Consider the following 70,963-nt stretch of genomic DNA (forward strand, 5'->3'; position numbering starts at 1 on the left):
TATATATTTATCTAAACCTATCACTCCTTTGGCTTCTGTTGTAAAAAGGTTGCTTATGAAATGGTTTGAATGTTATGGATTTTACTTCAACTCTGATATTTATTTTGATATTAATTTTAGAGGCCTTGCGTATCTTAAAGACACAGGAGAATTGTCATGTTTTAAGAATGGAGCATACAACTCTCATGCGTTTTTAGGATTCGCGGCGCTATCACGTTACATTTTTGGGTCGTGACAGCTTTCCAGTGCGAGAGGATAAACTAATTGCTTTCCAGTGCGAAAAGGTAAACTAATTCCCCGACACCCATCTGGGTAAGCTCTCCAGTGTAAGAGGATAAACTAATTTCTCTGCAGTGCGAGAGGGTAAACCAATCCCCTGACACCCATCTATGTAAGCTCTCCAGTGCGAGATGATAAACTAATTGCTCTCCAGTGTGAGAGGGTAAACCAATCCCCCCACACCCATATGGATTTGCTTTCTAGTGCAAGAGGATAAACTAATTGCTCTTCAGTGCGAGAGGGTAAACCAATTCCCCGACACCCATATGGGTAAGCTCTCCAGTGCGAGAGAATAAACTAATTGCTCTCCAATGCGAGAGGGTAAACTAATTCCCCGACACCCATCTGGGTAAGCTCTCAGTGCGAGAAGGCCACATAGCTCAAAAGATCGAATGCTTGAAGACCAACTAGGCAGCGAATAGTCAGGGAGCAGCAACCACTTTGCACTCAACAGTTAACTCATCTCACACTTCATCTTTAGCAGCTCCAATCTGACAGCTCTGTCCTTGACTGCCCTATCTATAGAAGCTGTGAAATCAAACTCAAGCAGTTTTCTCATTTTTTGCAAGCAGCCCAGATGAGGCAACCCAAGTCGTGGCCCATGCCTTGCCACTTCCTCGACCCATACCGAGCCAGTCCTTGGCTTCAGTCAAGCTGAGCAGCATAAGCAATGGCCCCTGCCACACCACCTCATTAGCCCATGCCAAGCCGACTCCTGGCCCCTGCCAGCCTACGTGCCGCACCACCCTGACAGCTGCCCCGTGGCAGCACCACCTAAGAAGAACACAATGAGAATTAAGTTTTTTTTTACATCGGTGCGGCGTAGAGAAGACAAAGAAATCAACAGAAGATAGTTCTTTGCACGGGCAAGCAAAGAAGAGTGCTAGGGGAGGGGAACAAATATCCCCAAGTTTTCTCTCTTTCTTTTAGGGACAAATAATTACCCTCTGAAGTTGATTTAATCCCCTACTTAAGGTAGGCTTAAATAGGCTTTGGAGGCGATTTATTTCCCTTTCCTAGAAGAATCTAATTCCAAGTCCAAGTGAGAATCTACATGAAAGTTGGAGATCTCTACATCTGCTACCCTTTCCTGTGAGCAGCCCAACAGATGTGGGAGGAATTGTGGAGCCAAAAATAATTGAGAAAAATATGGAGGCGACATATGGATTCTAGGGTAAACAAAGACAAAATTACCCTCGAGGCACACCAAAGCTTCTACGCGCAAGCAGCGGACAATCATGACTCAATCAAGGTCAAAAGTGCTCAAAATAGGTAATCATTCAAAACCTATTTCATCCATCCTCATCAAATCTTCTCCACAAGGTAACCCCCAAATCATTCCTTTCAAATTATATCAATTAGCTAATTAATTGATTTATTACTCAATTAATTTATTAATTAGCTAACAAATTATGAATCACACTAAAAAAACCACCCAAGTGGCCGGTCCCCATCCTCCCAAAGGAGCCGGCCATACCCCTATAAATACCACCTCATTTTCTCCAAAACTCAATTTCAACTTTCTTGCAAAATTCTCTAAATTCTCCAAACACTTTTCCTTCAAAATTCTAAATTTGGCATCAGAGGTTCTTTGGCCAAATCCCCCCCTCACCCCCCCCCCCCCAAAAAAAAAACAATTCATCATGGGCGCGTGAGACTCTTGGCCTTGACCTAAGGTGTTATTTATTTTGTAGGTGCAATTTTGTTCAAGGACAAGAAGGAAGAAATTTGCATCCACATTTGGTATAATTTTTTTGGTGACCACTGGAGTTTTTGTTGTGGAACCCGACAATCCTGTTTGATATGTTTTCACTGGGTTAAGGCCTTGCTGGGACTGCGGTTTTGCTTCAGCAGTAGTACAATGCAGAGAGTTGCTAGTTGCATTTGTTCCAGCAAGCTTGCCGTGTGTACTTGTCCCGGCTGTTTACTAGAATACTGTTAGTTATAGAGTGACATAGTACTAAATAAATTACGTAAAAATGTCAATAAAAATAAAAGAGATAAGAAGCCAATCAAAACATTCACAACGGTCTCAGTAATTAAGGTGCCAAAAATCACGCCTTAATGAAAGAAACGATGCATGATGCATCGCATCCACGGAAAAGCCAAGACTTCGAAAACGGGGGTGAAGACAATCCCAAAAATAGCAGAGTGATCAATAGATAATGCAGCAGCTAAAATATTAAAATTGCTTGACAGTTTATGCACATCCATAATTTGAAAGGAAAGAGAAAATCTTCGTTGGCAATGGCATTAAGAAAGTCGAGGAAGTGTTATGTTATTATGAGACTTTCAAAATACTTCTAGTATACAATGCAGAAACAATAAAACGTATCCATTTTTCCCTTGACTCTAGGACTCGCTATTGGGAACCAAAGAAGGTCGGATGGAACTCAAGAGTTCCTTGAAAATCTGCAGGATTTCATGGAAGCAACATAAGAATTGTATGTACTTTCCTGTAAACTGAAAACAGCATAGATGGGAGAGAGAATCACCGGTGCCAATTGTATTAGCTGTGATGTTAGGCATATTCAGGGCTATGGACAATGAATGACGAGCTGCCAACTGTGCTTCTGAAAGTTTACTACTTTAATATTTTTCCGCCTCTGTAATATAAACCCACAAAAATAGAAGGAACAAAACGCTTTAGTGCACATTATTTTTTATTTTTTTATTTTTTATTTTTTTTTTGAGGAAGAAACAAGTTTTTATTACAAAGAAACAATAAATATACAAGAGCGGAGAAGAAGTCCGTAAAATCACAAACAAAAACAGGATATATAGCAACATCGCCCAGAAGGTTAGAAATTATGAAAACTCGACATTAGTGCACATTCATGCTTCTAATCAAAACCAAAAGAAAAATAGTTGGAACACGTGCATAGCTTGAAATGAACTGCCCACAACCTAAACATAATTCACAAGATTTAACATAATATATTCATAGGTAAATTACATAAAACTACCCCAACTATTGGGCTAACCACAGTTTCATACTCTATCTTTAAAACATTTCAATATCATAGCTTATCTTACGAATTTGTTGCAATGTCATACCTCTGTCAGTTTGTTTGTCAATTCCCCTGTTAAATGCTGACGTGACTTGAGGCAAGGCCTACTCCTGACCCAACTGGATTAAAAAATCAAGGGTAAATTAAAAAAAAAAACTACCTCAACCATTAGGCCAATCACAATTTCATACCTCATTTTTGAACATTTCAATGTCATATACCTCAACTTATAAATTTATTGCAATGTCAAACCTTCGTTAACTTTTCTGTCAAATTGACCCTTAAATGCTAACGTGGCTTGAGACGGGGCTCACTTCCTATTAAAAAATTAATTCAATATTCAATATTAAAAATTAAAAAAAAAATCATTTAATAATTTGTGCTACTTTTTTCCCCTCTTTAATGAATTTGTCTCCTATAAAAAACATCACAGTTTACATTTGTATAATCTCTTGATTATTTTCTACCTTACTAATTTAGAGATCCAGCCAGCGTATCTTGTTGAAATGGTTTGTTTTCTTGGCCAGGTTCTAATTTCATCTGGTTTATCAAGTAACACAAGTCATCAAAATGGTTTAACAATTGATGGTTTGTTATCAATGAATTTACCCATTGGCCAGTCATCTAGATCTCATCAAAATGCACAAGCAACATGTTCAATGCAAGGGAAGAACATTACAATTCCAATTTCGGTTCTGAAAAATCACCTCCCTGCAGTGACAGCATCTACAGTGGAAACTGCTGAAGGAGATGATGCATTAGGAAATGGCATGCTCCTCGAAAGAGAAGAAGGAGAAATTAAGTTCTCATCCTTCATTTTGCTACTCCATTGATTAAAATCCATTTCCTTTTTAATTTTTGATCAAAGTCCTTGGATATTAATAACATCATTAATTATTTCAATAATAAAATATTTTTTATTTCTAAATATATTCATTTAATGTTAAAATGTTACAATTAGTATATTTATATTTATGACTAAATATCATATATTTTTAGTTTTAGTTTGTGCCCATTTTTAATTTGTAATTCTTTTTTAACTTGTACCAATTTTCTTTTAAGTTTTAATTTGTACCTATATATTAATTTCTTTTTGTGCCCATATTTTTTAAAGTTTATCTGTATTTGTACCCATATATATTTTTTTTATTTTGCTAAATGTACCCATGCTAATTATATGTACCCATTCATGTAAAACTTTTTAATCTTAAAATGTATTCATTCTTAAATATACCAATTTGTTATATGTAAAATGTACCCTTTTTTTTAATAAATAAAATCTATTCAATTTTTTTCTAATCCATTTTTAAACTTATATGAGTACATTCTTTTTTCTTTGATTTTAAAATGTATCCATGTCAATTTTAATGGAAGAAATTTACTAATGTTATTAAGCCTAATATCTTCTTCTTTTTTGTGATTTTAAAGAATGTACCCATGTTTTGATACAATAAATTTTTTGGTTAATTTTGATGAATGTACCCATGTTTATATATACACACACAAAATAGTATATTTATATTTTAATATTTTTAATCCCACAAACTATGGTTTTTTTATTTAAAATCTCATTTATATAAACAACTAAAATTTCTAATTTTTAATTTAAAAAATATAGTAACGTACAGAGAAATAAATTATCACATTAATTTCAGGGACATCGATCAAAAATAAAAAACCAACAAGGTTTCAATCAAAGAATATTCATAATTAAGGACCGCATCCAAAGTCTCCCGAGAAGAAAGAAGTGGTCTAAGGCTGAAGATTTGGAGCTGATTGCTTAGGTTTTTTTTCTTCTATCACCGCAACTGGTTCTCAAGACTTATGTTTTGGTTTTGGCTTTATTGTTATTTCTTTTCATGTTCTGGTTCATTATTCTTTCCCATCTATCTGTTTGTAATTTGATGCATCCAAAGGGGCATAAAGAATTCCTCCCAAAAAAAAAATACAAATGAACATGAGCATGATGTTTATGATTATGGTTGGTTGATGGTAGAAATTACAGAAACTTTTAGTAAACCTGCCGAAGTTTGGAGAAATGAACAACATAAACATGATGCTTATGATTATGGTTTACTAGGCACGAAATGACTTCCAAAAGTACTTGAAGACCCAGTTCGCAGTAGAAGAAGAATCATAATAAACTTAAAACTAACTATGAAACGACTTCTAAAAATAGACTGAAGCATAAATGACATTTAACAATGAAATAAATTAACATAAAGAGATGTAGATTTAATACCAACTGCTCTAAATGACTTAATTTAATATAAACGAAAAAACATATACGTTTATATTCTTTTCCCAACTTGTCTTGGAGTCAAAGTGGGTGGGAGTGTTATTTGGTTTATGGGTCATTAATCACTCTGTCTATGCCCTTCGTATTAGAGGGGAATTAATTAGTTGGCTTTCTAATTTACTCGAGGTTCCGTTTCCATTTTTTTGAAAAAAATAATTTCTCCAGAAGATGACCTAGAGTTTGAATTGTCCCTTGGCTCTGGTCCTTTTATCTATTTTTTACTTCGGAAAAGAGAATCCCTTGGTTGTTGTCATTTAAAGTGATGTAATTGGACTCGACTATTATTACTTGGATAAATTTTGTTTATATTTGTTGAATTCATAGTCTAGTTGTCGTATTGTAGTGGAATTGGAGACTGAAATAAGAACTGAATAAACATATCATCCTTTACTTGCACATAATAATCTGGTTACATTTTCTACACAAACGCATCATCCTTTATGTGATCATTAAAGGTATGACATTATACCACTTCTTTACCATACTCCGTACTTCATTTGTAGCTCGTGTCGACGTGCTAGTATAATGAAAACTCAGGTTGAAGCCATACATTATTTGACGATTTTTTAATAAATTGAGTTGTTAATTCATAAGTTACTATTAGTGAATAATTTATGTATATTATCGAAGTTAAACTGAATTGAGCAATGCCTAGACTCTGAAGATTCTTCTGTGGTGGAGTTGTGTAGCTGCCATATAGATGTAACTGCACATCTAGCAACTGTGTGTAAATAATACTGATGACTTTTCCACTGCATTCAAATTTGAGGCCATATTAGTAAACCAGTCTGTTGTCATCTAGTTCGGTTAGATGTCTGGGTTTTACCCAGGTTTCCCGGGTTCAAATCCTGGCAACGGATTTCCATTTTCGTATATGAATATAGGGTAAATTACGAAAAACTACCTCAATTATTGGGCCAATCACAGTTTCATACATTCTTTTAAACATTCCAATGTCATACATCACCTTATAAATTTGTTGCAATGTCAGACCTCCGTTAACTTTTCTATCAAATTGACTGTTAAATGCTGACGTGATTTGAGACGGAGCCTACTTCCTATTAAAAAAGAATTTAAATATTAAATATAATAATTTAATAATTTTTTTAAATGGGGGACCCACCCTTACAAACCCGACCTTCCTTCACCACCCATGTCCTCCAACTCTTTTCTTCTACCCCATCCCCCCAGAACTCCACCGTGACTCTCCCTAGCCCTCATCCTCCCCACTAGATCGTCTTCTCCACCTAACCACCTCTGCCAAATTCTAGTGAAGTCTTCCCACTTCTGTAACTACCCAAAACCCCAAAATGCCCTCAAATCCTAAACTAATTACTTCCTCCTCCGAACTCTTTTCTTCTTCTTCTATGGGCTCTGAGAAAGAGGGATGGGGTTTGTAGGGGTGGGTCCCCCATTTTTAAAAATTATTAAATGGTTTTATTTTTTTAGTTTCTAATAATTAATTATTTTTTTAATATGAAGTGGGTCCTGCCTCAAGTCACATCCGCATTTAACGGTCAATTTGACAGAAAAGTCAACTAAAAGATGATATGTTTATCTAGTTCTTCTTTCGGTATGACAACTAGACTATTCATCAAATATAAACAAAACATATCCACAAATACTCGAGTCCAATTACATCACTTTAAATGACAAAAACCAAAGGATTTTCAAAGTATTAAATAGATAAAAGGACCAGAGCCAAGGGATAATTCAAACTCTAGATCAGAGAAATTATATTTTTTTCAAAAAAAATAGAGAAAAGCAACCTCGAGTAAATTAAAATGCCAACTAATTCATTCCCCTCTGATACGAAGGGCATATACAGAGTGATTAATGGCCCATAAACCACATAACACTCCCACCCACTTTGACTACCAGACAAGTTGGGAAAAGAATATAAACGTATATATTTTTTCGTTTATATTAATTTAAGTCATTTAGAGCAGTTTATTTTTAGAAGTCGTTTCACAGTTAGTTTTAAGTTTATTTTAATTCTTCTTCTACTGTCTTCAAGTACCTTTGGAGGCCATTTCGTGCCTAGTAAACCACAACCATAAGCATCATGTTTATGTTGTTCATTTCTCTAAACTTCGGCAGGTTTACTAATAGTTTTTGTAATTTCTACCATCCATCAACCATAATCATAAGCATCATGCTCATGTTCATTTGTTTTCTTTTTTTTTTTTTTTCGGGAGGAATTCTTTATGCCCCTTTGGATGCATAAAATTACAAATAGAGATGGGAAAGAATAATGAACCAAAACATAAAAAGAAATAACAATAAACCCAAAACCAAAATATAAATCTCGAGAATCAGTTGCGGTGAGGTGACAGAAAGAAAGAAAAAAAAAAAATCTGAGCTAGCTGATTAGGTGTTCTGTCCCCTTTGAAATCTCCTCGTAAGATATTTGCCCAATTTCCTTCACCATATTTCTCCACAGCAGCAATTAGCTCCAAATCTTCAGCCTCAGAACACTTCTTTCTTCTCTTTCGAGAGCCATGCCATTTCCTAATGCATCATCCCCTTCAGCCGTTTCACTGTAGATGCTATCACTCAGGGAGGGGATTTTTCATAATCGAAATTGGAACTATAATATTCTTCCCTTGCATTGAACATGTTGCTTGTGAATTTTGATGAGATCTAGATGACTGGCCATTGGGTAAATTCATTAATAACAGACCCTCAACTGTTAAACCATTTTGATGACTTGCGTCACTTGATAAACCAGATGAAATTAGAACGTGGCCAAGAAAATAAACCATTTCAACAAGATAATTGGCTGGATCTTTAAATCAGTAAGGTAAATAATCAAGAGATTATAAAATGTAAACTATGACGTTTTTTATAAGAGACAAATTCATTAAAGAGGGGAAAAAGTAGCACAAAAAAGTGTGAAGAGATTAAGACAGCACCAACAACCTTCAAAACATCAGAGTTCTAGCAAAGAAGCAAACCCCACCAAAAAACGGATGCTAGAAAATTGCAGATGAAGAATTAACAACTTTGAAGCAATAAAACTCCCTAGCGATGCCAAAAAATGAACCTTCGTCTCCACCAAAATTCTACAAAAAATAGCAACCACCAGATTCGCCACACACATCTTCACACTTATGCCTCTCACAAAATAAAGTCAACAAATATAAGGGCACGCCAAGAACAGCTTGTAAACCATGATTAGATACCTAGAAGATTGAAAAGACCACATAATTTTTCGTGTTCTCCCTCCATGGCTCCTTGGCATGGACCAGAAGTTGGGATACACAGGATTTGTGTTGAAATCTATGCAGACTCTAAACTAATTACAACTGATATAAGGCCAGATTCACATAGAATAGAAATGGCAAGTGCAACATACTTGTGTGAAACTGGACATACCCAGGTCACAACATAATCAAATGTCATTGGAGTTCCTACGTACAACCCGCCATTCTGCTTGCCTATTGACAGACTACAATTCTTTGACCCAATGATGCAAAAGTAGTTGCTTGGTTGGACAAAATTTATCCATGTGTGTTTAGTTTCTTCTCTCATAGTTCCATCTGTGTTTAGTTTCTTTCATCCAAATAAAACTATAAAGTGTTTGCTGAGGTCAATCCTACAATAACGCATTGAGAGCTGACTTATTATATATTTTTTAGTTTCCTCTAATATCTTAAACTAAGTAGAGTAACAAGTGTATGGTAAAAAGGTTCGTGTCTTATCTGATATTATTGTTTAAAATTATTTCAATCATTTAATTGACAAACATTTAGACATAATCCAATCTTTCATCTCATCCTTTATAAGCATTTGATGAGAAAGAAAACGGTTGAAATAACATTTAAAATTTGTTTCCAGTGTTGCAGAATATATGTGTGATTGTTTAGGTAGACTGCATACAAAGTTCATGATTTTGCATTGAAAACTAGAAATTGAATCATAAAATGTCCATTTTCAACTTTTCAAGGGCATAACCATGAATGTTTATAGGGGTTGGCAAAGTGTTATTTTCAATTAAACTCACATTAAATACCAAGTTGGACGTAAATCTTATGAAAAAGTATCTTTTTTAATTTTATTTTAACAAATGATAATATTGACACTAAGAAATGGAGGAGTGGATTAAGAATTATAATGGGCTAGTTATAATAATGTGGTTCAACTTTACCTTTGATCAAAATCGAACCTAAGACCTCTCATTTAAAATTAATAAGAATACTAATAGACCGTAGTAGTAAGTGGCAGAAAAAGTATCATGGTTTTCTTTTTTAAATAAAATAAATTATAAATAAAAAAATAAAAACTTGATAAAGAAAGAAAAATACCAGTCCAACTAATTTTAGGATAGACTACAAGTTTTATTGCAAGTGGGCCACAAGTTTCTTATAAAATTTTAATAGGTTCGTTAGAGGTCCAAAGTTGTCTTTTTGGGTTTAGGGTATTAGAAGGTTCGTCAAGGTTTGGGGTTAAGAAATTGGGTTTAGGATTTTAGAAAGTCCTTCGGATGAGCTTAGGGTGTAGGTCTTGGCTTTTGGATGGAGCCCAAGAATCCACGAGTTAACCATACGCCCTAAAAGATTAACATAGTCAATAGTTTTTGTATTTTCTTAAAAAAAAATTTGTATGCATGTTGGTCACAATTTATTGGGAACGTTAATAATGTATATGGTCTTAGGATAATTGATGAATGCCCAAGAAAAAAGGGAGGACATGTTCACCAAAGCGCCTATGATGCTTATGTCAGAAAGAGTTTGAAAGAAACTGAATTCAGAGAAAATTTTGAGTGGGAAATTGCGATTACCAATTTCCTTGATTCACTAGACTAATTATTGGAGAGACTCGTCGTATGCAACTTGCCAATAGGTCATGTTTGACAAACCTTTGTTGTTTTGCTATGATGGTGCAAACCTTACTGAAGAGACAACTTGAGTAGCTCTATGATTGTATGTGTAATCTTTGGAAGATGGGATCTTCAGAGCGGAGACACCCAATGAAGACTCAGCCCAAAAAGGGCACAGTGGCAGGAGTACAGACATGGGCCAAAAGGACATCTTGATATATGCCTAGGCTAAAGACCTAAGACCTATAGAGCATGCAAATGTTAGCCCAAGTTTCATGTGTAGTATGCTCACGACGTTAAGGGCGTGGGCAAGATTTGTGGCTGTGGTGGGTTAGATCCACCTCCAATTACTCGTATTTCCATGATGGTTATGTGCTTTTAGGCAAACTAGTGGCTGAGCCGCCTTACTTGGCCAGATTTGTGGAAGCTTCTTCAGATGCTACAAATGTCTTTAGAAGTGTCGTAGTTATTGCAATGGAGTTGAGTTGATTGGTGATTCACTTCTTGGATTAGTTAGTTTTTTTTATTGTCGTATAGAGGGTCTGTTGTGTATTGGATCACGTTGCTTCGATAAGTGTTGTGGCCTCGTTGTTCCAGCAGTGGTTGATGTGGCATTACTGCTTTAGCGACGGTTCTATGTTTGTGCCTAGTTCCCGTAGTTCTCATGGTAGCCTTGTAGGGAGTTTTATCTCATTTGTACTTTCGCTAATTTCTTTCCAGATAAAAAAATTGGTCATTGAGAATATGTACCCATATAGCACCTCTTGTATTTGTTTGATTCTTGTTAATAAAATCTCTCTATTTTGCTTGTAAAAAAAAATATGTTTTCAAATATTTTTTTTTCCCGAACTATTTTTTGAGAATAAAACATTCAAATAGATCTGTAAGTGACATTAAGAAAATCTAAAAAAAGGAAATTTATATATTTAAATGATATCGTGTGTGGTCTATATTCTGTATATTTGATTTGCTCAAACATATGCACCTTGGTGCAGATTCAATTCTCATTGATTTCCTTCCACCTGAAGAGGAAAAAAAAACATTTAATATATAACCAACTAACCTTATCATTTATGGTAAAAAAGTTCACATAGTTAGACAAAGGATTAAGGACAACGAGAATAACTTGATGTAAGCTAGAATGTTTTCTTTATTCTTATGGAAATTAAACTCAACACCGTCAATATAATTAACCTAATTTGTAAAGGATGAGTTATAACACCACAATGTGTTAATACCAAGCATTCTTAGAAGATACAAACTATAAATGTTAAGAGTTAATAGTATACCATGTTATTTTTAGACTTCACATATACATTTTTTTTTTTCACACAACGTTATTGTACATTTAAAAAGTGTGAAATTTTGATTGAGTCACGCAATGAGTTATCTCAGAAGCAAAATACATAGGAATAGTTTACAACAACCTTGCAAGAACAAAGTTTAGAAGCAAAACTCCTCTCCTCGATTTTTCTTGCTGTTGTACCTCTGCTTCATCCTTAAGGTTTGCAGCTTCCTCAGCCATCCTACAAAGCCAAAATGTGAAGGATGACATTCATAATTCGATTGTTTTAGAAATTTTGTCCTGCGGGAACTCTTAAGCAGAATTATTCAAATAAATTCCAACAAGTATTAGAATAAAACACAACAATAACAAAAATCAGTCGTGCATACCATATCATGGAACACTTAGAACACCTTTAGAGGTTTGAAGAAAAAATTTAACAAGGAAATGCAAATTTTAATTCTCAAAAGCTTCATCTGAGTGATGGATTATCGAACTACAAAATCAAAACTTGCAAACCTTAGTGTCAATGGAAATACATGTGAGAAAAATAAAGTATGCATACATAACTATACAGTTTCTAGCAGCAGTTTTCATATTTAAAGAGATTATAGAATAAATGGACAAATCATTGAAATTCGAAGACGGAGGTTTCAACAAATCTTTGGGACTCACTCCTCCATTTGATGTTCATATTGAGCACATAGTTCATGTAATTCTGCTGTTTCTTCAAACTCATGCTCAATACCCTGCACCAGTTGTTTAAAATGTGTTCAAGACTCAGGAGTAGTGATGTGATTGTGTTAGAATGAAGCCCTAAGATACTTTCCATCTTTGAAGATGAAATGAAGGGAATGCCTATACATGTAAATTACTGGATACCAAAGTTTCCAACAAGTAGTTCATCTGTAGAATCTTAATATAAAACAAATACAATTTTAGCCTATTCATTCATGAGAGACTGCGAAGAGTAACATTCAAATTATGACACTACACTAGTGAGTAGCAACACTTGCAAACCTTTCGGCGCTGACGTTTGGTCAGATTCCCTTTTTCTTTTGGCAGTGGCTACTAGCGGCGGAACTAGTGGGCCCTCAACCTTCCACTATCTCTCCATCGCTTCGACAGCTTGGTAGTTGCGGAAACCAGAATATTGTGGCTGACTGAGTCTCAATGTGAACCTCTAACATATATTTTGCCTAGGCCATCTTCACTGATAATGTCATGAAGGCTGTCTGGGAAACCTGGTGTCCAAACGACTAGATCACCACCTCGAACACTCAGCTCTTCACTCTCAGACACCGCCATTTTCGCAAGCTCATCGACTGCCCTATTCGTTTCGCACCATGCATGTGTGACATGACATCTCTCAAACTTCCCCATAAGATCCCATACAAGCCTCAAACAGTTGGTTGCCTCGAGACCGTAAGCTTGTTCCTGGTTAACCGTCTTGACGACACTCAGCGAGTCGAACTCTACCAATATCGTTGGAATCCCAAGGCGTAATCCCACATCAAGACCTTTACATATTGCACATAGCTCTACTATAAAGACATTGTTATTGGGAGCATTTCATATGAAGCCGTAGATAGGAAGGCCTATGTGATCCCTGAATAGGCCACCGTAACCGGAGATTTCTCGCACCGATCTATCGGTGTTAAGTTTGGTCCATCTGAACGCTGGTTTATCCAGCAACAGTCTTAAGTGATTTTGTTGTGGTGGGACTTTGTTTCTTGGCACTTACATTTTCCTCTTTTGTATCATGACTTGGAGTGTTAACTAGGGCAGGAAACCAATCCCTCCGAATATTAATCTTTGAGTTATTTGTAGGGAAGAAAGAGTTGTGGTGGGAATATGAAACGAGGGCTGCTGCCATTACAAATGAGTATTTAGGGTGTTTAGCAAATAGTAACAATTCCAACTAATGAGCAACTAATACTATGACTATATATATAAGGGAGCTGTCCGAAACCTAGTAGGAAATGGAAGCTGACAAAACGGGAAGCCAAATGTTTGAAATATTTCCACGTGTTTGTGTAAAATGCTAATTAATTTTAGTTTTAACGATTTGTCGGTCACGGTGAGTTTCTATTTCTAACATTTTGTCTTAGCAAAGTATGCTTGGTAGCTTGTTTAATGGAAACCAATGGCTCAATTGTAAGTGTTTTAAAAATGACTGAAAGCACTTTCGTTGAAATGTTTTTGAAACTAATCCTCGGTAAAAATCTAAGTGGATTGTGGAATAGCACTTTAAGTACTTCTTGAAAAAAAAGCACATATCTGGTGTTTCTTAAATATATATATAAAAAAAAAAAAAAAAAAAAAAAAACCCTTAATGTGCTTTTAGAATCCAAAATCAATTTCAATAAAAGCACTTTCAGTCATTTTAAAAATACTTCCAAACGAACTCCACGTCTATTCCACATGTAATTTAGGTACAAAATTCCAAATACAAACTCCTTCACATACTTTCACCGGTGGAATTTTATTATGTTGGAACTCCTTCCTTATTAGGGGCTAATCCAAGATTCTAATATCTCAGCATAAAGCATCCAAATTTTGACAGAATTTCGTCTAAATCATATGTGGATCCACCCATACTTCTGATATTAATGTTTTAGTTTTACAGATTCATGAACGATTTTTATATACTAAAACACAGTTCCTTCACAATACTTTTTAGGTTTGTTGGCTCTAAATGCATCTTAAAAAAGAATTACAAGCAAATTTTTGGGAATATCTTATACAGTGTATTGATTGAATCGACCAATTCTCATATAATTCGAGACTTTAAACATATTCTTTAACTTAATAAACGTATTGGTGGAGTCTACATTTAATTTCACTTTCAAAACATTATAAATTAGATTGGCATATGAGATGGGGAAGTCGGTTGCTTTTTTAGTCTCACTGTCTCTCATAAGCCCATGCAACCGATCTTACTCGTCTCAACGTGACAACTTCTTAATGAGTTGCTTACATGCCTGACCATATGACGCTCAAGCTGAAATTTATCTACCTCCATATAACCAAACTTTAATGTTATGTTTAGTTACAAATTCACGCTACATAGTTCGTTTTTATTTTCCTTTTTTCTAATGGATTGAAGGAGGGAAATTAGAACTTTATTAAAATATAAAAAAGAAACCCATGATTAACTGGACTTAAGAGCATTCAAATGTTTGTGTGGCCCAGTTGTGAAAGCCCACATTTGTTTGAATGCTGCCTAAACCCTAACAAGCCAGAACGACGGTGTTCCTTCACTCTCTGATCTCCTCTCACTCTCTCCCAAATCCCCCGTCCCTCATTTCACATACGCTCACCCTCTGCCATGCCATCAATGGCGCACATTTCTCTCTCAAAACCCTACCGATGGCGACCTCGACCCCACAATCCTCAGTCCCTCACGCTCCTCCGCCTCTTCAGCTCAACCGAATCCCCCACCGGAGCCACAGCGGCAACCGATTCCGCCACCGAAGCCCCAGCGGCAACCGAAGCTGTAGCCGCCGCCGAAGCCGCAGCCCCAGCCCAGACCCACGTCCCAAAACCTAAGCAGTACCGTCATCGAAACCCAGAGAAGACAGAGGACATAATCTGCAGAATGATGGCGAATCGGGCCTGGACGACCCGGTTGCAGAACTCGATCCGGAACTTGGTACCCGAATTCGACCACAACCTTGTGTGGAATGTCTTGCACGGCGCTCGGAACTGGGAGCACGCCCTCCAATTCTTCAGGTGGGTCGAGCGGTCCGGATTATTCAAACACGACCGCGAGACCCATTTGAAGATTATTGAGATTCTGGGCCGGAATTTGAAGCTCAACCATGCCCGGTGCATCCTTCTGGACATGCCGAAAAAGGGCGTGCAGCTCGACGAGGACCTCTTCCTTGCACTCATTGATGGCTACGGCAAGGCGGGCTACGGTAAGGCTGGCATTATTCAGGAGTCTGTTAAGTTGTTTGATAGTATGAAGGAATTGGGTGTGCAGAGAAGTCTCAAGTCCTATGAGGCTCTCTTTAAGGCCATTATGCGCCGCGGCCGGTATATGATGGCCAAGAGGTATTTTAATGCAATGTTGAGTGAGGGAATAGAGCCCGATAGGCATACTTATAATGTTATGATTTGGGGTTTCTTCATGAGCAAGAGGTTAGAGACCGCCAAGCGGTTTTATGAGGATATGAAGAGTAGAGGAATTTCCCCCGATCTGGTTACTTATAACACTATGATTCATGGGTACAATCGGTTTAAGATGATGGATGAGGCAGAGCAGTTGTTTGTGGAGTTGAAGGGGAGAAATATAGAACCTAATGTGATATGCTATACTACCATGATTAAAGGGTATGTTGATGTTGGGAGAGTTGATGATGCTTTGAGGTTGTTTCAAGAGATGAAGTCTTTTGGTATTAAGCCGAATGCTGTCACGTTTTCAACTCTGTTGCCGGGGCTTTGTGAGGCTGAGAAAAAGGATGAAGCTGTGAACCTGTTGAAGGAGATGGTTCAGAGGTATATTGCTCCCAAGGATAATGCAATCTTTGAGAAATTGCTATCTTTGATGTGCAAATCTGGGGATTTGGATGCAGCTGCTGATGTCCTCAAGGCAATGATTCGGCTAAGCATTCCCACAGAGCCTGGTCATTATGGTATCCTGATTGAGAACTTTTGCAAGGCTGGAGTTTATGATCGAGCAATCAAGCTGCTTGATAAGCTTATTGAGAAAGAAATTATTTTGAGGCCCCAGAGTTCTATCGAGTTGGAGGCTAGTGCTTATAACCCAATGATTGAGCATCTGTGCAACCATGGGCAGACTGAGAAAGCTGAAGTCTTTTTCCGGCAGTTGATGAAAAAGGGTGTTCAGGATTCAGTTGCCTTCAATAATTTGGTGTGTGGGCATGCGAAAGAAGGAAAGTCTGATGCTGCTTTTGAGATTTTAAGGATCATGGGTAGGAGAGGGGTCCCTGGAGAAGCAGATTCTTACAGGTTACTCATTAACAGCTACTTGAGTAAAGGTGAACCGGCTGATGCCAAAACAGCTTTGGACAGTATGCTTGAAAGCGGGCATATTCCAGAGTCACCACTGTTCAGGTCAGTGATAGAGAGTCTATTTGAAGATGGGAGGGTTCAAACTGCAAGCCGAGTAATGAAGAGTATGGTAGAGAAGGGGGTGAAGGAGAACATGGATTTGGTTGCCAAGATTTTGGAAGCCCTCTTTATGAGAGGTCATGTTGAGGAAGCACTGGGACGAATCGATCTGCTTATGCAAAGTGGATGTACACCTCAGTTCGATAGCCTTTTATCTGTTCTTGCTGTGAAAGGGAAAACAATTGCCGCCCTCAAGCTGTTGGATTTTTGCCTCGAGAGGGATTGCAGTGTAGATTTCTCAAGCTATGATAAGGTGTTGGATGCTCTCTTGGAAGCAGGGAAGACTCTTAATGCATACTCAATATTGTGTAAAATAATGGAGAAAGGAGAGGCCTCCGATTGGAGTAGCACCAAAGATTTGATTAAGAGCCTAAATCAAGAGGGTAACACGAAACAAGCAGATATTCTCTCCAGAATGATAAAGGGAGGGGAGAAAAGTGGTCAGAGCAAAAAAGGAAAGAATGAAGCTGTTGTTGCTTCCTGATTTGGCATATCTCCATAAGCAAGCCTTGAAGGAACTAGAAGGAGATGCCCATTGAACTTGTTAAATTCCATATTGGCGCTTGTGATGGGTGCTGGGCATTCAGAAACAACAGGAGGGACAGTGCTTGGTCGGAGTTGTACTAAGCCGCATTAGTTTTTGGTTAGGTGAGATTTTCCTTTTTATTCGCCGGTTTCATTGTTACTTTGTTGGTTGCAACAATGTTGTTGTGCCTTGCAAGTTGAAAGTTTTGTTACCGAATTCAAATAAAGCAGGTCCTGTTCATAGTTATGCTGTTGTTACTAAACTCTCAAATTGCTGTGACATTGTATTGGGTAGTTATTACCCCTTTGCTTTTTCTGGAGGGCAAAGAACGAACAATTCTAAAGACCTTAAATAATTATGTTCCGCAATCCTTTATTGTTTACGTGTTTCATCTCGTCGCATATATTTTACATTTCAATCGATGTTTATGTATAAAACGAACTGAGATTATTAAGTGCGAGTGAAGGACGATATGTTTATCCAATCAAAGTTTGAAACGGTACGTGTTGAGTAATCGAAGGCCATACAAAACATAACAATACAGAATCCAAAGTTAAACCACAATGGGAATGGTGCCTAACAAGTAATAAGAGATTAAAAAGCAATCGCGTTTATCCAGTAATTTCTTCTTCTTCTTCATCTTGATGATCCTTGTCGTCGAACAAGATTCTTCTTTGTTTCCCGGAGGGTGTGTCGTTGGGGGTTTGATTGATGTCGGAAACTCATCGACTTTAATAAACGGCATCCCAAAAGGGTTTCTCTCTTTTTCATCACAACCAAAAAACCGATCGTTAGCGGCAAGGAGCTTATTACTCAGCTGACTAAGCGCATCCACTTCTGCGTCCGAGGTCTCTAGTTCGAAATCCCCATCCCACGGTATTTTTTGTGTAAAAGAACGACTATCAGCGGAGTGGTGATGATCACCTCCTGAAGAGTACTCTTTTTGAAAAGGGTCGTCCGTTGGATTGGACGTGGGAAGGTTACTTGTTTCCTCAACACTAATATTGGGGGGATTGTTAGGTAGTATAGGAAACACAAAATCTTCACCCGTATCTACGTCCAGCTTGCAGGGACTTTGAACAACGACCTTGTCACTGTCGAAAGCAAAAGATTCAGCAGCGAGATTGTCATCTTGATCGAACAATTTGTTTGAAACTTGAACAACATCATCGTCAATTCTTGCATGGTTTTTCGGAGGAATGGTTGGACGAGGGCTTGAAGATTGTCGGAAGCTCACTTTCTTTGTCTTCTTCAAAGAAAGTTGAGGTTCTATCTTAAAACTGAGAGGAAATATGGACGGTAGCCTGACATTCTTCATCATCTTCTTCATCATACCGCTGAAGAGATTTCTTTTCTTTTCGGAATTAGGAGTAGTGACGAACTCATTGGACATGGGAAGCTTGTATCTAGGAGATGACTCAATTTCTTCGACCATATTTACTTGACTTGTAAACAGTTGACAAGCCAACCTGTTGGAGCACTTGAAAAACAAAGTTTGATCAATATAGTGTTTTTGATTCTCTAAGTTCATATATATAGCTTGCAAAGAAGCTAATTTCGCCTAATCTTTTTTAGTTTTTATTGCCTATAATGCGTATGTTTTCCAATTAAATCAGGTTTAGATTAGTACAATCTTGTGGATAACATTCCTCTCTCTCTTCTAGGTTTCCTCTTTTGTTTTTGTCTTCTTGGCTCCCCTTCTCTTTCAGGGAAGTTTTGATCACAAAATTCCCGCCAGGAATGGGTTTCCGCTTTTGTATTTGCGCGACACGGAAACGAAACAATACCCAGAGTTTGACCGGATTTGACCGGAGTCAATTCCTTCAGTCAGGCGGAATAGAAATACCGCCAAATGGGTGGTATTTTTTAGACCTAGCATTCGTGTCGTGTTTCTCGTGTTCATATCGTTTTCATGTTATATCCGATAACTTAACGGGTCGTGTCGTGTAATACCCGTTAAAGTAAACAGATAATATGATCCAACCCGAAATCAACCTGTTAATATTATCAGGTGATATGACATAACCTGTTACCTATTAACAAAAATATATTTTAAATCAATCAAAATGAAAATGAAAAACATAATTTGACCCAAAAAAATGTAAAATATAATACTAAATTAGTATATACATACTAAATTTCGGAGTTGACCCCTTCATGAAAGTTGCAAAGTTTTTTGTTATGAGTGATTACATTTTTCACACTTCTACAATAGTTATTATTAATTTTATTAATTGTGCACTCAAATAAAAAACACTGTTCATGAGATTTGGAGGGTTTTAAAAATCTAAACGACCATGTAATCATTGTCTAAGCATTGTGGATGCAATTATGAACATTTATTATGCTTTCATATCTTTCAGACTTATACATTAATGATTATGAATTTTGTTTATTTTAAACTCCCTTAAAAATACTATTCATGAGAGTTTGTATGGTTTTAAAAATTCAAATGATCATATACCTATCCTCAAAGTATTGAGGATGCGACTATGGACGTTTGCATTTTTTTTTTTCATATTTTTCGCAAATGTAAATTAATTATTATAATTTTAAAATGTGTTTGGTATTTTTAAATTACTTGATATTTTTATTTTTAATGTGTTTTATAATTTTTAATCTCAATATTTGCCTATAATATACTATAAAAATAAATAAATAAATAAATAAATAAAACTTAAATTTTAAATTTTATATAGAATAATAATTAATAAACAATATATACATATTCATTATATCTATTGTATTTTAGAGTAAGTTTTTGTTTTAGTAGTTTAAAAAATTAAAATCATCAAAATAACTTTTTTTCTTATCGTGCCGAAACAGGTTACCTATGTGTCACTCTCGTGTAAACCTATTAAGGACCAGTTATTAATGGATTATTATCGTGTGACCCGATTAGTTATCATGTTGACCCGAAACTTGTTATTGTCGTGTTGTTTACGTGCCGTGTTAACGGGTCGGGTAAGAAATTGTCAGATATAGTATTTCTATTAATTACTAAACAATACAAAATGCATCAATTTTATCTAACGGGTACATTTTTGCTGTATGATATACACACAGGCTACTTATAAAATGTGTTGGCTTATAATTTGAACATGAATACGTGAAGCTGTTTGAGATTTTGAAAATCTGGATCTGTCGGTTATTGTACCATAATAAGTTTGTATTATTAATCTCTCTATTAGAATTTTATCATTTTTTTACTTGACAAGAGGGTAATGTATGAAAACTAGCAATTGTACACGTACTATGCGTGTGCTTATTTAAATTTGAAATAAAATTTTAGTATCATGGTATTGGCATGTGCTTGTGATTTTTAACTCAACAAGAGTGTCAATATCCCGGTATTGGGCAGTTGTGTTCGTGTTTGGATTTTCCCACATGCTAGCTTAACAGATCGTTTCATGTAAACCTGTTTAGGGAAAAAACCCGAAAACAAAAGAACGACGACTGACTGCAAAATTCAACAGGGTGCTCAACTTGAATACTGTAATGCAATGCAGGACACCATCACCATCCAAAACTGAACGAATTTACATCATTGACAAAAACCATCCATCCATCCATCCATCGTTAAGATCCAAAACATTCATTAGGTCTAACTAAATTTACATCACAATCTTTACAAGATACTCTAATCCTCTTCTTCCCCTAGATCTTAAACGTCACCCTCCTCTTTGCTTAAGACCTGTTTTCCCTTGCATCCATCTGTTGCAATGGTGAGAAGATCTGTGTGCTTCTCACTTGCGCTTCGGTTTCACAACTGTCAACTGCAGATGGATCACTGCCTCCTACATTAACAGATGAACACGGAATCTCATTATCTTTTGCACTTTTTCTCTCTTCAGCTTTTACACCTGTGACAGCTTTACTATCAGTTTCATCCCTTTCGATCTTCAGTGAATCAACGGGATTTTCAGCATTCGTTGACAAATTTTTTGACTGAGCTTTCTGGTCAGGTGATTTATCCTTTTGAACTCGGTCATTCGGTCCATCCCTAGAGATCACTGCTCCATCTTGGACCTGATCTGTCGGAGCAGAGCCCGGCTCAGCATCCAGGTTACAGCTAACACCATTGGTCTGTCTGGATAACATTGCGTCACTAGTTGGAGTGTGCTGACTTGCCTGAGGAAGAACTTTTGAAGGCCGAGGGCGTGTAGTGCCAGGTGTGGCAGCAGTGGATGAAGGGATGGAAGGTGGTATAGCAGCCGAGCTGCTACGCATTATATGTACATTAGGAGGAAGTTCTGAGTGGGTAGACATGCTGCCAGGTTTAACAGATTGGGTAGAAGAACCACTTGTAGGCATGATACGGACAGCATTCTTCGCCTGAGCAGCCTTGAGAAGTGATGCAGCATCTGAAGGAAAAGCAATGCGAGCCCCAGCAGCAAACGCAGCAGCTCTTACCATACTATCAGTAAGCTTCGGTATAGTTTTTTTGGCGATCACTGGAGCTTTTGTTGTGGAGCCCGACAATCCTGTTTGATATGTTTTCACTGGGTTAAGGCCTTGCTGGGACTGCGGTTTTGCTTCAGCAGTAGTACAATGCACAGAGTTGCTAGTTGCATTTGTTCCAGCAAGCTTGCTGTGTGTACTTGTCCCAGCTGTTTACTAGAATACTGTTAGTTACAGATTGACACAGTACTAAATAAATTACGTAAAAATGTCAATAAAAATCAAAGAGATAAGAACAATCAAAACATTCACAACGGTTTCAGTAATTAAGGTGCCAAAAATCACCCCTTAATGAAAGACGTGATTCATGATGCATCGCATCCACGGAAAAGCCAAGACTTCAAAAACAGGGGTGAAGACAATCCCAAAAATAGCAGAGTGATCAATAGATAATGCAGCAGCTAAAATATTAAAATTGCTTGACAGTTTATGCACATCCATAATTTAGAAGGCAAAAAGAAAATCTTTGTTGGCAATGGCATTAAGAAAGTCAAGAAAGTGTTATGTTATTATAAGACTTTCAAAATACTTCAAGTATACTATGCAGAAACAATAAAATGTATACATTATTCCCTTGACTCTAGGACTCGCTATTGGGAACCAAAGAAGTTCAGATGGAACTCAAGAGTTCCTTGAAAATCTGCAGGATTTCATGGAAGCAACATAAGAATTATATGTACTTTTCTGTAAACTAAAAACAGCATAGATGGGAGAGAGAATCACCGGTGCCAATTGTATTAGCTGTGATGTTAGGCATATTCAGGGCTATGGACAATGAATGACGAGCTGCCGCCTGTGCTTCTGAAAGTTTACCACTTGAGCCGCCTCCAACATTCTTCCTAATTTTTTTCCACCTCTGTAATATAAACCCACAAAAATAGTAGGAACAAAAGGCATTAGTGCACTTTTTTTTTTTTTTTTTTTTTTTTTGAGGAAGAAACAAATTTTTATTGCAAAGAAAAAATAAATATACAAGAGTGGACAAGAAGTCCACAAAATCACAAACGAAAACAGGATATATAGCAACATCGCCCTGAAACTTAGAAACAACGAAAACTCAACATAACATTAGTGCACGTTCATGCTTCTAATCACAACCAAAAGAAAAATAGTTGGAACACGTGCATAGCTTGAAATGAACTGCCCACAGCCTATTCATAATTCATAAGATTTAACATAATATATTCATATATGAAAAATGGAAATCCGTTGCCGGGATTTGAACCCGGGAAACCTGGGTAAAACCCAGACATCTAACCGAACTAGATGACAACAGAGTATTATTCACACACAGTTGCTAGATGTGCAATTACATCTATATGGCAGCTACACAACTCCACCATAGAAGAATCTTCAGAGTCTATGGTTTGATCAATTCAGCTTAACTTCAATAATATACATAAATCAATCACTAATAGTAACTTATGAATTAACAACTCAATTTATTCAAAAATCGTCAAATAATGTATGGCTTCAACCTGAGTTTTCATATACTAGCACATCAACACGAGCTACAAATGAAGTACGGAGTATAGCAAAGAAGTGGCATAATGTCATACCTTTAATGGTCACATAAAGGATGATGCGTTTGTGTAGAAAACGTAACCAGATTATTATGTGCAAGTAAAGGATGATATGTTTATCCAGTTCTTATTTCAGTCTCCAACTCCACTACAATCTGACAACTAGACTATAAATTCAACAAATATAAACAAAACTTATCCAAGTACAAATACTCGAGTCCAATTACACCACTTTAAATGACAAAAACCAAGGGATTCTCTTTTCCAAAGTTAAAAATAGATATAAGGACCAGAACCAAGGGATAATTCAAACTCTAGGTCATCTTCTGGAGAAATTATCTTTTTAAAAAAAAGAAAGCGAAAAGGAACCTCGAGTAAATTAGAATGCCAACTAATTAATTCCCCTCTAATACGAAGGGCATAGACAGAGTGATTAATGGCCCATAAACCAAATAACAATCCCATCCACTTTGACTACAAGACAAGTTGGGAAAATAATATAAACGTATATTTTTTTTTCGTTTATATTAATTTAAGTCATTTAGAGCAGTTGGCATTAAGCTCTACATCTCTTTGTGTTAATTTATTTCATTCTTAGATGTCATCTATGCTTCAGTCTATTTTTAGAAGTCGTTTCACAGTTAGTTTTAAGTTTATTATGATTCTTCTTCTACTGCAAACTGGGTCTTCAAGTACTTTTGGAAGTCATTTCGTGCCTAGTAAACCATAATCATAAGCACGATGTTTATGTTGTTCATTTCTCTAAACTTCGGCAGGTTTATTAAAAGTATCTGTAATTTCTACCATCAACAAACCATAATCATAAGCATCATGCTCAAGTTCATTTGTATTTTTTTTTTTTTTTTTTTGGAGGAATTCTTTATGCCCCTTTGGATGCATCAAATTACAAATAGAGATGGGAAAGAATAATGAACCAAAACATGAAAAGAAACAACAATAAAGCCAAAACCAAAATATAAGACTCGAGAACCAGTTGCGGTGATAGAAAAAAAAAACCTGATTTAGCTGACTAGGTGTTCTGTCCCCTTTGAAATCTCCTCGTAAGATATTTGCCCAATTTCCTTCACCATGTTTTTGCACAGCAGCAATCAGCTCCAAATCTTCAGCCTCAGACCACTTCTTACTTCTCTTTCGAGGAGCCATGACATTTCCTAATGCATCATCTCCTTCAGCAGTTACCACTGTAGATGCTGTCACTACAGGGAGGGGATTTTTCAGAACCGAAACTGGAACTGTAATGTTCTTCCCTCGCATTGAACATGTTGCTTGTGAATTTTGATGAGATCTAGATGCCTGGCCATTGGGTAAATTCATTGATAACGGACCCTCAACTGTTAAACCATTTTGATGACTTACGTCACTTGATAAACCAGATAAAATTAGAACCTGGCCAAGAAAATAAACCATTTCAACAAGATAAGCTGGCTAGATCTTTAAGTTAGTAAGGTAGAAAATAATCAAGAGATTATACAAATGTAAACTCTGATGTTTTTTATAGGAGACAAATTCATTAAAGAGAGGAAAAAAGTAGCACAAAAAAGTGTGAAGAGATTAAGAAAGCACCAACAACCTTCAAAACATAAGAGTACTAGCAAAGAAACAAAAAAGGGATACCAGAAAATTGCAGATGAACAATTCTTGACCCAATGATGCAAAAGCAGTTGCTTGGTTGGACAAAATTTATCCATATAGCCAGACAGTAAAGAAAGTTTTACAATCTCAAAAGAGTCTTCTCGGTCCAAAAATAGTTGCATAGTAAATGGTTATAATATCAGTGTTACAAATTTTAAACAAGTCGATTGTTTGACATGAGCTATAAGCCTACAACAAGCCTGTTTTGAAGTTTCTAATATATGTTGCAGTGCTGGGCATTATAAGTGATCCTTTGAGTTAATTTGTTTGGAACTTAGGAGTCTAAGGCATATCCTACTCCTACTAGGAAAAGGAAAAGGTAAACAAATGTGAGACCACCTTAACCCAGTAGCCATGTTGCGGACCTTTAGATGTTGATCACATGCTTTCTCACTTATATAGCTCAGGTGAAATATCTTTATGCATACTGGAATTAGAAACGATAAAAGGATGATTTCGAAAGAACCACAAGAGCAGTTTGAATGTTCATGCAATCAGAAAAGGTGGCTTCAGCAGGGAACTATAAGGCTCTATTTGGATGGACAATTTGAAAAAAAAGGGATTTGGATTTGAAACAAGGCTAAATTTGCTATGAAAACTATAAAGCGTTAGATTGAATGTATTTGAAATAGTTACATCAAGGAATCTTTTTGTTTCTTCTCCCTTTTATTCTAAACATACAGCATTAACCTCCATATTGATATCTAAATTCCCAGATTTATGGTTCATTTGGGACTGCTTTTGGAACAGCTAAAGGTGCTTTCAAATAGCCAAAAGCATTTACAGCAACCTTGGCAGAAAAACTAAAAGCGCTTCTGGATTATAAGCACTTTTTGGTGCTTTCTGCAGAAGCTCCAGGCACCTCTTCAGATAGCATTTCAATGTGCTTGGAGTGCTTTCTTTAACAAATAAAGTTTTAAGTGCTTTTTTTTGGAAGAAAGAGACTGTTCTATTGCAACAAGACAAGTTTTATTGTGCTCGCCTAGCAAAAGTGTTCCATGTAGACGCATTCCCAAAAAGACCCAAATTAAAGTCAACAAATCAACAGGCAAGACACTCCATTCAAGGACCTGTAAGGTCTGAAGCAATAAACCCTGAAGCCTGAAGCAAATCATGTATTAAGTATGTACTCATTTATATACCTTCACGCATGCAGCAGCTTCTGTTGAAGCTTGAGCACTAACAGCAGGAAAAGATTCCACTTCGTATTCTAAATCACTATCATCATCCTGCTAGAGAAATTTAACATGACTCAGAATATGGAAAAAGGAAAATGAAGTCGTTTCCTGCAAGTTATAGGTGGGAACTGATAATATACTTCATTATGACTCAACTAGCTTGCAAGAAAATGCCGCACATAGTAACCTCAGCAAGAAATTTGTAATTTAGTTCATAAAACTTGAATATATTTCCATGAAAGTTACACGTCTATGTACAATATAAAATTTGAAATTCATTACCGAAATATACATAATTACCATGCAGGAAACCGGTGACTTCAAAGAGTACTTTAGATTTCTTTTCTGTTTTTCCTTTTTTCTATTTTATTTGGTCGAATGAGCACTTTATAAATTCATTCAGAATTTAGTTCATACAACTTGAATATATTTCCATGAAAGTTACACGTCTACGCACGGTATGGAAATATAAACAATTACCATGCAGGAAACTGGTGACTTAAAAGAGCGCTTTAGATTTTTTTTATTTTTTATTTTTTTCTATTTTATTTGGTTGAATGAGCACCTAATAATTCGTCCAGTAGACTAACGGCAAGATTTCTACTATATACATAATTCAAATTCAAACAAACAGGCTGGAAAAATTAGTGATGTCACAATAAATGTTCCTACTAAATTATCATTCCATTCACTTGCAATCATGTCCACAAATAACAGCTCTCGAAAGCAGATTGTACATCTAAGTTAACAACAATTTAGTTATGGTAACTGAGGTGACGGGGTAAATTTTTTAAGTTTCTCTCCTTCTCACGCACACTCAGCCATTAGAATACCCATTATACTCACAATCCCACAAACCACATCATTCACCAAAAAATGAAAACCTAATATATTACATATTTATCGACATACAACATTTGTGTAAAAGAGTAGAACGAACACCATAAACTACGAATGAAGAGAAAAGGGTGGGAAACAGACCAAAGGTTGAGCCCCATTGTCTAATTTGTCAAGCAGAGCTTCACGATACGCTAAATGGCGCCAAAGCATCTGATATTCTCTGGCATTAGAAATTCCAGTTGAAGTCTTGGCCACCAACCGATTCCAATCCATCTTCCCATCAGGATAGTTCGCCACTTCCTGCAACAGGGCCAGCACAGTCGTCGGCGCATACCTGCCCATCAGCAATGCAAAAAACAAAAACCCCACATTAATGATTAAACCCAATTCACCTAACAACACAAAAATCCCAAAATCCAAAATCCAAATGAAAAAAAAAAAAAAAAAAAACCCCATTAAACCCAATACTCAAAAAATACCAATAGAAACAACCCATTACGCAGAAATTTCAAATTAAAAAAAAAAAAACCACATGCATAAATATATATAATAAATTATTTATATATATATATATATATATAAAATATATGCAACATATTGAAATCGATGAGAGAGGGGAAAGAGGTACCTTTGTAAGAGAGTGGCGGTATCTTCTTCGGTGATAAAGCCCTTCTTAGGGTCCTTGGCTTTCTCAAGCATTGCTTTGATCACAGTGAATTCAGTTTCGCATAATATGAAATATGGAAAGCCTAATTAGCCAGTGGAAACCTCTGAAGGACCAAACCTTATTGGGCCTTGGGCAAAACCCTAAACCCTGGAAAGGGGTTTAGACGCGGAGGAGAAAGAGAGAGAATGAGAGGCGGAAGGACGGCGGAAGAAGCGGCGGAGCGTTGAAGAGCGGAAGGACGGAGGGGAAGGAGTTTTTGACGATGCTTAAGGAGAAACGTAGTCAGAACTCAACTGCTCTGCTTTTGACCGAAAACTACTCCCCGCTATATACTCAACTGTCTTCTTTTTTGTATATAAAACTAACGCTAATTACATTTTACAACTCTATTTTTTTATCGTTTTCAAAATTGACCATAAAGTTTTTAACTTTTCACATTACACCTTTATGTTTTAAAGTCGTATTAATGTATACCTTTTGTTTCTTTCATCATCTAATCATCCATCAAAATTGATGAGATATTGTGATCATCTAATCATCCATCTGAGTTTTTTTGTTAATATCTTGTAAATGTAGCTTACATATTAGCTTATATAAAAATTTCGCGCTCAACATATTATTAATTTAATGTTGTATCAGATCTTCAATCAAACCAAAAAATGCATAATAAAAAAATTGAAACTTCGTACTACATTTTTAAAATCAACCCAAACTAAAGAGTGTGAAAGGCAGTTAGCTGATAAAATTATGTATATCAAGTCCCTTAAGGAAAGGGATCATCGTTTTTCATAAAAATGTGAACGATTCACTTCGCATTCTTTTACGACGGTTCAAGTCGTCTACTTTTTAAGTTTTTATCCATAGATTACCGTTACAAAAAAAAAAAAAAAAAAATTCAGTTTAATTCAAAATTCTTTACTCATTTAATTGTCATGATAAAATTCAATATTTTTCTAGAATGTCATGTTCGTCTATTTCTTTGCACACCCATATTTCTTATACTTTGCAAGGATTATGTATAAAAGAAAATAAATAAAAAAAGAAAATAAATAAAAAAAGAAAATAAATAAAAAGATGATTGTCCGAAATTCAAGGCTCTTTTTATAGTAGGTAACTAAAATGAAGAATTGGAGTACAGGAAAGGATAGTGGTTGGGTGAGAGCAAACATACAATAAAGTAGGAAATAATTTTCCAGATCCAAACATATATTTTTTTTAAAAGAACTAACCCGTGCCTTCGCCACGTCCATTCACCCTTTTAGGGTTGGGAAGACTCACATATGTATTTCAACATTTCTTAACCATCATGTCGCGATTTATCAGTATTATAAATCGAACTCATGACGTACCATATGAAATAAAAGACTGAAATTTATCCCCAAACCACACTTCCCCTGCTGTCAATGTCATGCATTCGCTTCCCCTTTTAGTATTCCAAAGCATATTGAGACCAGTTTGAAATTCCATCTTTTCTTAATTCAACACCACCTTTTTTATTAGAACTATGGTTAGATCCGACTTACATGGATACCCGGTTTCATATGTACCATTACGATTGATTCATTATAAGTCTTTGGTCGTATCTTTTGTGACGTGTTTGTGCTCGCTTCGACGAGGGGTTGTGGTCTCTTAGTGTTTGGCGATAATTTGATGCGACCTCGCTTTTTTCAGCGATACTTTTGCGTGGGCATCCAGTGTCATATAAGTTCTACAAGGTAAGTAATGACTTTGTACTGTATTTTGCCCATCCCTACTTCCGAGTGTCCTTCATGTTCCATTTGCAAACATTTCTCCTAGAAAATATAAAATTGAATTTGCATACATTTCCCCTTACAACAACAAAACTTTTTCCCACTACGTGAGGTTGGATGTATGAATCCTAAAGCGTCATTGTACTCGGTTATGTGTCACATCTTCCGTTAGATCCAAGTACTCTAAGTCTTTTCTTAGAGTCTCTTCCAAAGTCTTCCTCTACCCCTTCGACCCTGAACCTCTGTCCCATAATCGCATCTTCTAGTTGGAGCATTAGTAGGCCTTTGTTTCACATGTCCAAACCACCATAACCGATTTTCTTTCATTTTTCCTTCAACTTTGGCTACTCTTACTTTACCCCGGATATCTTCATTCCTAATCTTTTCATTTCTTGTATGCCCACACATCCAGCGAAGCATTCTCATCTCCGCACACCTATTTTATGTACTTGTTGATGCTTCATCGTCCAACATTCCCTGCGTTACTAGCCTTATTGCCATCCTATAAAAATTGAATTTGCTAAAAAGCCATGCCAAAGCCAAAATCAACCATAACTTCGGCTTCTCCAGCAAATACTAACATAAAAAGTACGACTTGGGCTTCTTGAGAAGCTTTTATAAATGTTCGTAAAAAAATTGAACTATACCAAGCCTAACAGTGTTTAGTTGTAACTAAACAAGGCGACATTAAAGTGATTGGTTGCATGAGAATGTTGAGTTCGGCCTTGGACATTACAGGGTACACCCTGTCCACCACGGCCACGGTAGGTAGCAAATAACAAAAGACTAGCAGCAAACTTCAGTTTTATTTTAATTACCATAATTCACTATAAATCTCCATGCAACATCAACCAAAACAAACTACATGATTCATGTATGTGTTTTGACATTTTTGCAACTAGCTAACATGTAGTTTCCCTAAAATTAAATGGCCCCTTCTATTAAAAAGAGAAATAAATAATAATAACAATACAGGCAGACCGAAGTCGATCTAATTAACTAAAAGCTTTTGGGAAACCAGGTTTCAGTTCCCAACACTTGTTCAAATCTGCTGCTATAAATTTTGAAAGGAAGAGATCAACCTTCCGAAGCCCGACCTTGGAGGTATGTATAATTCCAATGTTCTTAAAGATGGTACAAAACAAGGCAAAGGAGGGAAAGCGGTATCACCAGACATCTCTAAGGTATCGTCCATCCATCTGAAGTTGTTTCACGGTAGCTTCTGCTTTCGTTGAGTCCACCTTCTCCTGAATTTTTTTTGCCAGCAATAACTTGTAAACACAATTCAACTCGACAGGCAAATAAGACACGATATATGGGTAAACAAGCTATCAACCAGCCGTAGCAGCAGCTTAAATATTGTTTTTACTTTATCTTTTATTTTGGAAAATACCAACTTCAAACAAAAATGGATGACTAGCAGTAAAAAGGGCAGTGCTATCCACACACCCATTTTTACTTCCCACACAACCCTTGTTAATTTATGTCCTTTGATCGTTTTCAATTCATTTGATCCGACGACCAGAAATTGAGAAAGGCGTGTGAGAGGTAAAAAGGGTTGTGTTGCTAACACCACCCAGTAAAAATTAGTGAAAGCTTTGCTCCCTCCTACGTTAAATACACTTCCCACAGATCCTCTAGGACCAAAAAACTGCAAGCACAAAGATATTACCTAGACTTCTATAACCATGTGTACATTCTGTAGCTATTTCATCCATTCACAGGATTTATGTGTGCGCATTCTGTAGCTATTTCATCCGTTCACAGGATATATATGTGTGCACGCCCCGCGTGTTTGTAAAATAAGGAGAGAGAGAGAGAGAGAGAGAGAGAGAGAGAGAGAGAGAGAGAGAGATTGGCACCTGCTGCTGGACAATGGTATGCAAAGTCCGATGAACATCTCTAGCCATTCCTTTGGCGTCACCACAAACATAAAGGTACCCCCCTTGAGATGCTAGGTCCCACACGTATGCTGCCTGAATATGGAATAAATTGGTGCGACTGTTAGATAATTATCTAATTAAGAGAGACCACAATCTACCATTTTAATTAAAATATTAAAATTTTAAACGAGACCACCTTGTAGTTCTCACAAATACTTACTTTATCCATCAGTTTATGTTGAACATACTCCTTGGTTGGTCCCTCGCGCGAGAATGCAACGATTAACTCAGACAACACACCTTCTTCCATAAAGTTATTCAATTCATCTTCATAAATGAAATCCTAGAAAAAATAAAGATCCAGTATATATTTATTCATCCACCACAAGCACAAAGTATTCCAAAATATCAAAAAATATTTACCATTCTGCGGTTTCTACATCCAAAGAAGAGCAGTGCAGGTCCTAATTGAGCACCCACCTTTTTCAGGGCCATCCTTTCCTGAAAAGAGAGAAATGATACTTTATTTCTCCTTTTTTCCACAAATAAACAATGCAAACTCAGACTAATGCAATTTCAAACCTGTAGAAATCCTCGGAAAGGTGCGAAGCCCGTACCAGGCCCCACCATGATAATTGGGACTGAAGGATCATCAGGTAGCTTGAAATTGGATTGCCTAATAAAAATAGGAGCCCAGCTACTGTTATGGCTTTTCTCTAGAGGAACTGCATTCTGATTTCATTCAAAAAAGTTTGTTGTTAGATGCAATCCAGCCGAAGTTGTGCTGTAAGAGAGTATGGAAGGCTTTGGCATTTCAAAAACCCTAAAAATATACACAACGATAGGGACGGACAAAGGGCTGCATAGTCACAATCGATATTACCTTCATCCAGAATGAACACACTCCTTTGTGAATTCTGCCAGTTGGCGTTGGACCATAAACTAAAGCGCAGGTCACATGAACACGATGGGGCACAAATCTGTTTAACAAGCAACAATATTAGTCAGGTTTCTACATGTCTAATTAATTTCTAGAAATACTATGATAAATAGTACAGGGAAATCACCTTGGTGAAGATGATATGGAATAGTAACGAGGCTGTAAGCGAGGGGCTACTGCAGCAAAAAACACACCAAGTGGAGGCTTTGCTGATTGGAACTCAGCCATTACCTCAACAAGACTTCTCTGACTTCCAACAATCCATTTTGAGTACTCATCCTGGATGGTGGAAAGCATGTGATATGAGTATAGATGAAATATAAAAAGAAAATGGAAACAGAATCAAACAATCTAAAAGAGTTTTCTTGATTGCCAACAACCTTCCCCTGAGGTGATGATAAAAATTTAAGTCTTTCTGCTTCACTCGGTTCAACAGCATGTGCAGCCAAAGCAAGTAGGGCAGCCTGACAGGATAAATCATTTGAAATAAATAATCAGTATAAAAAGTTAAAAACACAAATAAAATCAACAAAAGAAAAAAGTAAGAGAAAGGCAATAGCGGGAAACAAAATGATCACCTTCCGAGGTGGATTCAACAGATCAGCATAACGTGCCAATGCTGTGCGGACTGTGCAAGGACCAGGGAATGGAGGCGGTAATGAGCTTCCAAGAGATGTGCCATCATCATTGTCAGTATGTATGGAGAATAGCAAATCTAAAGGTTGGCCCAAGTACTTTGCAGCTTCTTCAACTGTTTCATCACAATTGTCTGCATAAACACCCACATGGTCTCCAGTTTCATATCTGAAAAACAAAGGAAACAGTTCTGATCATCAGGTTGATAATAAAAAACCATCATTCAGATCTAATCATGTATTAAAAAAAAAAAAAAAAAAAAAAAAAGTGGAACTCAAGCAGGAACCCCTTGCTTTTGGGCTCATTCACTAATTAATTTCAGTCCCCCATTACAAATTCATTAACAAATGGCGGATTTCTTTGTATACTGTAAAACGCAGAAAAAGACAAATACATAATCCATTATTGATGACATACTAACATTAACTATTGCTAAACAAACATTGGAAAATCATTTTACAAAGAGTTAAGCACATTAAGCATCTGTTTTTCGTTTGGCAAGGTTGGTGGACAATACTCATGAAATTAACTGGTTAATGCAATGATACACCTATATTTGACAAATATTATTATTCTTATTATTTAAAAGAAGCCTTTATAAAACACAAACTCACAAACTCAAAGTATCTGAGAGATGCACAAAAATTCCATTTATATTGCAAAACAAATATTAGCCTATCACCAGAAACCATTTCTATTGTACATTTGACAGAGATTAGAATCAATGTACACCTATCACCAGTCTATAAAGAACTAGATAAAACAAAATAAAAAACAGCGGGTACATTTATGAACTTACGTAATACCAGTTCCAGAGATATCAAACTCCAGATGGATGCAAGAGCGGTCAGACTCAGGTTTGTGAAGTTCTCTTTGAACAGCAACATTAACTCTTTAGGAAAGAAATACAACACAAAAATTAGTGGACGGAAACAAAATTGGACAAAGGAACAACAAGAGACTACACCAATTTTCCTAGAATGTATTATTCCCTAGAGAAGCAAAACATGCACAACCTATGAATACCTGCAAGGATGGTGAATATCGTAAGAAGCATTCCCATTAGCCATATTCAAGTGATTGTCCTCATAAGAAGTAACAAAACTAGAGTCATGAATAACAACTCTATATTCTGGAATTACAGCTGTATATGGAGTAGCCGCAGAATTTGTATCATCTTCATCTCGGAGGAATAGATCCAACTCAGGCCACAATGATTCCCTCCTAAAGAAGAACCCAACCATTACAGTCAATGCAGCAGAGAAATGATGCCATACTAATACTTCCCAAACATTACAGTTAATGCATCACTAAATAGCAATCGAGAAAAGAATGACAACAGGACAACAGTATACCAAGCAGAAAAATCATCCTCGATGCACTGGTCATCATCACCTAAGCCAACAGGAACAAGACGCTTTGCACCTGCATTAACCACAAAGAGGCAAATTTAATGAAAAATTAACAGAGTTGTCGATTGAAATAACCTATACAGAAAAAAATGGGACGCAAAAAACTAAAAAGTAAATCAGAAAACATCAATCTTAATTTTTAACTTGTTCTTTCACAAAATAAGAAGTGGAGGCAAGCCTACTTGGACACAGCTAGAAATATATAATTGGGGCTCGTTTGGTACTGCTACTGTAGGATGCATATGAACACGTAGACTTTTATTAAAAAATACAAGTGCTTCCTAGAAAGTCACTTGGAAGTGCTACCTAAAGCCTTTCTACAACCTAGATTGGTTGTCACAAAGCACTTTAGCCGTTCGAGAAGCAATCCCAAACAGGCCCTTAATCACAAGCAAAAACCTTATGCATACACATAACTGAAGAATGCAAAATGAAGAGTGCCAGTCTTTACATAGAATGCCTAAACTGAAAATTTCCTCTGCGATCTTATGCTATGTGTGTCAGTAATCATATTGAAATGCAAGCAACAAGGTACACAAGTATTCACTCAATAGAAATGCAAGAGAGAAAGCAAATTAGTTATACCTTCTTCACTAAGTTTATCATCAACCACTTTTCCTACCTGCTTCAATAAGGATGTAGTCAGAAGATGCAATACTACAAAGAATTAATTGACAAAGATATAGTATTGATTTTACCTTATTGAAATGTTCATATTGTCGGTTACCCAGAGCAAAAACGCCATATCTTAGATGTTGAAGCCAATCACCCCTATCTTTTCCCTGAAATAAAACCATGAGATCTTAATTTATTACATGACAATAAAAATTAAATGGTTATGACTTCAATTTTTTTTTTTTTTTTTTTTTTATCAACTCAATGTGTACAATAAAGCTACGAACCTCCGTAAACCATTTGTAAAATCTTACTGCATTATCAGTTGGCTCCCCATCTCCATAACTACAAAGTAAGATAAAATATATCGAACGTACTATTAGCAAGACCAATAAGATTCTAGAAATAACATAGTAGAAGTATAGGTAAACGTGTATCTTACGTGGCCAACATAAAAAATGCCAAAGTCTCTTTCTTCAGTTTTTCTTCATATTTATCATCATCCTCAGCATAGTCATCCTAATTCAAGCACAAGCAAATATAACTTCTCATACATTTCATATTATGCAATACATCTTGCAATGATGCAATAAAAAAAATCGGTTTCCATCTGCCATACCAGGTCGACAACCTTCACAGCAGCTTTCTCATATCTAGCCTTAATCTCCTCAGCCAAAGCCTGTATTCACATCAAAACACAACAGTTCGAAAGTAAAAAAAAAAATTCCTACAAGAACACTATAAACTATTCTATTATCTATGTTGTAAGTTCAGATTCTGTAAATGAACAGATGACTTTTGGTTAGGAGTCCAGAAACCATGACGACATTGAAAATTACTTCTGTACGCTTGAGAAAGCTATATTAACATATTACCACGTTCATGATCCATGGGTTGACTCCTAAATGGAGGGTCCGGAACCACACCAAAGTGCTTAGTACAGTGAAGCTGTTATGAATTCATCATTTGTACATTTCACACTAAGTCGCTTAAATCAAAAACACCTGAACTGTAAAAAATACGTGCACTACAGTCATGGACATCTCGACCTATCATTTTCTCCTATGGGTTCAATCTCTATAGGTCAAAAAGTCAAGACATTAACAAGTGCACCATTGCATTTGCATTTCTTGATCACAAGCATAAACTATTCATAATTCATTCGACGCGAAAATCTTGGAGTCCAACACAAAGCACACAAATTTATCCATAATTGTTCACCTTAGCGAATCCCTCAGCTGTACCAGTCTGAGTTCCATAGAAGATGGTGACCCGAGTCTTCCCCGCCGCAACCTCAAACTCGTCTTCCTCTTCCTCCACAGCAAGCGGCTTGGGCAACACCAGCCGCTTCACCTCCCGGCTCCGATCCGACGATCTCCTCCACACCAATACCAAAACCCCAATTATCAGCGCAATTGAAGTCGTCGCGATCACCACCACCGTGTCCGTCACCGAACCACCGAACGAAACCCCCAGCGCCGACTCCAACGCGCGTACCACATCCGAATTCGAACTCATCCCGAAATCTCTCTCAGTCAAAGCTCGAACCCGAATCCGTTGGCTCTCACTCAGTTCGTCGTGAACTGAAACGCTGGTAGTGGCGAATAAGCTATGGTATCCTATCGGGATTCGATCATTTCAATGGCAGCGCAGCGAGGTTGTTGAACGAGTTTGACAGAGAGATTTGACCAGAAATTAAAAATTACTCAGCCGGTTTTATATTTATTTAATCTTTATTCATTAACAAACCCTCCTGTCAAACTATTTAATCTTCTATCACACAAAAAAAATAAAATAGACAATAATGTAATTTTACATGTCTAAATTTTACTGTTTTTTTTTTTGTTGGATCCAGTCTTTTAGTTTCTAGTATATTCTTTTATTTCCCTTACTATTTTTCTTTTTGTTTTAATTTTACCTTTTGATTTATTCAGTTCCGATACACGGTTCTAATTCACGGTTCGATAATAAACATGCTACTTGGTAAGTTTTATGAACATAATTTGTTATGTTCTACCGATTCTCTTTTAAAATATTTGAAAGATTAGGCTTTTTTTTTTTTTTTTAATAAACATTACTATTAACACTAAAAGGAGGGTGGGGCTAAAGTCTTACTTGGACTAGTAATAATATGATTCAAATTTACTTTTGACGAAAATCGAACTTAAATTCTCTCTTACAAGTAAAAATAAATATCAATTCTTTTTCTATGTAATAACCAACTAATTAGTACCTAATGCTTTTGCTCTACAAAAGAAAGATGATACTTTTAGAAAAAGAATACATTTTGCAATTTTGCATGCCCTTACAACCGATCCTGGGATTTGACTTGAGAGGTGTAAAAGGAAAATTTTATTTGGACCAATGTAACCTCTCTCCACATCTAACTTAAATTTTAAATGTGATCATTTTTATCTGATAGTATAATTACTATTAAGTACAAGATAAAATTTATTAATAAACCCACAACCAATAAACAAACTCAAACATGACATCAAACCGTACCATCACATAATTTTTATTATACGTTTATTCTAGCTAAAACCCTAAGACGCTTTTACAAAGAAAACAAGCTTATTTTACCGATGGATGATGATTTTGAAGTTTTGAATCCTCTAACTAAAGTATGATCGATTTATTCAAGTTTTTTTTCATTTGATTTCAATTGTTTTTTTAGGATTTAGGAATAAAATCAGCACCTTTTCAAAGCATTATTACTAGTAAAAACATATATAAGATTAAAAAAAAATCACTTCTTTTTTAATTATCTATATGAGATTAAGAAAAATTAGCAAATAAAATATTAATTAAACACATACTAAAGAAACATTCGGAAGAAATTACATAATTTAATAAATGTTGTTAGGGAAGCGTCCACGCCCTCGGATCGGGAGAACAACAAGCATAACTAAGATCATCGTTGATCTGAGAGATGTGGAAGGTCAGGAACCGACTGATGATCTACAAAACACACAACCGCACCCCCAACCCGCCACCAACCCCCCGCGCGCCACCAATAATGTGCATGCGGTTGCAGCAACAGCGGTGTGCCCACAAGGACCATCTCCTGTGATTAATAATAATAATCATAATTGCATATTGAAAGGATGAAATTGGGGTACCATGAAGAGCACCGTTTCTTGGCCATGTTGTCACCCAGAAAAACATATATGAGATTAAGCAAAATCAGTAAAGGAAAAAAAAAGGATTGGGTGAGAGAGAACTATGTGAGAGAGACCAATTTTTAGTTTTTATTTTTTAAACGGGTGTAAAGATAAATTTATATATTAAATTAGTTTGTGAGGGTAATTTAGGTAATAAATTTAGGTTTAAAGGGATATTGATAGTTTAATTAAAAGTAATATGGGTGCAAAGAGTAAGTTGATTGTAGAAAGAGGTTGTATGAGTTCAAATAAATTTTTTTGGTGTAAAATCATGAACCGAATTAGGTTGGAACAGTTCAAACCGATTTTGGAAAAATTTAAAGTTTTTAGTCAAATTTGGTTAAGAATTGTTGGTTCGGACCGATTTAGTTTCAAAGCCTTGCGTAGGGCCCCCCAAAAGTCAAATAGTACAAAAACATGTTCGTTTACTCGGCGTAGAAATTCAATGAATTTGGCCTTTTGATGGTATTGAGTTAATTGAGGGGTCACTTTCATTGTTTTGAGAAATTTGTTGGAATGAAGATTTTACAAATACCAAATTCTGAAATGATTCAACTCAAATGACGATGGTATTTTTGACCAAATTATTAACGACGCTCCTCATAATTTAATTTAATTTAATTCTGAAATGATTCAACTCAAATGATGATGGTATTTTTGACCAAATTATTAATGACACTCCTCAAAATTAAATTTAATTTAATTTATGTAAAATAAATTAGTGGATCGGGAAGTTAGAAAAAGTGGGAAAAAAAGGTACACGTGGGTGGGTGCAAATGAGAGAGAGAGAGAGAGAGAGAGAGAGAGAGAGAGTTTAGGTATTAATAGGATGACATGGTTGTGAGGTTTAGAGAAAAAAAAAAAAGAGGAAAATTTTTGAAATGTCATATGAACTTGTACGCATTTCTAAATTTGTCATATAAGCAATTTGTTATATCAACGTTTTAAAATCATTAATTTGTCATCTCTCTCTAACTCTGTTAAGTTTTCCATCCAACATAAGTCATGTGTCTCGTACATGACTTGTGTTTAGGGTTATTTTGGTCATTTTAATACCTTATTTTCTTTTTATTAAGTTAAACTCGACAAAAAAACTGTAAGGCCATCTCTAACCGAAGGGTCCAGAGGGTCGAAAATAACCCGAAAATCGTCTCCAACCGAGGGCTAGAGGGCTGGACAGCTGGCCAGAAAATTCAGTTTTCTTGTCGGTTATAATCTACAGGAATGCTTAAGAAAAAAATTCAAATGCAACGGCTAGCTCACGTCAGCTAGCCGTTGCGTTTGCATTTTTATTTTTTTTTTTATAGTTTTTTTATTAGTTTTTATTTACAAAATTTTTCCTATAACTTCTATTTTTAATTTTTTTTTAATTCTATTTTTTCCTATAACTTTTATTTTACAAAATTTGTTTCATTTTTTTTTAATTCCATTTTTTTCCTATAACTTCTATTTCACATAGTTGCTTTATTTTATTTTAAATTCTATTTTTATCCTATAACTTCTATTTCACATAGTTGCTTTATTTTATTTTAAATTCTATTTTTATCCTATAACTTCTATTTCACAAAATTTGTTTCATATTTTTTTTAAATTATATATTTTTTCCTATAACTTCCTAAGCCATTATACAACATTAAATTAAATTAAGTAACATGAAACAACATTAAACAATATGAAATAACATTAAATACTATTAACCAACATACAAGTTATACAACATAAAAAAAAACATTTAACAATATGAAACTCAAACAACATTTTAAAAAACATTTAATAACATAAAACTTAAACGCCTACTCCATGCTTCTTTTGGCCCAAAGATGTGCAACAAGATCATGTTGTAGGTACTTGTTTGTGGCACGAGAACGTATCATTCTATAGCGCCTCATGTACTCATTTATAGAGATACTACTAGTTCTTGAATTGAAAGGCAAATTAGGCCCATCATATATTTTTGTATGAGCCCTTCTAGACCTATTTGGATCTTCTTGGTCGTCATCGGACTCTCCATCAATATACTCATCTCGCTCATCCTCCACTATCATATTGTGTAATATGATGTAAGACATCATGATGGAGTCCGAATTTTCTCGACTCCACCCTCTTGTCGGTTCGCTAATAATCTTCCATCATGCTTGTAGAATACCGAAAGCTCTCTCAACATTTTTCCGGTATGCCTCTTAGTGTAAGGTAAACAATTTTTCTGTGTCATTCCTAGGGTTTGGAATTGCTTGGACAAGTGTCGCCCACTTTGGGTAGATGTCATCTGCCAAGTAATACCCCATATTGTATTGACGGTTTTTGATGTAGTAGTGAAGTTGAGGTGCTTTACCTTCCATCAAGTTATTGAAGAAGGGTAAACGTCCAAGAACTGTAATGTCATTTTGGGATCCAAGGACTCCAAAGAAAGCATGCCAAATCCATGTGTCATATGAGGCAACCGCCTCTAGCACAACAGTTGGCTTTCTCGACCTTCCGCTAAAGCCTCCTTGCCATCCGTTGGGACAATTCTTCCAATCCCAATGCATGCAGTCTAATGACCCTATCATGCCCGGAAATCCACGATCTTCAGCTTTGCGAATGAGCCGATTCAGATCTTCTTGATTTGGCTTGCGGAGGTACTCGTCTTTGTGAACCTGAAAAATTGTGTCACAGAATTGTTGAAGAGTATCAAGGCATGTAGACTCAGACATACCATGGGTTTCATCCATTGAATCAGCTGGGGAGCCATAAGCCATCATTCGAAGTGCAACAGTAACCTTCTGATGAGGTGAGAAACCAGGGCGGCCTGCTCTGTCCAGCTTCTGTCGAAAGTATGGATTGACTTGCTGGACATCATGAAGTAAACGCTCGAAGACATAACGCCTCATCCGGAAGCGACATCTGAAATCCTCTTCTATGTACACCGAGTTGGAGTTGAAGTAGTTGTTCATCAGATTGGCATGCAATATCGCTTTGTTTCATGGTTTGTAAGAGCAACCAGCAATAAAGCCACCCCATTGAGGTTGTTCCTCAGTTGGCTGACACACCATGGTCGCAACCATGGCTGCTGCCATGTTTTGTTTGTTGCGCCTTACTTGAACTTCTTCATCACACTCCTCATCTTCTCGTCTCATTTGCGCCCATTTTGCTTCCAATTTGGAATTGGATGAGGACCCCTAGTTGGAATCCGAAGAGGATCCAAAGTTGGAATTCATTGCAAACTTGAGTTGAAAGAGATTGAATTGAAATAGATTGAATTCAAAGTTGTGTGAATTATAGCCCAATATCCACCCTATTTATAGCAAAAGAAAAATTCAAATCCAACGGCTAGCTGACGTCAGCATGATGTTAGCTACCAACGGCTAGCTGACGTCACTTAGCTGTTGGATTTGAATTTAAGTTGTAGTTTTTAAATAATAAATTATGTTTGGCCTTATGGCCCTTTGGCCTTCGGTTGGAGACGGTTTTTTGTGGCAAGGCTAAAATGAGCCCTCTGGCCCTCTGTTGGAGACGGAAGCAAATATGGCCCTGTATTGTTCATTAAAATATTAATATCTTGAAGAATCTTGGAGGGCCAGAAGGCTAAAATGAGCCATTTGGTCAACCATCGGTTGGAGATGGCCTAAGGTTTCTCAGGCAATGGAACAATATTTTTTATAGCAATGAAATGATCATGCAACGCACTCTTTTATGGTTATTCGAAATATGTAATGATACACAAGTGGGAGTTTGCATTTTAGCATGTCACATGCTTTATAAATGAGAAACATGTTGACATTTTGTGCTATAAATGGAGTTATAGATGCATATGCGCTAAAGAAAAGTAAAAAATTTAGTAAAAAATTTAAGTGTTTATACTAAAGAAAAGTTAAAAACTTGTGAAAAGATGTTAAAATAACCTAAATAACCCCAAGCACAAGTCATGACCTTGCACATGACATATATTGAATGGAAAACTTAACGAATTTAGGGTGAGATGACAAATTAATGATTTTGTAAAGTTGGTGTGACAAATTGCTTAAAATTTTAGTTTATATAACAAATTGAAAAATATGAACAAGTTCATACGACATTTCAAAAATTTTCCAAAAAAAAAAAAAAAAAACAACAAAAACTTGTTTGTGTGAAATTACAATTATGTCCAATTTTTTTCTTTTCTAATATTTTCTTTTAGTTATGTATAAAATGGCATAATAGTAATTTCATTGGTTTTTCCGTTGACAACCAGGGTTCAATTAATATTTAGCTTAGATTTGCTTTAGGACATTTTTCTAGTGGAGTAAAATTAAAGTATCATTATAGGTGCAACTCCTTTTTGAACCAAAAAACATGTTCGTTTACTTGAATTCATTTTACGTTATGGTGTATTTTGATTGAGGTTTGTAATTGAGGTGTTTCTTTAATTGTTTTGAGAAATTTGTTGAAAAGATTTTACAAATAATTCAAAATCCTAAATTATTCAATTCACATGACGATGATATTTTGTTGCTCATGACGGTCTAGTGATATTCTTCTTTACTTGTAAGTGAGAGGTTTTAGGTTCGAATTTCGTAAATGACGAATTTGATACCAAATTAGGTTACCTATTGTGTTATTTAGCCGAACTCTCCCTCTTCTTAAGTGTAAAATATATCGTTGTACTAAAAAAAAAACGACAACAATATTTTGATCAAATTATTAACAACACTCCTCAAAATCTCGAAAATTTATTATTAAGTTGATTGAGCAACAGTAGATTAATTATTTCAACCAATTTCCCAATTGTTTTTTGGTGGAGGGGGCGCAAATAAGGAGCTTAATCCCTTTATTTTATCCTAATTACATCCTTAAATTGCATGGACTGTTTGGGTTCTATTTTTCGCATGGCAGGGAGATATATACCTTCACCATTTTCAAGCAATACTCCATTCCGTTTCAAGCTCATTTCTGAGCTGTGCAAGCTGAGTTTCAGGCAGGATGGCGGTCACTAAGTGACCGCCATTAGCACGAGCTTTGCCTTTGCCATATTTTGGCCCTGCAGGAAGCACCAAAACACCTCCTTCATCACCAACCCCATCAATGGTGTAGTTTGCGTAAACAGGTTTTTGTCCCTTCAATTCAAGCCCGTAAATCTCTGCCTCTTCCAAATTTACGAATGTTAATTTTGCTCCGTATGCTATGAAGTCCGAGTTCCCGTTGTCCCTTCCCACCACCTCTCTAATTATACCATTCTCTTCTGCCCTCTTGTTCACAATCAGCTCTGCCAATTCCGAGACACCAGCTTTCGCGACGGAGAAATCTGCTTCAACTGTGCTGAACACCATGTCATTGCTCGGAAGTTCAAGTTCCCCTTCACGGGAATTTTTGGCACAAATTGTTACTATTTGTATCTTCTCTGAGTTTTCCTTTTTAGTTTTGGACAAGGATTTCCATATTACAGCAGAAAGGACTTCAAAAGCTGAGAACTTGGCTGATTGGCTTGGAGGACAAGAAATGCTTGAGAGCAAATGGTCGAGCTTTTTGGCAGAAATATGAAATGTATGCATCTTCGTCTGGCAGTTGTTGGTTGTCAGCCAGTGATCACCAACTGAATCAACCCTTTTGAGAGAACATGGTGTCCCCGAAATTGAAAGTGTCGGGAGTTGAGACTTTCGACCAGGTTCTGGCAGGCGGAAAGATTTTGGTGGCGCGTGACCTGCCATGAACTTCCCCCACATGTTGATGAAGTCTGATGCAGAAAATACATCTCCGAGGACATGTGCCCAGCTTAGCCCCACTGACAGCCCTCCACATTTGAACCATGTGAACTGCTTTGAAACCACATGAAAGAAGACCAGAGGTAAATAATTTCACCAAGTTCTGATTGTTTGTTCAATAACTTTGTTCGTCAACCTCAGTTCTCGTCCTACACACCCCTATTTATTTTCGGACTTTGGATTGAGAAAATGAAAGGAAAATCAAGGGACGTAAGGAAAGGGTGTGCAAAAGGAGAAAAAGAAAGATGTCTCATTATTTGTTTATTATGTTTTTGTTTCACCTTTTTAATTATTCTTTGTGTGTCTCTGTGTGTGTATTATATATATATATATATATGTATGTATATATATGTATGTATGCATGTATTACCTGTACAAAGACCAAAGGAGAGAAGGCTAGATCAGGACCAAGGACTTGATTATAAGCAAGACCATTAAAAACAGAAGAGTCCTCAATGGCCATGGCCAACAATTCATCAACGGTTTCCTCAGAATGCGCTTCTACAATTCTCACACCGCTATCGTTACACCTGATGAAGGGCCTGCCTGTTTCAGATTTCCGAATCCTCCCGGCGGCGGTGAAGTAGAGTTGCAACAGTTGGAATATAGGCTTCTTCAAGTCGTATATTGTAAGTCCCTCAACTGCCTCGCTCTTAAATAAGTAGACCCCTTTGATGTAGTGAAGCTTCATGGCCAAGTCCATGTCGGTGAGCTCATGGACCTTGTTTTGATCACTTGTGACTCTAGCAGGTACAACCGACGATAGCCTCGTGCCGGAATTGTTGAGGCAATTGATGTTGGTTGACATCATTTCTTTAGCTAGAGATCAAACAAAAATGAATGGAGTTTTTGTTGGCTATGTTGGCTTTAGTTTTGTGTTTAATAGATCATCTTCCTACCATTGGTATATATAGAGAACTACATCCATGGAACAAGTTCATCGTGGTTCTAGAGTTATTAATGCAATATTATGTGCAAGTTTCTCGTCACATGACAATGCATTATTATACAGTCACGTCTTTCTAGCGGTGAACTCATATGTATAATATATGTAAATGTGGTGGAGTTCACCCAATTGAAGTCCTCTAGGAATGGGCCATGTGTCCTACTATATATGGTGAACCCCTAGCATACTACCATTGAATAGGGTAATGTTAAACAGATAAATTTAGTAAACTAAAATGACATGAAAGTTGATGATTGAATTTTTGTTTACAAATTTAGTCTTCCTAGCATTACTCTTATTACTTAAGTGTTGATTAACGTGCTTATTTCTTATTGGTGACACATCATTTAGTTTGCAAATTTAGTCTACAATTTTAATCTACCTTGTATTACCCCATTGAATAAGTTGGGTACATATACTAGAAAAACTTGCACAATCCATCCATGAAATTGAATTCAGTTTCATCAAAGCTCCAATTTGTCTAAAGTTTAGGACCAATGTTCTAATTTAAAAAAAAAAATTTAAATGCAAGGATATATTTACACTAAGCACCGAAGGATTTGGGATAAACTGTACAATGACTTAGCAATAAAAATATAGTATTAAACTCGTCATCTAGAAAAGTTAGATCTAAGATATCCTACTAAAAAGTAGAGAAAAATACGACTTCTTAATGTTAAGTGTCTTCCATGGTTCTTTTTCCAAAATTTATTCAATCTCAAAATTATACAAAAGACGAGAAAACAGATGTGAAAATCACTTTCGACTCTCTTGATTCTTTTTTATATTTTGGTTTTTAATTTTTTTTGTCATTTTCTCTCTATCCTCGTCGAAGGAAAAAAGAAAGTCCCATCGTGCATTAAGTGATGACAAAGGGACACTGATGTTGATAGAAAACAATAAATTGATTGCAGCATTGAAATTCGTTGATGAAAGGCTCTGACCTACCTTTTGGAGCCAATAGACAGCAATAAATATGATACGTGTACACCACTATCCTAACGTGTACACACGAGACACCACTATAATAGCGTATTGTTTAAAAATAGTTTTTGTTGTCCTCAAAATTGGACTCCCCTTGTAATAAAGGTCAAATTCGTCTTTCGTGAGAATCGAATATAAGATCTCTCATTTACAAGTGAAAAGAAATATCACTAAACCATAGTACTGAGTGACAATTAAAATTTAATTTTTTTAATCTTCATTTGAAGATCAATCCCACAAATGTATGATAGTTTCAGTCCTATAAATGTATGAGAGGATAATGATTCATCATGAATATGTTACTTGGTACTTAAACCGTTGATCTGTTCCATGTATAAAGATAATTTTCAGATGAATTATTAAGAAATTGAACATATCTACTTCTAGTTGTAAAATTGTACGATAAAGATATGTTATTCGCATAAGCCAAAAAAGTATTATCCTTAACAATGCCTAAACATTAAAAATAAGGAACTTTAACGAAAAGAACTTTTCAAAACTTTTAATTAACCAAAAACCATCTACTAACTTTATTTAATAATTAGATTAAAACCTAAAGTTTCTTGATCAAATTAGAATTTGGTGGTTTTTTTTATTCAACATAATTGAGAGGCCTGAAATTCCTCGATTGCAATTGCATATAGACAACCTAACTTATTTTTCGTGGATGTCTCTGGGCATTGAGCATGCTCTGCCGTACAACAAAAAATTCGATGTATTTTTAGCAAGTCTTAATTAAATAACAAATGACAAACAATTGAGACAAATGTCAATTTTTTTCCATGATTAACAGTAGTAGTTTATAAATTTGTGACCTTGGCAAGAAAGGGCCGGCGATGAAGGATCACCGTCTATTTTCCTCTTCATTTATTCTCCTGTTGTTACTTTCACACAGAAATCTAGTTAAAAAAGAGTAAAACAGAGTCGGGCAGTATTACCATTGGTACTCAACGGTCAAATGATTTCAAATTTGGATGATTTTTAGTAAAGTTGATGTTTCAGTGAAGACCTAAAGATGGACGGTTGAATCGTTGAAATACGATGTAGAGTGAGTCCTACAAACATCTCTCAAATAAAAGCTTAGTTGAGGGGTCCCTCCTCAACGGAAGGGGTTGAAACAGAGACGAAATGAATGCAGAGCGGAGAGCTTGAGACAAAAGTGAATGCGATTGATTTTCTCACACATAAATTGTCATATTAATGTGAGATAAGCCTAGGCATCTGTTACCTGCTATCAAATAATAGCACAACCCACAACTAATACATGAAAACTTCGATAACGACCGACCCCGAGTACTCTATTTTCTCACACATAAATTGTCATATTAATGTGAGATGAGCCTAGGCATCTGTTACCTGCTATCAAATAAGTGTACAGCCCACAACCAATACATGAAAACTACGATAACGACCGACCCCGAGTACCCTGTTTCTCACACATAAATTGTCATATTAATGTGAGATGAGCCTAGGCATCTGTTACCTGCTATCAAATAATAGTGCAGCCCACAACTAATACATGAAAACTACGATAACGACCGACCCTGAGTACTCTGACAGACTGACTTCAAATCGTTCCAACAAATTCCTACCCTAGTAATCCATGCATTACAACAAGCAATCCTAAACACAACACAGATTTCTTGTGGCCGCCTCGGGTGGAAAATGTGTTAAATCAAACTCGGTCTTGGAAATTACTTCTAATCTGAACAATCAACTCAAGTATCAAGGGAAAATCGAGATTACTATTTGTAAATCAGTGCATCGCGTCCAGGCCCTACACCAATGTAATGGACGGGTACACCAACAAGTTCTTCTATCGTTTCCACATACTGACGTGCGGCCTTTGGAAGGTCGGAGTAATTTCTGACAGAAGAAATATCCGATTCCCATCCAGGCACTTCTTCATAGTCCACCTGAACATAGAAAAGCAATAGCAACAAGCGTTAAAAATGAACCTTTATCTTCTAATAAAATCCAATTAAGATAAAAACATCATATCATATCCAAATAGAAGGGAGAGGCAAGGACATGCCTCGAATTGCTCAAGATCACGAAGGTCTGCAGGGAACGATTTAATCGGTGTACCATCCTTCTGTTTATAGGCAACACCCAACTGAATTTTGGGAAGATCAGACAAAACATCAAGTTTGGTGAGATTGAGAGAAGAAAATCCATTGATCTGACAGCAATACTTCAGTGCTGCTATATCAAGCCAACCACAACGACGAGGGCGACCAGTAGCTGTGCCAAACTCCTGACCAGCAGACCTAAGGAGGTCGCCCCCTTGGCCCAAGATTTCTGTGGGAAAGGGACCAGAACCAACTCTTGTAGTGTATGCTTTTACCTACGGAAACAACATCAAGTTAGCAACATTACCTCACCATCTCAATTGGCCTTTGTACTAACTGCAAGATTACATGCCATGACCAGTACTACCATACGGTGTTCTGTCTCCCCTTAAAGATTTCGACTAGAAAAATCCTTAACATGAATCACAGTAGTAAAGACAAAAACAATAAAAGAAACCTATTTGCAGAAATAGAGTTACTTCGATACATGCTTATTCACGTTGCCCTACCCAATTGATTGAAAATCCTCTCTACAACTACCAGAGAGTAACCATCTACTTACCACTCCAACCAGATCACCTAAAATTCTGGGAGCAATGCCAAGACCAGTGCAAATCCCACCGGCTGAAGGGCTAGAGGATGTTACAAAGGGATAAGTTCCAAAGTCAATATCCAACATTGTTGCCTGACCCCCTTCGACCAAAATCTTTTTCTTCTCGGAGATGGCTTCATTCACGACAAGCACAGTATCAGCAATGAAGGGTTCCATTCTCTCAGCAAATCTCTTGTACTTTTCAACTTCTTCTTTTAGCACTTGGGGTCCATAGTCAAAACCTTGGAATCTTGATGCAGCATCTGATAATAGTTCATCTAGCTTCAGAGGAAAAGTATCCATGTGCCTCAAGTCACTCACTCGAATACCATTTCGGATAACCTTGTTAGAGTAACAAGGCCCAATTCCTCTTTTGGTAGTGCCAATGAATGATTCAGAAAGCTCAGATTCTCGAAACCCATCCACTATTTGGTGGAAATCAAATAAGAGGTGTGCACGATCAGAGACCAATATCCTTCCCTTGCAGGATACCCCATTAGATTCAAGGCCATCAATCTCTTTAAAGAGCCCTGGAAGATGCACCACAACTCCATTTCCAATAACACAAAGAGTTTCTTCATTAAGAATACCTGAGGGAACAAGGTGAAGCGCAAACTTCTTCCCCTCTGCATTGTAAATGGTGTGTCCAGCATTAGCTCCACCCTAAAAAGATGCAAAAAGTCATCAGAAAACCACACAATCAGGCTATGAAAGTGAGAGCTTTTTGTTACCTGACAACGAGCAACGATGTCAAAGTGTTGGGCTAAGATGTCGACGAGTTTTCCTGACAACGAGCAACGATGTCAAAGTGTTTTGCAGTTTAACCGGAATAAAGCTAAGATACCAAACCCTTTTTTTAGTAACTAAACATCATTTCATCATGAATTTTTGATCAGATTGAGGCTTTCTTCTATGCGAAGTAATTTGGGCGCTTCTGCAACCTAACGGCAGCAATGGCGCCATTTTTTCCAGTCAGTTAGCTTGTGTTTGGGCATCCGAATCATTGAATTTTGATCGAATTTCGCAATTTCACATATATTGACCGATTTTTAAACGAAATATGGGGAAGATATACATTCAAAATGCATGGATATAACCAACAAGAATAACATATAAATTAGGTACTAAACAAATCACAACAAGAATGTCAACCAAAAAATTAGGTTCTAAACTAGTATTAATTCACTAACACAAACATAATTTTAAAATAGAAGAGCTGACTAACCTGAACAACTCCAAAGTCTGCAGACTTAGTTCGATGGTCAAATGTCCACCAACTCACTGAAATTAATAGCTGAAAATTGCCCAAGCTGCTTCCGACGTAATGTAAACATGATAGATCGATTAGATAACAATCCCATTCCCATTCCCAATCCCGTTCCCAATCATGAGCTATTTCTGATAAAATCAAATTCTTCAAAAGCGAGACATAAACTCAAAAAACCCAAAGCCATAAACCCCAAAAATAAGAAGGAAGAAGAAGAAATAGACTTACAGGCTTCCAGTTGCACTTGCAAAAACAGATCCTGAGAATCGGAGACGGAGGAGTTCAGAGAAGCTCGAGGAGGAGGAGGAGGAGGAGTGTAGTGCATAGGCAGTGCAGGGCGGAGGCGCTAAGCAGTAGGAGAGGAGAAGCTCCAAGTCGAGTTCCAGTCGCGTGTCTGCGGCACTGAGCAAAAGCGTAGGCGCGCCGGGGTGGTGTATCTCTTTTTTAATTTTATTATTTTTAACATCTTGTTTGGGCTGGGCTGCGCTGGTATTTGTAACTAGTGTCACGTACGGATAAAACAAAAATAAAAATCCTCCGGCATGCAGAGATGATGGACTGTGCGTGAAAATTTTGTAGATTTTGTTATTTTAATAAGAGCATTCTTTTAATTTGGGCTCAACAACAATTTTTGCTGAGTGTTTTTTTTTTTTTTTTTTTTAATTTGAGGCCATATTTTTAGTATTCTTTGATAATTATTTTGATAAAATTTTAATATTTTACTTTATATTCTTAATTTAGGTCATGCAACTACTTCTTAAGCAAAAACTGATCAAACAAATGAATTTTGGAGTGATTCTAATTGGAGTAAGTTCGTGAGTCTTTCAGATTATTCATGTCAAAGTTTCAGATTTTTCTATCAAGCAGTTTGGCAATGAAATAAAGGACTAACGTGTAGTGCTGCCAAAGTGACGTTTTGAGCTTATTTGGGCTTTTTGGCGTCCAAGATGGCGTTTTCTGGGTTCGGGCCCTTCTGGAGATACTTTCAGGACATCTTAATCTTTTCAAAAGTTGTCTTGAACCTGTTTTGGAGTTGCTTTGAGCCCAGAACGTGGCTGATCAGTTTGCTAACAGATTTCTCCATATATTGACTAGGAGATTGTTTGTTAGTTTCTCTTTATTTATTTTATTTCCTAGGCTTATTCTAAGATCTTTTCTAAGAAGGATTTTATATTGTAGTAGTATAAATAAATGCTATTTAGCCATTAGGGTTCTTAATGCATTACTTTGGAGAATTCAGCTTAGAGAGCTTTTAATGATTCAAGTTTATTTACAAAGTGTTTTTCTATCCATGTTTTTAATAATATTTTTCTTTATGATTATGTGTAACTAATCTCTTTTGCTAGGGCGATGCCATGAACCTTAGCAAAAATTGTAGTTTCTTTTCAACTTGCTTATGATTTTATGCATGTAGGTTTTAAATTATTAATCACCATGTTTGAAACTATCTATTTGTCTGAATGCTTAATCATTGGGATATTTGGAAAAGTAACTTGATACAATTTTGGTTGGAGGGTTCTCCCTGAAATTGACGAAAGCTTGTTATGGTTAATAATTGTAATTTCACTTAGGATGAATACCACGTGTTTCATGCTTTTTCAAAAGGTTTTCATAAAGTTTAATGAGTCTTGCATGTTTAGATTTGAACTGAGTACCACAGACGGAATGAATGTTTGATATACGCTCTATATTGAGGGTCTAAGTAGAGCATATATTAGGAAAATATAACCTTTAAAATAAGCATGTGTAAGTAAGTAATTGGAAAAATTACGCATGACTGTTAAGATAATAGTGGAACCCTAGTGTTTTTACAATTTGATTTTGAAAAACCATTTTGTTTTAAGGGTAAATTACATTTTGCCCCCTCAAGTTTTAGTGCAATTGCAACCTCATACAACATCTTTAAAACATTGCAATCTCATACATTTATTTACATTTTATTTCAATTTCATACATCCGTTAAGTTTACTGTTAGGTGATGATGTGGCACATTTTGGTTCACATTTATGTGATAATGTGGCTACCAACTTTGCACCACATGGATAAAAACAAATTAAAAATTAATTAATTAAAAAAACATTGGGCCCACCAACCCATCCATCTTCACCCTACTTCTCCATCCATCCATTCTCACCTAATTATTAACCTCATCTGCCCTAGATCAAGTTGGGCCGCCCATACCATGCCCTACGCCACCACCTACACCACCACCAACACCATTACGGAACAATTGAAGGACCTTCTTCCACCACCACCACACGACTCATCCCCTCCCCTCCCCGACCCGAATTCGCTTTGAGCGGCTGTAGGAGCAAAACCCACCCAAAGCGACCGAATTAGCCGGGTACACCAGTAAGGGCACCCATCTAAAGAAAGTTATGGGCGTCTACAAGGGCCTATTTGTATACATGGTTGACAGGATCAACGACTCGCTAGCCTCCATGGATGTGAATTTGGGCAAGAAGCTTTTCTCGCCGCCAAAATCAACGACTCTTTGGTGGATCTCAATTCGACCCTCGTTCAAGAATTTAGAGCGGCATTGCAAAATCCAACCAAATTTTGTAGCAATAGTTTGGTGATTGTGGCAAAAATCCTAACCTTTCTAACGATTTGAGATGGGTTTTTGGGGTTGTGTTAGTCCGACGGATAGGATACTGTTGTAGGACAATAATGCAACAACAACCAGATAGTGGTGGCAACTGGCAAAGGACGGGATCATAGATGTGAAGATGATTCAGGAGGTGATAAAGGCGATGGATAAGGTGTCAAAGAAGAGAATGTGTTAATGGAGAAGATGAAGTGGTTTTTATATTTGTTTTGGTTTAATATTATTTTTTTAAATTAACTTTTTAATATTTAGTTAATTTTATTTGCCACATCATCACCTAAATGTAGGTCACCATGTGCCACGTCATCACTTGACGGGTCAGTTACCAGATGTATGGTATTGAAATAAAATGTAAGTAAATGTATGAGATTGAAATATTTTAAAGATGTTGTATGAGGTTGTAATTACACTCAAACCTAAGAGGGTAAAATACAATTTATCCTTGTTTTAAGGGTAAATTATACAGAATTACCTCAACTATTGGTCATGAACAGTTTCATACCTCGTCTTTAAAAAGTTTCATTGTCATACCTCATCTACAAATTTGTTACAATTTCATAATTACGTCAGTTGTCTGTCAATTCCTCCGTTAAATGCTGACGTGGCACATTTTCTATAAAAAAAACTAAAAAAATATTATTAAAAACTAAAAAAAAAATATTTAATATTTTTGAATAATAATAATAATAATAATAATAATAAACCCACCCATGTTCGTCTTCCCCCCTCCACCCCTTTCTCCCCCCACCACCTGCAACCCAGAAAGAAAGAAGAAGAAGAGGAAAAAAAAAAGAAAAAACCATCTTCATCTTCCTCGACCACACCTTCCCTGCAACCCACCCCTTTCTTCCCCCTCCCGTCTTCCCCTTCCCTCCTCCTCTACACCCACCCTCGCACCCACCCTTGCACCCACCATCTTCCCTCCTCTACACACCCCACTCCTTAAATCCACACCCATTCCCCCCATTTTCTCCATGCCCAAATTCTCCACCCGCAGAATCAGCGGAAGACGGGATCTAGGTTGCAGGGAAAAGGGGGATCGGGGAAGATGAAAATGGTTTTTTTTTATTTTTTATTTTTTTTCTTGGGTTGCAGGTAGTGGGTGCGGAGGAGGAGGGAAGGGGAAGACGGGAGGAGGAAGAAATGAGTGGGTTGTAGGGAAGGGGGGGTCGGGGAAGATTAAGATGGGTTTTTTTTTTTTTTTTTTCTCTTCTTCTTCTTTTTTCTTTATGGGTTGCAAGAGGTGGGGAAGCAAACATGGAGTGGGTTTTTTTATTTTTTTTTTATTTTTAATTTTTAATAACTTTCTTTAATTAATTAATATTTTAATAATTAAAAAATAGTAAATGATTTTTTTTTAGTTTTTAATAATATTTTTTTAGTTTTTTAATAGAAAGTGTGCTACGTCACAAGCCATGTCAGCATTTAACGGAGGAATTGACAGACAACTGACGGAAGGTATGACATTGCAACAAATTCGAAGATACCGTATGACATTGAAACTTTTTAAAGACGAGGTATGAAACTGTTAATGACCCATTGAGGTAGTTTTGTGTAATTTACCCTTGTTTAAATTATTTTACTTTTGCCCAATTCTTTAAATTGTTTTTATTAAATTCGTTTTTATTATTTTAAGACATAAAAATCAATCTTTTCAAAACTTTGTTTAAAATAGTTAACTAGGAATTAGTTTGAGTACCCATTACTTATTTAATTATTGTGAAGTACGATCTTATTTGAGTAATTTATATTACAATTACTTTATTTTCTTGTAAGTATTTTTATCCTTATTTTATAGGTAATAAAAGTCTATTCATTAACTATGCGGTTTTCCAAATGAGGAAGGTACGAAAAGAAAATTGGGAAACTGGTCCTGGCAAGATGATATGTATAGTCTTGTCTATGTCTGCAAAAGAGCTTTTCGGAATTTCCAGGCGAAGTTATCAGGCTCTCTTTCTCACCGTCCTCAAGTTCATTTGCTGTTATTGTTTATAGTGCCAGTGCAATGTGCCGGAGTGACCTTGTGATGCCCGATGATCAAGACGATGAAAGTGACAGGCCAAGCGGTCAGACATGAAAACATAAATTGACAGAACTCATAACAGACAATCAAAGTAAGAGCAAAACGAATTGCAGTCAAGGTTTTTGGAGTTATTCCAAGGTAATCTATTGATGATCGACAAGCCGTGGATGGATGTGGTTAAATCCTTGGACTCGGCACATGTACACAAGCATGTTTCTTGATCCAACTCTCCTTCGGCCGTCGGCTCTAGGTGTGGCCAGGATCAGCGGCAGTCTCTTCTTTGTTTCCTTCCTTTTTTGTTTCTGTATACCCTGCTATTATTACAAATCCTCCAACTCGTTTACTCTCGTTTACTTTTGTTTCACCTTGTAGTCCTAAAGCCCGATCATCACCTTGTTTCTGTTCCAATCTTCCATTTACCTGTCCTTAATTCCCTTCTTCCATGTTTCTGTCAACTGATTTCCTTCCACTTCTCCTAATTCTTTCCGCTTCGTTTCTGCTTCAGTGTCCATTTCTTAGCTTTTCACATCCAACCAAATCGCTCAATCTCCCATGTTTTCACACCAATCTTAATTTGATACATCTCTTCACTGCGCTTTGACGCGGATTTCTCGAATGGTGTGTAGAGCTTCGGCTATGATGTTTACACCACCACCTTCCGTTTGTGTGCCTTTATCGGCTTCTTTCGTATGGTAGCAGCGGTTGTTTGGTGATGTTTCAAGGATGGTGGAGCTCTGTGCCTTCTTCTTCCTGAGCCTTTGTTTGGTTAGAATTTAGCCTGCCGTGTGGTGGAGGACCTCTGGTGGCATGGTGATGGTAGGGATTTTTTTGTTTATTTGGTTGTGTGTTGGGCCCTTTGCTGGCTTCAGTCACACTTATTTAAGTTTGAGGGTCTACTTTTTATTTTTGTGCTTAATTTGATGTATCTGATAGCTGGTTTGGTATTAAGTTTAATACCAACTTATTAACTAAAAATGATATTGTAATTTCTTTTCATTTCTCTTTAACTTCTCTGCATAACATATGCAGCAGTTACGAGTTATCAATCGAAAGCAAATCAATTTTCTTTCTTTTGCTGATTTAACTAACCGTATTGATTTTCAAGCAATACTCCAATTCCTTTGGAGCTCACTTTTGAGCTGTGCAAGTTGATTTTCAGGCAGGACCACACTCAGTAATCGACCGACGTTATTAGTACTTGCAGGAAGCACCAAAACCAGCCCTTCATCACCAACCCCACTAACACCATAATTTGCATAAACTGGTTTTTGTCCCTTCAGTTCAAGCCTATAAATCTCTGCCTCTTCCAAGTTCATGAATGTAAGTTTTGCTCCGTAAGCTATGAAGTCCGAATTAATCCCGCCCTCCTCCCTCCCTGTCATCTCCTCAATTGCACCATTCTCTTCTGCCCTTTTGTTCACAATCAGCTCTACCAAATCTGACACTTCAGCTTCTGCGACCAAGAAATTTGCTTCAACTGTGCTCCACACCATGTCATTAGTCCGAATTTCGAATTCCCCTTTGTGCGCATTTTTGGTACAAATTGTCACCCTTGTTATCTGCTCCGAGCTTTCCTTGATCTTTGACAAGGTTTTCCATATGATAGCAGAAAGAACTTCAAAAGCTGAGGAGACTTTTGCCGATTGGTTGCTTGGAGGACAAGAAATGTTTGAGAGCAAATGATCAAGTTTCTCAGCAGAAACATGAAAAATGTGTTTCCTCATCTTGTAATTGTTGGGTGTCACCCAGTAATCACCTACTGGATCAACCCTTTTCAGAGAAAATGGTGTTTTGGGAACCGAAGAAAGTGATGGGAATTCAGGTTTTCCGGGAGGTGGCACGTGGAGGAGCTTCCGCGACACGTGACCGGCCATGATCTTCCCCCACATGTTCATGAAGGCTGAGGCAGAAAATGCATCTCCAAGGACGTTGGCCCAGCTGAATCCCACTGCCATTCCTCCACACTTGAACCAAGTGAACTGCTTGCAAATCACCACATGAAAAAACGACCATGTAAATATGTGCAAAGAGGATTCATTTGTTCCTAATTAGTCTAAAGTCCAGACCCTTTCCCTGCAGATCATCTAATCAATATGGTTGAAAATAACAAAACTTGTGTAATCAGGTCTCTGTCAAAAGTTCCACGTAGCGATTGTGATTTACGCCTATTTCTGGCATGCACTTATCACACATGCACAATTAGATAATTATGAAAAAAAGACGTGTATAACTCATATCATTGTAGCTACTAATTATACGTTACTTATACGATTATATGATTGTACTCCCAGCCTAAATGACAGATTCTCTCTTAAAACCACGACTCCACATCGTCATGACTTCAATCAATCACAACGAAGTGTTATGATTTATTTTTCCTTTGCTTCTCTCTCCTATTAGTTTCTACTAATTGCAACTGGAGTAGATGCTGATAGGTGCATTATTTACCATATTTTGATAGGAATTATCCCTAAGTTTTGTTAAGGAATTGGTCTTAAAAGAACTTTATTACTTTCATTTTCTCAGTTTTAGCCAATCTGAGCACTTAGAACGTTTTTTGTGATAATTCGACTTTCCGGAGGAGTTTTGATGCAAAGCAATTGGAGAAGGAAGCTAAGAGGCTGAAGATCGTTGTGTCCAAATTTCATAATTTTTCATGGAGCCATTCATTCCAGTTTTACAAATCAATCCCGCAAAAGTTGTTTTCCCGTCAGAATTGTGCAGCTGTGGGAGAATGAAGATTTGAAGGCTTTCTCGATTTTTCTTAGTGGCATGCGATATATATTTGGAAAGATAAGAGATAAAACTACGTTTCCCATATTTTTACAGAATTTTCCAGAAGATAAATCAACCCCAAAACTGGCATGCAATACAGATGACGTGTTCCCAAGCCAAGAAGGATTCTTTCCTAGTTTGTATCATTAATTGTTTAGGAGTTTGTTTTATTTAGAAGAGTTTCTCCCTGACCTTTTAGGGTTTTTCTAGTATAAATAAGGTCCCTAAGATCTCTCTACATACCCCCGCATCCCCGATACCATCACAACACTACACCATTCACCATCTCCATAATTCGCAAAGAAGAGCTTATAATTCACGAAGAAGAGCTTAGAGATGTGCTTTGCCATGTACTATGGGTTCTATCTTTATTTTATTTTCATTTCTATATGTAACTAAGTTATTTTCTAAGGTTTATGATGAAGCCATGACATGAATATTTGCGAAGTACTTTGTTAATTATTATCCGATTATATGCCATGTTATATTCTTAATCTTTGTGGGTATTTTATTTTAGATTCAGATTTCTAATAACTGATCACCTTTAGGAATTTTACATCTAGATATTTATATAAATCTACTAGGATGACCAATCAATTAGGTTTATTGGAAATAAGATTAAGAAGAGTAGACAAACTAGTGAGGATGACCAATATCAAGCTAGTCCTACTTGGTTGACATGATTCTTCTACACTTAATAGGTTTTTATTTGTTTAATTGTATGCCTAACCAATAAGATATAATTATCATGTAGAGATACAAGAGTTGATGCCTGACCACATATTAATTCATATCTTAGAAAGATGAACCTTTAACATTGGCATGGTAATTGGATAGTAGTTGGCTCTAGGAAAAGTAAATAGGATTGTTGTTGGTGGATTCATAACCTTAGACTTCCATTGTTCCTCAATTTCTTATTGTGTCGTGTGTTTATTCTAATTAATTGTCTTTTCTTTTTCTTGTTAATTTTAGTCTTAATAAATTACTCAATTATTCAACTCAATCTATCCTTTGTTTGTTTAATTAAGTCTAATGTGATTAATCGGTTAAATTGGTGTTAAAGCAATCCATGTGGGATCGACCTCGTATTTGCATATATTGCTACAATTGATTCGTGCTTAAATTAATCTATTATTTAGGTTAGTTTAAATACGCATCAGATGCCACTATAATTGTGCTTGAATGAATGAGAGATTTTCTCCTCTACACGCCAACTCCAGTTATGATTGAGTTGGCACCAAGATCTAGAAATTTAGAAACACAAATATTTTTGCTGTATTGGATTTATACAAATTTTGTTGAATTAACAAATAGCATGCACATATACTGAAATACCAAGAACAAAGGATGAGCTAAAACAAGTACATAGTATGGTTATTACCTGTAAAAAGACCAAAGGAGAGTAACCAAGATCAGGACCAAGGGATTGATTATAAGCAAGACCATCAAAGAGAGAAGAGTCCTCCACTTCCCTGGCAAACCATTCATCAACTGTTTCTTCAGAATGCGCTTCTACAATTCTCACACCGCCGTCGTTACACTTGATGAACGGCCTGCCCATTTCGGATCTCCGGATCCTCCCAGAGGCAGTGAAGTGGAGCTGCAGGAGCTCGAACATAGGTTTCTTCAAGTCATAAATTGTAAGCCCCTCAACTGCCTCGCTCTTGAAGAAGTAGACCCCTCTGATGTAGTGAAGCTTCATGGCCAAGTCCATGTTGGTGAGCTCATGGACCTTGTTTTCATCACCTGTCATTGTAGCTGGAACTACCGATGAGAGCCTCAAGCTAGTTGTTGAAACCATTGTGGAATTACAAAGTGGACTAGTTTAATGAAACCTCTTGAGAAGGAACTAGCTTGATAGGGAGAATATATATCGATATATTGGTAGCATTTATTGTCAACTAATTTTGCAGCTGGATATGCTTTAACTTTTGGGCCATCTTCCTTTCGAGAACGATGTTCAGAGGGACCGTGACATGGCCATATAATTTTATTAATGGATATTACTTGCAATTTTTACGAAGATTGCACATATTCTATCCATTGCGAATGACCTATTTCACCGTATCTTTCATAATCTGAACCGTTTAATTTTTTTAGTCTTAGCTTTAAGGTCATCCCTATAAAAAACTTATTTGAATTGGTGATTGTTTGGTCATGTATGTGTATCAAATAAATGTATGGTTCATCAAGAATATGTTACTTGGTTTCTCATAGTTGATTTTTCTATACTTTTGGATGCACAAAATATCTCTAAGTCAATGGTTTTTTGTAGAGTTGATCTTCACATGAAGATTAAAAAACTGAACAATTCCGATTATAATACTTATACAATGAAAGTACATTATACACAAGGGGGTGGGATATGTTCCTTACTTCCATAAATATCCAAGTATTATCATATATTAACCTACTTAAGGAAATGATTTTTACACAAGATTTTTTTTTTCTCGTACTCTTGTTTATTTTTGTCTATTGATCAGCGTTTGATTATTCAATCTAAATGCTAGAAATACACAAAGTTGTGGAGAGAGAAAAATAGTACAAAAAATAATTCCTTTCTTCTAGATGTCATGGTCCAAGGAAATTGTGGTTACTTGCTGTTTAATTTAATGGCAAGGGGTCATTTAACTTCTATTGTACTTTTCCTCCGCAATTAAATTAAAATCGAATGGTGAATGACTCTAATCATTTTCTCATACCATGAAATCTAGGTCAAACGGGACTCGTGTGGAAATCAAGTGGCTCTATTTTATTTGTTTATATTTTACATGTCTCCAGCGCTATGTCAAAATTTTCCATTTTCCTCATCTTAAATTGTAACCGTGTAACTTTGCTTCCATCTCGTGTCTTATATCACCCCAATTTATCAAGTTGGTAAAAAAAAATCGTTAGCTTAGCTATGCATGCACTTGTATAGACTTCAATTGACCATCACCATTTTAAAATTGTAATCGCTAATTATTGTTTAAGTGTTTGGTTCTTGTGTTTCTTAGACATAAGATTTTAACGAGACCGCATAAGCTGAAAACAAACCAGAAAGGAAAAGAAAAACAAAAGCGCTAAAAAAACAAAGAATTTGCCGCCTAATAAATGTAGCTGCAAGTTGGAACCTGACGCCATCGGCAACTTTGGGTTGTTTTTTCGTTAAATTTTTATGGTATGTTTCTTAATTTCTATCTAATACCTAATATTATCTCACCTTGGATGAAACTTGCCTCATACAGGATATGTCCCCTACATCAATAATATGCCCCTTAATATGCATTGTCCGTCCAGTTTTACATTTTTGTTGTCTGTTTCTTACTCTTTCTATCTAATCTACCACGCATGCTCACCTAAATAAGAACTATTGCCTCCAGAACGGTGCAGCCGTGTGACATCCCACATCGCTCAGGGGAGTGATTCTTAAATGAATATTCTTATCCTTACCTAGCATGAGGCCTTTTGGGAGCTCACTGGTTTCAGATTTTGTTGGAACTCGGAACTTAAGCGAGAAGGGGGCTAGAGCAATCCCATGATGGGTGACCCACTGGGAAGTTACTCGTGAGTTCCCAAAAACAAAACCGTGAGGGAATGGTAAGCCCAAAGCGGACAATATTGTGCTACGGTGGTGGAGTGGGCCCGGGAAGTGGTTCCGCCCAGGGCCGGGATGTGACAATTTGGTATCAGAGCCTAACCTTGGTCGTGGTATGCCGACGAGGACATCGGGCCCCTAAAGGGGGTGGATTGTGACATCCCACATCGCCCAGGGGAGTGATCCTTAAATGTATATTCATATCCTTACCTAGCACGAGGCCTTTTGGGAGCTCACTGGCTTCGGGTTCCGTAGGAACTCCGAAGTTAAGCGAGAAGGGGGCTAGAGCAATCCCATGATGGGTGACCCACTGAGAAGCTGCTCATGAGTTTCCAAAAACAAAACCGTGAGGGAATGGTAAGCCCAAAACGGACAATATCGTGCTACGGTAGTGGAGTCGGGCCCGGGAAGTAGTCCCGCCCGAGCCGGGATGCAACAAGCCGGGTCAGCGGTGGATAGAGCCTTCCTCTTTGACTTACTGCTACTCACGTGTGTAAACTCTATATTCTCTCATTCATGTAACTTTGAGTAGTAATATCGTTTGTATTTAAAAAATGATTCAGCTGGTAACCTGTGAGTTTGCTGTTTCTTCCTCCTATTGCCATGCTAACCTATACAGTATACATGCATGTGCGGTGTCGATGAGCTTTTTAGGGTGAAAAAGCGCACCTCATTGCACAAAATGGTGGTTCTGAGAGCCGACGGAACGATGAATGCTCAACTACTTACGTGAAATTGTTGGAATTTAATTTGTCAGTGGTTTTAAATTAAAGTGTACTTTTATTTCATTTTTAATTATTATTTTAATTACTTTGTTGTTACACCCAAACTATTTTTTAAGACAACGGTATTAAATTATTGATGATAAAAATCCAGTACAAAGAAACTGGAATTTTCAAACTGGTCATTGCAGAACTGTTAGAGGTTTCAATAATAAATGTATAAATTTATTTTATATATATATATATATATATATATATTGACTTGGCGCAGCGTTGTGCAGCGTGTGTTTGTATAATAGACAAAGGGTGCAGCAAGTGTACGGGCGGCAACCTTTACAAAAGGTTGGGCTTCATTCAACTTTTTACGGTTGTATATTTTGTTAATTGGTTGCAACTTTTAGTTAAAAGACATGATGATATTTATTTTCTGAAAATTCTAAATAGAAGACATATCTTTTGGGTCAACATTATTAAGAAAGATCGTATATCTTCAACTAAAATGAAATGACTCAATGAACGAGTGCTTTGATGCCTATAAATACCTATTGTGGCATAATGTTTCACACACAGTTCCAGAAATTTGTTTCTACATTCCTTGCTCTCTTCTTTCTCCATCACATTCATACAATTTCTTTTTAGTTATTTCTAAGGGAATATAATTCGGTTTTGCTAATCGAATATTTCATATTTTGTTGTATCCTGGAAGTGATTTGCCAAGAACCCTTTAGCAAACTCATTCGAGTGGGGGCAAATAACACTTTAAGGAAATAATTCAAGTCGTACCTCAGAGTCATCATTCGGATTATTTTCTATATTTCTACAATTAATCTAACATGACCGATTAAGCAAGATGAACTATACATAAAGGCTCGATCATTGGTCTACCAAAGTAGCTCTATTCTACTTCCACTCACACATATTGTGAGAATCAAGAGTCCAGAGTTTAGTCATCGAACTGAGTAGCCTACTTCGGAGTCTCCCCTTGGGTGTCTAGCTCATTTGTAGGGCTGGAAAAAAATCCCAAAAATCCCAAACCAAACCGAAAAAATCCCGATCCCAAACCAAAAAAATCCCAAACCAAAATTCCCGAAATTTTTGGTATGGGATTCGGTATTGCATCTCCATTTTTTCGGTATTCCCATACCGAATCGAAATAAATATTATATATATATTATTTTTTAATTATAAGAGAATTATTTCAACTGTTCATTGTTTTAGATTTAATCTGTGCCGTTCATTTGTTTTTAGGTTAGATCCCCCATTTCAATTTTCACTTCCGTTCCATACTTCCACCAGCCTTCCTTCACGGCTTCACCAGAATCACCCATTTCAATTTGTCTGTGAGCTTGAAGTTGAAAACGCAGCCGCTGTGCGTGTGCCACTGCCACCAGCCTTCCTTCACGTCTTCACCAGAATCACCACCCAGCTTTCCTTCGAATCGTCTCTGACTCTCCAGTGGCCCAGCCTTCCTTCACGAATCGTCTCTGACTTGCGAGTTGCGATCTCTCTCTCTCTCTCTTTCTCTCTCTCTCTCTCTCTAAACAAATAAAGATTGGTGTTTTCTTCTGTGAAATGTAGAAATACGAATAGGGTTTTTTTTCTTGAAAGGAGAAAGATTACATGGATTGAGATTTAAGGCTTTGGTTTTTGGGTTGACGATGAAGTTTTAGTTTAAAATGTATGTTTGTTGTGTTCTTTAATTAATGTTTGAAGCTGGTTGTTGGTTGACATTGTAAATTATAATGATCCGATTGCTTTTTCTTTGAAAAGTAGTTGAAATTTGTGAAGGAATTTGATGAACGTCAGTTTCTGTGGAATTGTGTGTGTTGCCAAATGCTATTCGTTATCTGTTTCTGCCATTTTTGGGAGTTTCTGGCTTTATGACTGATGAGCATCCCATAGGATCATCGTTTTAGTGTGGGGAAACCGGGCGTGTAAGTTTTCGACTTAATTTCAAAGCAATTGAAATATATGAAATGTGTGTCAGCCTACTACAAAAGCGGAAAGGTGATTTATGTGTGTGTTGCAAGGTGATTTATGTGTGTGTTGCTGAGTAGGAGACTCGAGGGTTTTGGTTTGTTCCGTTGAATAGGCAGATTTCTTTTGATTTATGTTATATATTTTGAGTTATTTTTCTCACAACCATATATTTTCTATGTTGAATGCTCAAATTTTTGAACCATTTATTTTATTTATTGATTGAAATTTGGATATATGTTGAACTGTGGTTGTGATATATTAATGTGCATTGTTATTTTATTTGTTAGGATGGACGGGTCTAGTAGCCAATCTAGTACACCTATGGTCTCGGTATTAGGAAAACGAAAACAAACCCAACCTAGTCGTACCCTTCAACTAGGCACTCCCTCACCTCAAGATTATTTGCATAATGATTATTATGAAGATTGTTGGGATGATGATCCGGATATGGAGGAGGATATTGCATTAGAACAAATAGAAGAAGATGAGGAAGAGGGGGAAGAGGGGGAAGAGGAAGTAGAAGAAGAAGAAGAAGTAGTGAGACAATGGGAGGGTCCTCCTCGGAAAAAGGGCAATAGGAGAAAGGGTCCAAGTCCGGCGTGGAATGATGCTAAGAGGGTAACGATCACCAATAATAATGGGGAGAAATCTTTCATGGCCGAATGAAAGCATTGCAAACTCTTAGTACCGGCACACCCTATAATTCATGGGACGACGGGAATTCTTAAGCATTTGAGGAAATGCCCGGGTTCTAGTCTCTTTGAGAATGTGGATCCGAAGCAACCTACATTGACACAAGCGAGGATGGGAGGTCCGGTTGTCACTCACACTTTCAATCAAAAAAGACTTGATAGGAGATGTGTGAGGTGGATTATAATAGCGGAGATGCCTTTTAGGGTGGTTGATCAAGAAGACTTTCGAGATTTTATTTGTGATTTGAATCCAAAATACAAACTTCCTAATAGGCATAAGGTGGCGGCGGCGGTTTTGGAGTTGTATGTTGAAGAGAAGGCTAAAATAAAAAGTGTGATTGAGGGGTTGAGAGTGAGTATTACAACCGACACTTGGACCTCAATTCAAATGATAAACTACATGGTCATCACGGCTCATATTTTGGACACTAATTAGGGGTTGCATAAAAGGATCCTAAACTTTGTCCAAGTTACTTCTCATAAGGGTGATGATATTGGAAGATGTCTAGAGGTTTGCTTGAATGATTGGGGCATTGACAAGGTGTTTAGCATTACCGTTGACAATGCTAGTGCAAATGACACCGCCATTGCATACATGAAAAGAAGACTCAAGTCAAATGGTACTCTTTTACTTGACGGGGCTCACTTGCACATGAGGTGCGCTTGTCACATCCTCAATTTGATAGTTAAGGATGGAATTGATGCCATAAGAAATTGTGAAATTGATGCCATAAGAAATTGTGTGAAGTTTATACACTCATCCCCGGCAAGGTTGAAGTCTTTTAGGGAATATTGTGTCTTGTTGAGATTTGATAGGATGTCAAGTATCCCTTTTGATGTTGTCATAAGGTGGAATGCCACATATGAGATACTTAATAGTGCTTTCAAGTTTAAAGAAGTGTTCTCTAAGATGGCCTTTGAGTGTGACTCTTTTATTGCTTACTTTAAAGAGAAGGTCTCGAAAGAGGTTGATGGGGTGACAACAAAGACCAAGCGGGTGGGTCCTCCGGAGGTGGATGATTGGGAAAGGTCGATGAGTTTTGCTCACTTTCTTAAAAAGTTTTATGATGCCACCTTGACATTGAGTGCAACCCTTACTCCAACGTCACACTTAATACTTAGCACAGTGATTGCCTTGCAAGTTGAGATACAAGAACAAATTTTAAACGCCTCTAATGCCACTTTGCAAAGTGTGGCTACCTCAATGAAGCTCAAGTTTGACAAATATTGGGGTCACATTGAAAAGGTGAATCCTATTCTCTTTGTAGCCCAAGTACTCGACCCTAGGTACAAATTTGATATGTTGGAGACAAATCTAGAAGAGCTCGGCTATGGATGAGACAAAATAAGGGAGGAGAAAGTAAGGGTTAAAGGCTATGTAACCGAGTTGTATAATGCATACAAGGAGGGAGTGGTCCTTAGTAGTAGTAGTACTAGTAGTACTAGTAGTAGTGCTACCTCAAATGTGGAGCAAAGATCAAGTGTTGTACTAGATGATGTGGGGGGTGTGATTGTAGATATTGATGTTGCTTCAAGGATGACAAAGAAGATCCAACAAAAGAGAGCGGAGGCACAACAAAATAAGATAGCCAATGAAGTGGATATGTACTTCAATGATCCACATCAAAGCCTAACATATGAGGGTTTCAATCTTTTGGATTGGTGGAAAGGATATTGTGCTCAATATCCAACTCTTAGTAAAGTTGCTAAGGATGTTTTGGCCCTTCCTAGTAGCACCGTTGCTAATGAGAATGCCTTTAGTCTTGGTGGGAGAGTTGTTGATCCTTTTAGAACTTCCTTAACACCTAAAACGGTTGAGGCTTTAGTGTGTACTAGTGATTGGCTTAGAGGAAAAGAATTTTGTTTCTACAAGGAGCCTACACTTGACGAATTCCATTTCTACAAGGAGCTTGAACGCTTAGAAAGAAGTAAGTAAACAATTTAATTTCCTCTTTTATTTTCTTAGTATTTATTATCTATTAGACTATAATTCAATGTAAATGATTTGTTGTTTATTGTTTTAGGCACGGCTAATTTGGGAGGTGAGGAGAATACAACACAAGAAAATGAAATGCCACCTCCACCTCCTCGACCACTCCAAGTTGAAGTTCAACAACGTCAAAATCAATCACTACCTCCACGACCACCCATTGCAAGGGGAAGGGCTCAACCATCAACATCAAGGGGAAGAGTACAAGTACCAACAAGAAGGGAGCAACCACAAGCATCAACAAGATCAAGGGGACGAAGGGGCCGAAGAGGCCAACAATATTTATAGACTTTAAGCTTTGTTTTTTAGCTTTTGGTTTGTAACTTAATTATTGAAACTTTGGCTCATAACTAATTTTTTTGATTTTGGGTTTGTTACTTTATTTATTTTAAAACCTTGGCTTGTAACTACTATTTTTGCTTGAGTTTGTTACTTTATTTATTTTAAAACCTTGGCTTGTAACTATTATTTTTGCTTTTGGGTTTGGTACCTAATTTATTTTTATTGCATGCATGATGCATGTGTAGTGGGCAGATTGAAACTTTGTTATTATTGAAACTTTGTGCACAAATGGGTAGTGGGTAGATTGAAACTTAATTTATGAAATTATATCAAATTTGTGCAGTGGGCAGTGGGCAAATTAGTAGAAATAACAAATTGGCAGTTTGGGCCTAAAAGCATAATATGTCAAATTTTAGCCCAAAAACATAATATGTCAAATTTTAGTCCAAAAGCCCAAAAGCATTTCGGGATTCCCAATTTGTCCCGAAATCCCGAAATTATTTCGAGATTCCCGAAAATTGGGATTCCCGAAAATTTGGTTTGGGATTGGTATTGAATTTGGGATTCCCAAAAATTGCGGTTTGGGAATCGGGACAAGGGTTTCGGTATGGGATCCCATACCGAACCACCCCTACTCATTTGTGCTCTTACCAACAAGGACCTTTAGAACGGGCATCATCAAGGACTGCCTACTATGCTCTGGAGCCTCCTCTACTAGTTGCCTGTGAGGGTTTTTCCCTATATAGCCAGGTCAAACAAGGAAAACGTTAATTGTCACTTACTACTCAAAACACTCTCAAGTTCTCTTTTTCTATCTTATAACAGCCTTACTCTTGTAAGGCCCTAGTGCAATTTGCCAAACTGTTTGGGTTGAAAATGACTGATTTTAGCACTTCACCATCTGTAAAGTTAAGTTCTGTCACCTTGCTTAAAGCAAACCCTCACTTAAACTAAGCTACCACCTCTTGACAAGCAAACCCACAACTTAAGTAGCCTTCCAGGCTTCCACCATCTCCTTAAAGAAAGCTGTCTCATTTTTATCGACAAAATTTTCTTCTCTCAGCCTATTTCCACTTATTTCATAACCAAAACTAGAGGTTCGAGTTTGATAGAAAGATCTAAGCCAAGAAATACCTGGAGTAAGTGTTAGTTGTTGGCTTTTATAGTTTGAAACATAGTGAATCATGTAAGTATCTGTGTGTTGTTAGCTTTGCTTTCATGTATGTTTCTAAATCTCTGAGCTACTTTGTTTTTGAGGTTTGATTCAGTTCGGTTGGCTCCTTTAACATTTGAACCTCTTTCGATTATTGATTTAGATTCCATTGATTTTGTTTCTTCTTTTAAAGTGTTGGTAATCGAACATCGAATAGTATATGAAATTGGGGTTGATTCAGTTTGTCTGAATCATAGTGTTTATGTCAATTAATTCTTATCAAAATTATAGAAATTATCAAGGGAAGCATATTCATTGTACAAGAATATGTATTTATTCAAGCGTCAGAGCATCTCCAATAAGCTTCCACATGAACACTGCCATAATCTCTTACCACACTCCCACCCACCATGAGATGTTCTCCCAACCCTCACCTTCCCCCTAGACTGTAGCTCATAATCCGTCTCCTTTGTCTTGTGCTTTTATTTATATTCATCATGATGAGCTTTATTTACCCTCCAAGTAATACAAATCCTATAAAAACCCTTGGCCTTGCACTTTTCAACTCTTAGTTTACGCAATCATATTCCTATTACACTACTAACTGCAATAAATACTGAATTATTTCCATTTTTATACCATATCATTATCAATTCATTTTCATTTCCAACCATCTCGTCGCCATTCATTCTTAAAACTAAGTACAAATTAAATAGTCCCACCGGGCAAATGATAGTTGGGACTTTCAATTGATGTGTACATGGAGAGAGTGTAGCCCTTTCATATTTTGATGAATTTGAGAGAGAATGTGTTATTAAGTCTTAAGTGGAAAAAATAGCAGAAGAGGCTAAACGATGTGCCATTTTTAGGAAGCATGAGCCAAGAGCCAAGATGTACCCTCATCTTCTTGCCCTCTTGCTTTTTATTGAAGGGACCGACAATCACAAGGGCATCACCTCTAAAAATGGACTCACCTCCATGATAATATCTCCATACAAAATTCACACCACCAATTTGTTTCACGTACTATAAAATAATCAAAATTCTATTTTAAATTGTCAAACTCAAAAAGTTCATTTTCAAGAGATGCAGTAAAAGAGTCTCTATTATAACAAAATGTACCGTCACTCTTTAAATTTAGATAAAATGTTTGTTAGAATAAAGATTGTTATTGAAGATGAAAAGTTAAACTGAGTAGCTAAAATAGTTTGTGACACGCTCAAGTTACTAGTTTTACAAATTTAGAATTTTTTTTAAAGATGCTCTAAGAGCCAGAAGCGCTATGGAGCAAAAAAAGTGATTTGATGCTAATGGGCTTCAAAGCCTCACAACTTGGACTTGGGCTCATAGTGTTTAACGGGTCTAACACCAAAATCTTGCTAATTAATATTGAGCCGAAACATTAGAATACAATAATTCGTGACATACATAGTTCAATTACGCGATGAAGAATTCAAGAAAATTAAGTGAGTAATTCAAGCCGGTTAAAAGACAATGTGTACTATAAGCTTAATTATATTGAGTTCCATGGTTGTAACTTGGTCTCAGCTTGGCATTGCCATTAAAAAATTGGCTTTTCGAGAAGGTAATTGTTGAGATGGATCTGTGACATTGTTGAGAGCATAACCATTTTGCATATTGGCTTTGCAAAATATAGGCTTATGGCCTTTGGAACCAGATCTTCTCCTGAGCTTAGGAGGTTGAGTCTCCTGAGCAAATCACACGGGCTGTTGAAATTTGATCCAATAGCTGCAGTTATTATAATTTTTAGAGGGGCCCCTTGTTTGTAGTCGTTGGATCAAATTTCAACAGCCTGGATCCTTTGCTAAGGAGGCTCGGCCTCCTAAGCTTGGGAGAGGATATTTTGTTGAAAGGTTGGGCTTCATTTAACCTTTTACGGTTGTATATTTTGTTGAATGGTTGTAACTTTTGGTTAAAAGACATGATGATATTTATGTTTTGAAAATTCTAAATAGAAGACAAATCTTTTGGGTCAACACTATTAAGAAAGATCGTATATCTTCAACTAAAATAAAAGGACTCGATGAACGGATGCTTTGATGCCTATAAATACTTATTGTGGCATAATGTTTCACACACAATTTCATAAATTTGTTTCTACATTACTTGCTCTCTTCTCTCTCCATCACATTCATACAATTTCTTTCTAGTTATTTCTAAGAGAATATAATTCGGTTTTGCTAATCGAATATTCCATACTTTGTTGTATCATGTAAGTGATTTGCTAAGAACCCTTTAGCAAACTCATTCGAGTAGGGGCAAATAACACTTTAAGGAAACGATTCAAGTCGTACCTCAAAGTCATCATTCGGATTATTCTTTATATTTCTACATTTAATCTAACATGAACGATTAAGCAAGATGAACTATACATAAAGGCCTGATCATTGGTCTACCAAAGTAGCTTTATTCTCCTTCCACTCACGCAGATTGTGAGAATCAAGAGTCCGGAGTTTAGTCATCAAATTGAGTAGCCTACTTCGGAGTCTCCCCTTGGGTGTCCGGCTCATTTGCTCTCTTACCAACAGGGACATTCAGAATGGCTAGCTGACAGAACTGCGAAGATTGGCCTGCATCATCAAGGACTGCCAACTATGCTCTGGAGCCTCCTCTACCAGTTGCCTGTGAGGGTTTTTCCCTATATAGCCAGGTCAAACAAGGGAAACATTAATTGTCACTTACTACTCAAAACACTCTCAAGTTCTCTTTTTCTTTCTTACAACAGCCTAGCTCTCTTGACAAGCAAACCCACAACTGAAGTAGCCTTCCAGGCTTCCACCATCTGCTTAAAGAAAGCTGTCTCATTTTTATTGACAGATTTTTCTTCTCTCAGCCTATTTCCACTTATTTCATAACCAAAACTAGAGGTTCAAGTTTGATAGAGAGATCTAAGCCAAGAAATACCTGGAGTAAGTGTTAGTTGTTGGCTTTTATAGTTTGAAACATGGTGAATCATGTAAGTATCTGTGTGTTGTTAGCTTTGCTTCCATGTATGTTTCAAAATTTCTGAGGTACTTTGTTATTAAGGTCTGATTCAGTTCAGTTGCCTCCTTTAACATTTGAACCTCTTTCGATTATTGATTTGGATACCATTGATTTTGTTTCTTCGTTTAAAGTGTTTGTAATCGAACATTGAATAGTATATGAAATTACGGTTGATTCAGTTTGTCTAAATCATAGTGTTTATGTCAATTAATTCTTATTGTTTTGAGTACATGTCGACTGCAAGCGTGACTTCGAATTCTTATCAAAATTATAGAAATTATCAAGGGAAACATATTCATTGTACAAGAATATGTATTTATTCAAGTGTCAGAGCATCTCCAATAAGCTTCCAAATGAAAACCGCCATAATCTCTTACCACACCCCCACCCACCATGAGATGTTCTCCCAACCCTCGCCTTCCCCCTAGACCGTAGCTCATAATCCATCTCTTTTGTCTTGTACTTTTATTTATATTCATCATGATGAGCTTTA

The 70,963-nt window shown here is 36.7% G+C and overlaps 7 protein-coding genes across 9 annotated transcripts; 1 reads left to right on the plus strand and 6 right to left on the minus strand.

Moving 5' to 3' along the window:
* The first annotated feature begins 14,956 nt into the window (after positions 1–14,956).
* Positions 14,957–17,709, plus strand: LOC137740018 (large ribosomal subunit protein mL102 (rPPR5)-like). Its single transcript, XM_068479807.1, has one exon. It carries the CDS (start codon positions 15,028–15,030, stop codon positions 17,317–17,319), a length of 2,292 nt encoding a protein of 763 aa, XP_068335908.1. The 5' UTR covers positions 14,957–15,027; the 3' UTR covers positions 17,320–17,709.
* Positions 17,710–20,888: 3,179 nt separating this feature from the next.
* LOC137744828 (uncharacterized) lies at positions 20,889–27,964 on the minus strand. Of its 2 annotated transcripts, none has more exons than XM_068484645.1 (6): positions 27,645–27,964; positions 27,158–27,350; positions 26,141–26,227; positions 24,363–24,752; positions 22,546–22,678; positions 20,889–21,971 (listed from the first exon to the last, which is right to left on the minus strand). In XM_068484645.1, exons 1-6 carry the CDS (start codon positions 27,713–27,715, stop codon positions 21,049–21,051), a joined length of 1,797 nt encoding a protein of 598 aa, XP_068340746.1. In that variant the 5' UTR covers positions 27,716–27,964; the 3' UTR covers positions 20,889–21,048. The 2 variants fall into 2 exon arrangements, with proteins under 2 accessions (XP_068340746.1, XP_068340739.1); XM_068484638.1 differs by having other exon boundaries at positions 26,141–26,230.
* A 2,254-nt stretch (positions 27,965–30,218) lies between these two features.
* Positions 30,219–36,627, minus strand: LOC137708463 (NADPH--cytochrome P450 reductase-like). The gene is made up of 18 exons (XM_068447549.1): positions 36,142–36,627; positions 35,540–35,599; positions 35,363–35,439; positions 35,208–35,265; positions 35,004–35,087; positions 34,891–34,927; positions 34,249–34,318; positions 33,920–34,117; positions 33,693–33,785; positions 32,836–33,061; positions 32,638–32,721; positions 32,385–32,536; positions 32,201–32,297; positions 31,900–32,049; positions 31,741–31,818; positions 31,538–31,660; positions 31,297–31,410; positions 30,219–30,681 (listed from the first exon to the last, which is right to left on the minus strand). The coding sequence occupies exons 1-18, from the start codon at positions 36,436–36,438 to the stop codon at positions 30,601–30,603; spliced, it is 2,079 nt and encodes a 692-aa protein (XP_068303650.1). The 5' UTR covers positions 36,439–36,627; the 3' UTR covers positions 30,219–30,600.
* Positions 36,628–40,264: 3,637 nt separating this feature from the next.
* On the minus strand, positions 40,265–41,017 carry LOC137727392 (uncharacterized). Its single transcript, XM_068466263.1, has one exon. The coding sequence runs from the start codon at positions 41,015–41,017 to the stop codon at positions 40,265–40,267; it is 753 nt and encodes a 250-aa protein (XP_068322364.1).
* A 1,744-nt stretch (positions 41,018–42,761) lies between these two features.
* LOC137709769 (protein ECERIFERUM 2-like) lies at positions 42,762–44,915 on the minus strand. Of its 2 annotated transcripts, none has more exons than XM_068448757.1 (2): positions 44,172–44,915; positions 42,762–43,855 (listed from the first exon to the last, which is right to left on the minus strand). In XM_068448757.1, the coding sequence occupies exons 1-2, from the start codon at positions 44,610–44,612 to the stop codon at positions 42,959–42,961; spliced, it is 1,338 nt and encodes a 445-aa protein (XP_068304858.1). In that variant the 5' UTR covers positions 44,613–44,915; the 3' UTR covers positions 42,762–42,958. The 2 variants fall into 2 exon arrangements, with proteins under 2 accessions (XP_068304858.1, XP_068304864.1); XM_068448763.1 differs by having other exon boundaries at positions 42,762–43,852; positions 44,172–44,911.
* Positions 44,916–46,881: 1,966 nt separating this feature from the next.
* Positions 46,882–49,987, minus strand: LOC137727401 (adenylosuccinate synthetase 2, chloroplastic-like). The gene is made up of 5 exons (XM_068466273.1): positions 49,840–49,987; positions 49,127–49,179; positions 48,366–49,058; positions 47,767–48,078; positions 46,882–47,647 (listed from the first exon to the last, which is right to left on the minus strand). The coding sequence occupies exons 1-5, from the start codon at positions 49,985–49,987 to the stop codon at positions 47,477–47,479; spliced, it is 1,377 nt and encodes a 458-aa protein (XP_068322374.1). The 3' UTR covers positions 46,882–47,476.
* A 5,281-nt stretch (positions 49,988–55,268) lies between these two features.
* LOC137716721 (protein ECERIFERUM 2-like) lies at positions 55,269–58,889 on the minus strand. Its single transcript, XM_068456103.1, has 2 exons — positions 58,450–58,889; positions 55,269–56,272 (listed from the first exon to the last, which is right to left on the minus strand). Exons 1-2 carry the CDS (start codon positions 58,867–58,869, stop codon positions 55,394–55,396), a joined length of 1,299 nt encoding a protein of 432 aa, XP_068312204.1. The 5' UTR covers positions 58,870–58,889; the 3' UTR covers positions 55,269–55,393.
* Positions 58,890–70,963: the final 12,074 nt, after the last annotated feature.

The sequence above is a fragment of the Pyrus communis genome, chromosome 1, assembly GCF_963583255.1.
Source record: "Pyrus communis chromosome 1, drPyrComm1.1, whole genome shotgun sequence".
Lineage (NCBI taxonomy): Eukaryota > Viridiplantae > Streptophyta > Magnoliopsida > Rosales > Rosaceae > Pyrus > Pyrus communis.

Bases quoted from the DNA above. Each gene is read 5' to 3' on its own strand.
- LOC137740018 (XM_068479807.1), top strand. From the start codon at position 15,028: ATGCCATCAATGGCGCACATTTCTCTCTCAAAACCCTACCGATGGCGA.
- LOC137744828 (XM_068484638.1), bottom strand. From the start codon at position 27,715: ATGCTTGAGAAAGCCAAGGACCCTAAGAAGGGCTTTATCACCGAAGAA. The intron at 27,351-27,644 runs GTACCTCTTTCC...GCTGATGGGCAG, and splicing joins ACCGCCACTCTCTTACAAAG to GTATGCGCCGACGACTGTGC. The intron at 22,679-24,362 runs GTTTTTTTTTTC...TTTATATTACAG, and splicing joins CACCTAGTCAGCTAAATCAG to AGGTGGAAAAAAATTAGGAA.
- LOC137708463 (XM_068447549.1), bottom strand. From the start codon at position 36,438: ATGAGTTCGAATTCGGATGTGGTACGCGCGTTGGAGTCGGCGCTGGGG. The intron at 35,088-35,207 runs GTTCGTAGCTTT...GTTTTATTTCAG, and splicing joins TTTACAAATGGTTTACGGAG to GGAAAAGATAGGGGTGATTG. The intron at 31,819-31,899 runs GTTTGAAATTGC...CTCTCTTTTCAG, and splicing joins CTTTCCGAGGATTTCTACAG to GAAAGGATGGCCCTGAAAAA.
- LOC137727392 (XM_068466263.1), bottom strand. From the start codon at position 41,017: ATGAACAACTACTTCAACTCCAACTCGGTGTACATAGAAGAGGATTTC.
- LOC137709769 (XM_068448757.1), bottom strand. From the start codon at position 44,612: ATGATGTCAACCAACATCAATTGCCTCAACAATTCCGGCACGAGGCTA. The intron at 43,856-44,171 runs GTAATACATGCA...GTGGTTTCAAAG, and splicing joins CTCCTTTGGTCTTTGTACAG to CAGTTCACATGGTTCAAATG.
- LOC137727401 (XM_068466273.1), bottom strand. From the start codon at position 49,987: ATGCACTACACTCCTCCTCCTCCTCCTCCTCGAGCTTCTCTGAACTCC. The intron at 49,059-49,126 runs GTAACAAAAAGC...GCATCTTTTTAG, and splicing joins ACATCGTTGCTCGTTGTCAG to GGTGGAGCTAATGCTGGACA. The intron at 48,079-48,365 runs GTAAGTAGATGG...TTGTTTCCGTAG, and splicing joins TAGGTGATCTGGTTGGAGTG to GTAAAAGCATACACTACAAG.
- LOC137716721 (XM_068456103.1), bottom strand. From the start codon at position 58,869: ATGGTTTCAACAACTAGCTTGAGGCTCTCATCGGTAGTTCCAGCTACA. The intron at 56,273-58,449 runs GTAATAACCATA...ATTTGCAAGCAG, and splicing joins CTCCTTTGGTCTTTTTACAG to TTCACTTGGTTCAAGTGTGG.